At 33.6% G+C, this 72089-nt stretch overlaps 2 protein-coding genes across 2 annotated transcripts; one reads left to right on the forward strand and one right to left on the reverse strand.

Annotated features, from left to right (window-relative positions):
• Positions 1-18803: 18803 nt before the first annotated feature.
• On the forward strand, positions 18804-47017 carry LOC129005124 (gamma-aminobutyric acid receptor subunit alpha-6-like). The gene is made up of 12 exons (XM_054433937.1): positions 18804-18840; positions 24186-24472; positions 34185-34252; positions 38509-38729; positions 41260-41342; positions 42301-42435; positions 43130-43282; positions 43930-44090; positions 44181-44240; positions 44804-44920; positions 45781-45940; positions 46408-47017. Exons 3-12 carry the CDS (start codon positions 34226-34228, stop codon positions 46611-46613), a joined length of 1323 nt encoding a protein of 440 aa, XP_054289912.1. The 5' UTR covers positions 18804-18840; positions 24186-24472; positions 34185-34225; the 3' UTR covers positions 46614-47017.
• Positions 47018-52908: 5891 nt separating this feature from the next.
• On the reverse strand, positions 52909-55510 carry LOC129005136 (probable DNA-directed RNA polymerases I and III subunit RPAC2). The gene is made up of 4 exons (XM_054433952.1): positions 55217-55510; positions 54796-54896; positions 54147-54303; positions 52909-53008 (listed from the first exon to the last, which is right to left on the reverse strand). The coding sequence occupies exons 1-4, from the start codon at positions 55232-55234 to the stop codon at positions 52961-52963; spliced, it is 324 nt and encodes a 107-aa protein (XP_054289927.1). The 5' UTR covers positions 55235-55510; the 3' UTR covers positions 52909-52960.
• Between the last annotated feature and the right edge of the window lie 16579 nt (positions 55511-72089).

The following is a 72089-nucleotide window of genomic DNA, read 5'->3' on the forward strand; positions in this document are numbered from 1 at the left end:
AAATATAATAGTTGTAATTAAAAGGGATCATCGTGTAACAACGAATTTGCATTTATAAAAGTCAGAGACAGTTTAACTGTTAAATACTTATAGTTTTCTATGCTTGCAAAAATAATTGAACTACAAATAATGAATCGACAAGTAACTGGATTAAACTCTTGCAGAATCATTAACTTCTAAATGTAAACATAATCTGGCTGCACCAATAACAAGGCTCGCGTCTTCTTTACTTCAAGTCTCTCTTAATTGATTTATTTGTTTTCTATACGTCTACTTGTTTTTGAGCGATTAATTAAAATTACACCCATTCTTGGAACGTGAATGGATATCAATATACTTATTAAAATAACCAATTATTTAATAATGTTTTTGCTACCGATTAACTGAAATCATAGTGATTTTAACTTCTTACTATTAACTAAAACTGGAATTCATCAAGTTAGAAAACCATTGATTAACCGTATTATGCAATTTATTTGTATATTATTGGAACATTCAACAACCCAATTTTGATAAATTTTCATTTTAATGTACCAAACAATATCTCAGACAACATGCGAATACTTGGAAACGGTTGAGAATTTTTTATATTGGTAATTAACATTAAAATTTAATTGTATTTGGTATTTAAATACTTGCATTATTAGTTTGTTCACTACATGTTAAACGTGATGTTTTTATGAAACTTTTCAAAATTTTTAATTCCATGCAGATTTATGTTTTGTACACAAAACAGTGAGTTTGATTGTTTTTGTTTTGTTTGATTGATCCACATTTTCATTTCACATAATTCAAGAAAGAATATAAACACTGCATATCATATATAATATCGTATCATATAACAGAAGCGAATCATGCCCTGAAACTATCATGACCATTCATAAATATGTCTGCATGTTAATATATAGCATGTATTCATATTGACTTCGCATTTTTTTAAATACATGTTTTAGATTTTTTTTACAAGTACAACGAGTGTTTTGCAACCTAGCATTTGTTTTGTCGTACAATTGAATGCGGGGTTTAATGGTGATGGCAAGCTTTTAAACTATCTCGTAAAATAGAGGGCTAGGTTTTGAGGTGATATTTTAAAATTCAGCCTTTTCAAATGCATTAATACGTGCATTAATGAGTTCATGCTCTTTAGATTAAAAATCGCAGTATTTTACAATTTTCAGGTTGATAGGGTTATTACAAATGATGTTCCTTATTTTGATTATAAATATTACTGGGTTAATTTGTTTCAAGACTATTTTAGTTGGTACCATTGGAAAGAAAAACTCATAAAGTTTCATTTACATTGGTTTGGGTGCATATCAGCTGTTTGTCAAGTCAATTGTTGTAAGTGTTGTGTAATGGCTGAATTTGAAGGCAGGGAAGCTTTTTGCCAGTTGGAATATTACATTAACCATTAACCAATCTGTTATTAGTGTGCAACGACACTTTAGAACCAGGTTTAACGATTATCCTCCTAGTAACCACTATATTGGCAAGTGACACTTGAAATTTAAGAGAAATGGCTGCATTTGAATGTTACTTGTAGTAGGGCTGAACTTAACAATGTGCTGCCTGAGATATGGAACGAGCTCGGTGGTCCGAATAATGACACACCCCTGAACTGGCCTACAAGATCTCCGGACATCACCCCCTGATTTGTTTTCTTGTGGGGATACATAAAAAATAAGGCGTACACACCACCATTATCAGATAGCATACTTGAGATCCAGCAACGGATTACCAATGCTATCGAAACAATAGACCTAGACACACTTTTCAAAGTCTAGCAAGAGCTTGACTACATTATTGACATCTGTCGTACCACAAGGGGTTCTCGTATCGAGCATTTATAGTTCTGTGTATCTGTGTCGAAACTTTTTGAGTTTTTCAAAAGTTGTAACCATTTTATTTCTTTGTATAACAAATAAAACTATATTTTATGTATGTATGAAATCATGAACATCATTTGTAATAACCCTGTCTCAGAAACCATTACCGAATTACAGAACTCTTTCTAGGTATACCAGACACAAAAAAACAATTATCCTTAGATAACATTTATGTTTATGTTAGTAAATCTATGATGAGATATATTTATACCAAGCTCACTATCTGATGAATAGTATGTTGGCACGTATCATGTTTAGTATGCAAATAGAGGGGCAATGCCTTTGGCAAACTATTGGTTATCAACCAGTTGTGTATATAACATAGATGTTTGGCGTATGCAGCATCTTCAATTAAGTAGGTAGCCTACTTATAACCCCAAAAAGCGATGAAATAGTTTTTTTTCACCACACCTTAATTTTTTTAGCTGTTTTACATACATCATTGAGCGGAGCGAAGCGAAGCGAGCGAAGCTCTTATACTACACTCCTGCTTTTGTTTTACAAATACTCCTCCTGAACGGCTGAAGCGATCTGCACCAAATTTAGCACAGTCATAGTAACCGACCATGGGAAGGTATAAATCTGAAATGGTACAAATCGGACCACAGGGCTTTTCTCTACGTGAATTCAAACTTTTGGAAATTTAACATGGGCCTTATGGGTTAATTGGTTGCCATGACATTATTTGCGAGATTACAATAAAAAGGTAAACAATAGTCGCAACATATGTTAGTTAACGAATAATCTAAATAGCATATTACAAATACCGTACAGAGAAAAAGGGAAGAACAATCGGATTAATATCATTGAGTATAATTTACTACAAAATGAAATACCAATAATTATGGTCGGCGGAATAAGGCTGATGCACCATTGACTTTAAATAATCCAAATAGCCATTCCATTTATGTGAGCCAAATCTAGGCCTACATACAATTGAGTTTGGATACTGCAAGTAGACATTCCATTGACGTGAACCAGGCGTACCATTGACTTTGGATACTGCAAATAGACACTCCATTTATGTGAATCAAATGAGCCACTGCTTTGGATCCTGCAAGTAGGTAGACAATTCATTTACATGAACCAAATGCACCATTGACTTTGGATACCGCAAGTAAACAATTCGTATCATTAACTTGGAATAGCCTACTGCAAATAGACATTCCATTTATGTAAACCGTCAATGACGTACCATTGACTTTGGATAATGCAAATAGGCATTTTATTTATCTGAACCAAATGTATCATTGGCATTGGATACTGTAATTAGACATTTAATATATGAGAACCAGATGAAACATAAACTTTGGTTCCTGCAAGTAGACAATTCATTTGAGTGAACCAAACTTATAATTGACTTAGAATACTGCAAATAGACATTCCATTTAAGTGAACCAAATATACCATTGACATTGGATCTGCAAGTATTTAATCTCATTTGCGAGGAACAGATTTAAAATTGACTTTAGAAAAGTATTGGATTAATATGCTAGCTCCGCTCAATATTGCAAGCATACAACTGCATTGCACACCTAGTTTAGCTGTTTTACATACATCAATTGGCTTAAAGTTACGTTTTGCTGGCCATGCCAGCTGTCATCGTTATTTGGGGACCGAGCAGGTTTTTGAGCGGGTCGAGCGAAGCTCTTATACTACACTCCTGCTTTTGTTTTACAAATACTCCTCCTGAACGGCTGAAGCGATCTGCACCAAATTTTGTACAGTCATAGTAACCAACCATGGGAAGGTATAAATCTGAAATGGTACAAATCTGACCATAGGGCTTTTCACTACGTGAATTTAAACTTTTGGGAATTTAACATGGGCCTTATGGGTTAATTGGTTGCCATGGCATTATTTGCGAGATAATAAAAAGGTAAACAAGAGTCGCAACATATGTTAGTCAACGAATCATCATCTAAATAGCACATTACAAAAACCGTACCGAGAAAAAGGGAAGAACAATCGGATAAATATCATTGAGCATAATTTAGGCTACTACAAAACCACAACACAGCTTACATTTACTACAGCTGATGTACCATTGACTTTAATCCATAGCCATTCGATTTACGTGAACCAAATATAGGCCTACAATTGAGTTTGTATACTGCAAGTAGACTTTCCATTTATGTGATCTAGACGTACCATTCAGTAATGCAGGCTTTGAATGGATACTGAAATTAGGAATTCCATTAATGTAAACCAAAGATACCACTGATTTTGGATCTTCACTGGATTTTGGATGGTACCTGATCTCAGCAGGTACCATCCTGGCCATCTGCTGATCTGCCCACGCCTAGACCAGTCTTGCACATTAGATGATCTTTTACATGCGAATGACAAAGCCATATCGGTAGCTAATTTTTGGAAAAGCGAAGTCTGATTTCCGGACACGGTAAGTAAGTACTGATTTTGGATACTGCAAGTAGACGTGAACCAGACGTGCCATTGACTTTGGATATAGCTTCAGACTTTTGATATATTAGGCACTCCATTTATGTGAATCAAATGAACCATTGCTTTGTATCCTGCAAGTAGACATTCCATTTAAGCGAACCAAATGTACCATTGAGTTTGAATACTGCAAATAGTCATTCCATTTAAGTGAACCAGAAGTAAGCCTACCATTGGCTTCGGATACTGCAGACAGACATATTATTTTATGTGAACCAAATGGACCATTGACTCACATTATTACTTCACATAACCTTAAAATTGTACTTGTGTTGATTATCAGTGTGCATCATTATTGTGGTGAATAGTGGTAATATGGTATAGTGTGGTGAAAATAGCGTTCGTACCACAGACCGAAATGGTTTTGCAGCTCTCGATCGTTTTAAGTTCTCGACTTTGTCTCGAACTTAGAACCCATCTGGAGTCGGAAAACCCTCATTTCAGCCCTAGGTACATTATTTTGGTCGTTTTGAAGAAATAAAAACAAACGATCCTGGACGTATGAATTGCATTCGTACCCATATGAATTTGCAGTCTCTACATAAAATCTTTTTTGATCCTGATAAATCAAAATCTCTTCTATTCCAGTAGTCAGTGAATCTTACTAACAAAGATTAGTAGACACAAAGGTACTTACGTATTAAACGGAGGCCACATTTTGTCAGCGCGCTGCGGCGGTTATGTTAGGTTGGGTTATCGTAAATATTATGCGTCTAGGACTTTCCTCGCTTCGTTATGAATCAAACGATACCAGACGAGTTATACTTTCTATTATGATAACCCAACCTAACATAACCACCGCAGCGCGCTGACAAAATGTGGCCTCCGTTTAATACGTAAGTACCGACACAAATCTAGGGGTTGGACCGTTTCTTTACAAACCCCGTTATAATTGTGAAAGACTCTCGGATAAATACTAATTTACGATATAAGTTTGAATGAAACCCATAACATAGAATGGAAGCATCACTAAAGTACTCTAATTGCAACTTAGTTTTTTTTTTACTCTTCTTAAGCTTTAAGAAACCTGTGCAAAACACACGTATGAGCAAAAAGTCACACCATATTTTGTATGCCCACATTTATATTACTACTTGTTTTATTAACCCAAGAAACTATACAATACCAAAGAAAATACTGTGTACAAAATTTTGTAAGTTTACCAAACGAAACATTCCTTCCTTAATGTTATGTGTCATGCTTGTAATGTGTGTAATTTCAAACCCAAACTACTAATGTATTTTTACCACCTACAACATACATTTTTTGTAAATAATATTAATACCATAGATTAACCAGAGTATGTTTTATCTGTGATAATACCTTTCTTTCATAAATTGGCTACTTTCCTAAAAATTAGGAGTAAATGAGGCAAAAGCCATTCGAGGCTTTTAAATAATTAAACACGCTCTAGAAAGGGAGACAATGATAATAGAAGGGAGAAGACAGGACAAATAAGACACTCTTCTTGCTTTTACTACTGATGAGGTACTTTTTCCTTCATAGAAACTTTCTTTTCCTGACAGTTGTAGCGGTACTTTCCTGTTAAAGGGACCATTCATTATTATCGATGATTTATTTTCTCGATATATCGATATTAACAAATTGAAACATATCAGCTGACAACTACGAAAAATATTGTTCAGTATCAACAAAAATTAATGAAATGAAACCTAACATAACTAACCAAACTTGCTGTAACATTTAAAAATTCCGTGTTTATAACTTGCCTTTTATATTCAAACCCAAACAGAGTTTTTAAATGGTACAGCAAGTTTGGTTGGTTATGTTAGGTTAGCTTAGAACAGTTTCATTTCTTAATCCATATAATAGACTATTTTAGCCTAAACAAGATCAGTTAGTTGTTGTCAATTTGTAATGGATCGGAAAACAAAAACATCGATATACCGTATCGAGAAAAAAATCATCGATGTTCCCTTTAACAGGAAAGTACCGTTGTAGCATTCAATGCTTACGCAATAAAATAGATCAACAATATAAGCCTATTAAACAAAATCGTTTAAACAGACAAAATTTTCGGCAACAAAAGGATAAAAATTATCAAGGTACCGGTAATAAAAAATAAAAAAAAAAATTAAGAAATACGGTTATGCAGGAGGGAATTCGTTGAAACAACAGATGGCATGGACACTCAATATGCACGTCAGTCTGTCGTCTGCTTCCGATTCACATTAGTCTGGCAAATTTGGAGGGAGAAGTTCCTTAACTTGTGGAGATCATTTTGTCAGATTACTCTATGCACTGGTTCTAATTACTTTGTTTAAATGAGTAACTGAAATCGGCATTACAATTACAAGCTGTGTTTAATTCAGATTATTAAATAAATAAATAATGGTGTGTAAAAGTTATTTATTTGTAAAACAGTGTGTTGTTTTAAATTGTAGGAAACTATACTCATGAGATTTATACGTCATATGAAATCAAAATAAAAGTAAAAGGATTTGTGGACAAAACTTAATGGCATTTCTTAACATGTTACATGACTTAGCATAGTCGTTCTATTATTTGTGTATCCCCACACTTTTAGAATTCTTTATGATTTACAGTCGAAACCCTGGTCTTGTTGATCTTACGTCAACCTTAGATTACTTCATAGATACGTACATTTCTCTATTAAAACAAGTGTGAATAAATTTAATCAGCATGGCATACCTTACACAAATAGTAGGAACTTTTATAACAGTTGTATGAAATTAGCAAACAAAGTTACTTTAACCCGATTTATTAAGTAACTATAAAAGATCTGTCGAACAGTAGGTAAATTGATTCCAAATCAATTATTTTGTGAACTGTAAAGCCTTTTACAATCTAATAAGTCCACGACATCGTCTGCGACTGTCACAATTTTACTTCAGGTTTAAACATTCTGCTTCGATACTTTTATTGCATTATTCAATCTCAATTATTGATTCTCTTTGGCAAAGACGTGATAGAGTTAAATATTGAAATCCCTTTTTAATAACTTGGTTTTTATTAGCGAATTTCCCATATAGGGAATAAGCTATTACCGTAGGTCTCATGGTAAGACCTAGACCCGGGACCGATTTACTTTTTCGTTTTGAGGTCCCCAGAGGCCAAAAACACCATCCGTTCAAATTCATATATATATATATATATATATATATATATATATTTATATATGTGTCCGTTAGCACGATAACTCGAGCAAAATTGATCCGATTTTGATGAAATTTGGTACAAACGTGTAAACCTACATTTATTCGAACGAGTTCGCGAACCAGCATAATCGGACCATGGGATCAGGGGTTTATGGGGGGTTTTATGGGGTAAAAATGGGTTTTTCTCATTTTTGACCCTAAAAACTTTAAATTTCTAAATTTCTCTCTAGACCATTTTGAAGAGCTTAAAAAAACAAATAATTTAGTATATTGAAGTGTTTTTGAATGTTCATTGACTACGGAGAAAATTAAAAAAATTGTAAATTTAAAATTCCCATGTTATTCTTATGGAGAATAAATAAACTGTTCTAGTTTGCTTGTTTATGGATATATTTTAATCAAATTTGGCAATTTGGTTTATTTCATACTAAGCTATCAATATTTCAATTGAAAAAACACACCTCAACATTTTCCCCGTAGCAGCAAACCTAACTACTCACTAAAATTAATGTTATTTAAATAGGAAATAAATCTGAAAATTTATAGGGAATATTTTAGTAGAAATCAAACTGGGTAAATGGAAATTCGCTTAGTTTGCAGGTTTGCTGCGACGGGGGTATTTAGATCATGTAGTTAAAAAAAATAAATCTATACAACTTTGTATTTTGCAATAAAATAATTTGAAAACTTCTTAGGATTACAAACAACTACCACAGTTAAATTAATAATTGTGCAAAGTATGTTAAACTAAGCTTATTCCACAACAAGAAAGCTTACAAGTCATAAGAATTGATTGGTTTATTGGTAGAGCATAAAATAGCAGGTTTTAAATCTTACGTTGCCAGAATCATTTTAAGTTATTATTATTCATTTTTTTTATTATTTAATTACGTATCCATATGAAAAATAAAGTAATCAATTTAAAGCAAATCCCATACTATCTTCAACTCCGACATGATAATGGGACCAATAATTAATATACATAAAATTAAAATCACGTTCAGTGAAAATGTAGTTGAACGTTGGAGTAAGCCACAAACATGGGAGCGTTTTACCAGTATCACTGTTAGTATTGTCCATTATTTAACAAGTGCATCAGTTTTCATGGACCGATGAATAGAGTCTGGTCAAACTGTGACATTATTTAACTTTGGCGACTCAGTCACAGAATTGTGACCGACCGATTCATCAACTGATTTATGATTCATAGGTGAGTAGTTCAGTGTTTTTGTTCTTTTTACTAGGCTCTATCTTTAGATTGTTTTCCCCATTACTTCAGACTAGGCCTAGAGGTTGTGACTTTATGACTGAAATAAAATTAATTCGTGATTGGTGGGATTAAAACCCGAGACCTCAGGATCTGAAGTCCATGGAGTACCCAATTCATATGTGGATAGTTCATTGAATACCCAGGTCACCTGGGAATCAGAGGCTTACGGGTTTGAGCCAGATGTCAGTAGATCTTTCTTGAGTTGAAACTGTATCCAGTTGTTTTTAATTAATTGAAGGTATTTTAATGATTTAAATTATCAAAAGATCTCACTAACTTACAAGGCAAAACAAATAATCAATGCATCTAATTAATCCATCACACAACTCATCTTAACCTCGGCGACTAGTACTTTTATCTTGGCAAATTTATTATTTTATAAATTACAAACTATTTCCTAATAGACGTACCGGTACTAAGATTTATTTTGCTTCATTCTCAAAATGTTGTGCTTGTTCGTTTACAATTTCTTACTATCTATTCTATATCTATCCATATCAATATCTACACAGATCACATACCATTATAAACTCATCCTTCACTAATTTTGGGGTAAAAATGCGCATTTAGGTGGCGTCCCCATCTCAGAAATTCATTGAGCAATTGAGCAAATTCCCAACACATGTAAAAGATATACATAAGAGTGTCTTTAAACGCCTCCGAAATAAGCAAACCTACATAAACTTCTATAATTTTCTTTGTTGGGAAAAATGCTCCATACCATATTGAAATAATATGGTATGGAGTATTATACTCTGGAAATCTCTCTAAAATGTCAATTGGCTGGACCAGCATGTTGGCTCAAAGTAATCACGATGTAAGAATATTTTATTACGCTAAATATAAATGTGTACACTTTAATTTATTTAAGAACTACTATAAATTTAAGCACTACTACAAACTAGGCAAAACAACTGATGTAAAATTTTAACCGCAACCATTTAAATCGTTGCAAAATTACTTTGGGGGAATTCGTTATCGACTTGATTGAGATCGGGATCAAATAGAGAAGTTTTTTTTTCATTTGAGGTAAAATCTAGTCTAGAATGTTTAATGTAATAATCACACAGTAACATCCCCCAAACTACGTAAAATACTTCTTTTAACTAATTTGCTGAACAAATAAACTGTTAGTTGTTCCAAATTTTCTTTTATATAAATGGCTATTGAGATGAGATCAAGTGAATACATTTTCTCATTTTAGGTTAAAACTAGATTAGAATTTTCGATGTAGTTAGCTTCCATGCTAATCACATTCTAACATATTACACAAGTTTGATCTTTACCTAACTTATATTTATCTCAAAATATTTAGCAAAACAATATAATTAGAACAAATCACAAGATATTTCTTGCATATCTGTAATCATGTGGTACACTAAAATTTTAAGTATGAAACACAACACTAAGCAGTATTATAATTCAGCCTATTACTATTGACGCCATATTGCTTAACCATTGGATATTGTGAATATCATCCTCATTCAGCGTATATTAGTAATCCTAATTTAGGTTGTACTACACTTGTATGTAGCTACATAACAAGCTTACAGAGTTAATGGGCGAACTTTGACCGTGTAATCTCTTATGTGAAGAGATTTCCCATGTTACCTATGTAGGCAAATTAATGGTTTACACGAATAAATTGTTCATATAAACTATCTTTAACCATCCATCGGATTATAAACTAACACCAGACACTTTTGAGACATTTCTAGTTTGAAACTCTGCGGTTCAACCTCTGGACTTATACTTGCTGTATAAATAATCAATAGGAAAAATATAAGGGAAACTAACAAACTAGGTAAATGTGAAACTAGTCTAGGCAACTAGGTAAATGGGAAAGTAGTCTAGCCAACTAGGTAAATGTGAAACTAGTCTAGCCAACTAGGTAAATGTGAAACTAGTCTAGCCAACAAGGTAAATGTGAAAATAGTCTAGCCAACTAGGTAAATGTGAAACTAGTCTAGGCAACTAGGTAAATGTGAAACTAGTCTAGCCAACTAGGTAAATGTGAAAATAGTCTAGCCAACTAGGTAAATGTGAAACTAGTCTAGGCAACTAGGTAAATGTGAAACTAGTCTAGCCAACTAGGTAAATGTGAAACTAGTCTAGGCAACTAGGTAAATGTAAAACTAGTCTAGCCAACGAGGTAAGTGTAAAACTAGTCTAGCCAACCAGGTAAATGTGAAACTAGTCTAGCCAACTAGGTAAATGTGAAACTAGTCTAGCCAACTAGGTAAATGTGAAACTAGTCTAGCTAATTAGGTAAATGTGAAACTAGTCTAGCCAACTAGGTAAATGTGAAACTAGTCTAGGTAACTAGGTAAATGTGAAACTAGTCTAGGTAACTTGGTAAATGTGAAACTAGTCTAGGCAACTAGGTAAATGTGAAACTAGTCTAGGTAACTAGGTAAATGTGAAACTAGTCTAGGTAACTTGGTAAATGTGAAACTAGTCTAGGCAACTAGGTGCAGTATCGATTATTCCCAGGATTGAACTGTGAACCTTTAAGAAAGAAGGCAAGAACTTTAACCATTCTGCTGCTATGTCAATCAGGGGTGTACAAATTTAAAATAATCGATTCTACCGTACTCGTAAATAAATAAACAGAGTTAAATTCAATAAAAGGATAAATCAAACAAAGTACATTTAATAGACCACTTAAAGAATTCTATAAAATCTATTGTGTAAAGACACAAATCTTCTGTCGAATTATAAAGCTGAAACTGTATTTTAGGCCGATCTAAACAAATATCTAATTTAAGGTTTACACGAAAACGCTTTAAAGGCAATTAGTTAAAGAGCTTCAGCCAATTGGCTAAACCAACGGCTGAATCGGGTAAATGGTTAAACAGTTAGACAAGGAGATATCCAGAAATGCTTTTATTTTACTACCTTATTTATAAAGTACCTTTGAGTTTGCTGGAAGCATTTCATCCTTCGCCACAGACAATTAAGGAATCAGCATGTATCACTTCATTTACTCGTACAGTATGGGTCACACCACTTTTATCATTAGAAATGTAATTTAGTTTCAAACAAAAATAATGTAACCACTTAACAACCTAATAAAATTATAATATCCAATTTTTAGCTATCCACATTTAAACGGTTAGGTGTAAATTAAATAAAAATGCCCCCACCGCAGCAAACCTGCAGGCTAAGCGAATTTCCATTTACCTGTCTGAATTTATACTAAAATATTCCCTTAAAATCGGCAGATGTATTTCCTATTTAAATAAAAATATGTTTAATGAGTACTTAGGTTTGCTGCTACAGAGAAGTTAATGAGGTATGTTTTATTGAATTTTTGATAGCTTAGTATGGAATAAACAAAATTGCCAAATTAAATTAAAATATATTCATAAACAAGCAAACAACATCAGTTAATTTATTCTCCATTAAAATAACATGGACACTTTGAATTTACATTTTTTTAATAATCTCCGTAACCCTTAGGCATACAACAACGCTTCACCATACTAAATTATTTCCTTTTTTAAGCTCTACATAATCATTTAGAAAGAGATGAAGAAATTTGATTTTTTTAGGTTTAAAAATGGGGAAAACCAATTGTTAGCCCATAACCCCCGTTCCCATTGTCCGATCATGCTGAATCGCGAACTCGTTCGAACAAATGTAGGTTTGAGGTTTACACGTTTGTACCAAATTTCATCAAAATTGAATAATTTTTGCTCGAGTAATCGTACTAACGGACATATATATATATATATATATATATATATATATATATATAATTTTAAACGGATTGTTTTTTGGCCTCTGGGGACCTCTAAACGAAAAAGTAAATCGGTCTCGGGTCTAAGTCTTACCATGAGACCTTCGTTAACAGCTTATTCCCTATATGGGAAATTTGCTATAAACATTTCGTTTTTGCTTTATTTGTTATCGGATTGTTACAACATATATGACACAAACATTATATTAAACTTAGCCGTTTTTTGTTTTTAACTTTTTTGGCGAGATTTTTTACAGGCATTTTCTAAAAAAATATGAGTTGATTCAAATTCCTCCTATCCTCCTATAAAATCCCCCCTCTCCGCTACCCTATTACCCCCTTACTCACCCTACCCTACCCTATTAATAAGCGTTATTCAGGCTGCCACTCAAATAAGTTATACATTTGACTATCAGTTATACTCACCAGAATATTTCGATATCTCATGCTCTATTATGTAACTCTCTGGCGCCTTTGTGAATTAAAATCTTTACAAATATTTGGATGTGGTTAAATACAAGTAAAAGAGTAATATTTTAAGGTTTGGTTACGATTTGTTAAAGGCAAAGGGCTTTTTTGTGTCCACAACCAGAAAGAATTGGTAAAACGTCGTTTTAAAGAAATTTGGTTTGACAGTGGCAATAAACATGGTTCAATTAACGTGGTTCATCTAAAAGAATAAAATTTTGTGTGTTTGTAAATCGTGTACGAACAAATTAAAATGAAAAACGTCTATGTTGACCTAAGGCCTTCTGAATTGACAATTTATGGGTCTATTTTTATTTGTAGGGATACACACATTTTTGGCATTACAATATTATTTCTATAAACAACAGCTATCAATATGTTAATTTGACTTTTAAAAATTGGTTATCGTGTACATTTATTTACTAAGGATATTACAGAACACAACATTTTTTTAACACTTTTTTGGACTCTCCAGAACAACTCAAAAAGTAATCTCGCATAAACCTATGCGTGATTTCATACGCGCATAATCATGCACGTATTTTGTTCAATAATATAATATTTTTATAATGACATGATTCATTAAAATAAAATATTTATCTGTTCTGAGCAGCAAGTTCAAACAATCTAGGTAGTGGTGTGAGGTCTGGGCTTTGTCACTTGGTAATGTTCATGTTGATCTTTACACAACTTAGTGTTCGCAATCACCCACAGTAGTCATTTGTAACTGGTTTATTTTCTACTTTACTTACTAAGACATGTTTGGATTACATGTCCGTTTATTAAATAAATACCCCCGCCGCAGCAAACCTGCAGACTAAGCGAATTTCCATTAACCTGATTGGATTTACACTAAAATGCCTCCATAAAAATAGCACATTTATTTCCTATTTAAATAGAATAAGTTTAACGAGTACTTAGGTTTGCTGCAACAGGGAGGATAAAAAAGATTTTTTTTTAATAAATTGATAATAGTTTAGTAAGAAATAAAAGTATTTTCCAAAATCGATCAAAATATGTTCATAAACAAGCAAACTACAACGGTTGACTTATTCTCTTAAGAATAACATGGGAATTTCAAAATTACAATTTTTTTGAATTTTCTCCGTAACAAATAGGCGCATAACAACGCTTCAATATACTAAATTATTTGTTTTTTTAAGCTCTACAAAATGGTTTAAAAAGAAATTGTGAAATTTCGTGTTTTTAGGGTCAAAAATGGGAAAACCCTATTTTTACCCCATAAAACCCCCCATAAACCCCCGTTCCCATAGTCCGATCATGCTGGTTCGCGAACTCATTCAAGTTTATCCCGCCTTACACCTTCAAACCAAATTTTATCAAAATCGGACAAAAACTACTCAAGTTATCGTGCGGATGGACACACATATATATATATATATATCTATATATAGATATATAAAAATTTGAACGAATGGTGTTTTTGGCCTCTGGGGACATCAAAATGAAAAAGTAAATCGGTCCCGGGCTTAGGTCTTACCATGAGACCTACGGTAATAGCTACTTCCCTATAGGGAAATTCGCTAAAATCGTAGAAACAGTATAGATAAAACACGTATTTAGATTTTATATCTTAGCAATGAAAAATAAACAGTATCAGCAATCTGAGACATACTTTCTTCCAGCTTGTCAACAACCTTTATCATGGGTAAGCGATGAGAGTAACTATGATATTTAATAGGTAAAATAGCAAAAGTTACAATAATTTTTGAACCGCAATTTTTACAGCAATGGAGGTTGCACTATTTTGTTAAGAATTATAAGAGCCATCACATACTAAATTCAATTCGGTTACGGATATAATTTCAAAAATTGTAAGTTTAAAATTTCCCTGTTATTTTTTTGGAGAATAAATAAACTGTTGTAGTTTGCTTGTTTATGGATATATTTAAACCAAATTGGAAATTTTTTAACTAACACTAAGCTATCCATATTGCAATAAAAAAACACATCTCAATATATTCCCTGTAGCAGCAAACCTAAGTACTGTACTCACTAAAATTAATGTAAATGAAATAGGAAATAAATCTTACAATTTTAGGGAATATTTTAGTAGAAATCCAGCCTGGTAAATGGAAATTCGTTTAGTCTGCAGGTTTGCGGCGGTGAGGGTATTTTTGGGGGTTTTTTATGAGAAAATGACATAGGTTACAATAACTTTATAACCATACCGGAATGGGAGTTCTACCATTTTATTCAAAATTTAAATGGCTACAAAATCGTTCGGGTCATTTTCGAGAAAATTCTATTTTTCCGTTATTTTATGGGGTTTATGAGAAAATCGCCATTAAAAAATAAAAATAAATAAATAAAAACGCCTAGAGATACTATGCATTAGAATGTACAAACCAAATTTCATCAAAATCAGACTACAGGTTTGGTCTATAGCTCTGTACACATCCACACATTCACACAGACACACCCCCACACGGACGTAAACCACTTTTTTGGGTTCAGGGGGACCTAAAACGGATACATCCACTCAAAACCCAAACTCTAAAAGGTTTATGAAATCAATACTATCTCCATATACTATAGGGGGAGAAAGTAAAAAGATTTTTCCACTTATTGTAAAATTTTTAAATGTAATATTTGTAATTCTTTGTAGATAACCAAAAATCCAAAATTCCAAATTTATTTCAAAATAAATTGTGCTTTGTAATAAGGTTTTTAGTAAGAAATCATCAATTTTGTTATTAATACGGGCCTAAACCATTTAAATTGTAAACAGCCATTTTAAAATGTAAATAAAGTTAATTGAAGTTGTTACTATTAACGGCAATAATAAGGTATCGATAATGTTAATAAGGATAATAATAACGATAATAAGGTAACAATAATGTTAGGTATTCTGTTTTACAGACAATAATAGAATCATCGGCAACTATTCACAGTTCGTTTGTTATTTGGTTAAGGATTTTCGTACAGCCCGTTGGATAAATTGCTAGTTACTCAGCTAAACTTACCTTATTTCTTTCGAATCGCCTCATTTTACGTTTAATACATCCGTAGGGACTTCCTAAAAACATTGTTCAAGGATTACAATTTACTATTTCTTCAGTCCAATAAAATCAATGGGTATATTTTAAATGGCTATGTACATCAACTTTATATTCAATGATTTGTAACAAAAGGGTCCTTCCAAATCCATTTCATAATCCTATTTTACAATATACATGTCGATGTTAAGATGTTGTTACATAATAACCTTTTTCGAACAGAAATATATATTCGTTCTACAGTAATTTTGCATTTTAATTACTATTATGTCGACTATTTTGTGTCATCCTGGTTGTTCAGTATGATGTGTGCATAGCACAAACATGCAAGAACAGAAGACCGAGGACAATATTGCATGCTATGTGACAAGGAGGCTGTTTTATTCAAAACGTATAAACATAGGACATACAAACGATTATATAGTTTATAACCCATTTAATTCAATAAGTGATCGTGGGCCACTAAGCATAATGATAAAAACGATCTCCCACATCCAAGTTCTTTGAAGACAACTATTCTACTTAATTCAATCTGTACTATGAAGTTATTTTCCTTTGTGGTCGTCATTTCATTTAAAATTATAAATAAAATTATTAAAAAGACCTGGCTAGAATAACTTCTTAGATCTGACTGGTCTAGAATACCTGAATAATATTATCTCTGTCCAATGACGAGACATATGAGGTGGCGATATTTTATCCATTTCCTTTTGTTTTATCATTCGTCCCCGAATATTTTATTTTAAAATAATTATTTTTAGGAGGGGGGCTATATATCACAAAATTGTAGTCAACTACAATTATTTGTTTAGGTTAGGTGTAACTGAAATGTTTAAATATTGTCTTGAAAACGATACACAAGTTCAAGATAAAATGTATGTCAATTTAATTACAGTTCGTCAACTACTAGCATGGACTAATATAAATGGTACCTAACCTCTAAAGTAGCGAGGTCTAAAACATTTAACTAGGTAAAGAACAATAGTTCGTTTGAAATCGTCTTTTTGATATAAGGAATCCTTGGAATTTAGCCGTGCTTACTCATAAATTAATTTAAAAATCAAAATATTTATTTGTGTAACTAGAGGCAAAGTGGCACATTATATAGTACACATTATATTTTTCATACAGTTACTATAAATCATATAAATAATTAGTCTTTCAAACACTCTACAACACGTTTTTAGGTCAGGTTAAATCCAAACATTGAACTGATGGGAAACGCTCCACCAGCTGATCGTAGTCCTATTATCTTTAAGTGTTGGTGTTGCCAACTTATTTTCAAACGTACACGGATTACGTGCATAATAAAAGTACGCTGTTTTGTGTTGTTTGGTTGGAATACTGGTGAGCGGCAAAAAAAACTGTGCGACAAAGTAAAAGGTGCGCTGCAAGAGTAAGTAAATGCAGCAATTAGCAGTTGTCTGTACTATAATAAGTGCAAGGAAGCCCACTTTGTCGGGTGACTGTAGGTAACACAATTTCTTATCTCATAGCGCCCTAGATATTTAAAGTATTAAAGTATTAACTGACCTCATCTACCTGAGGAATCCGTTATGGAAATTTCAGTATCTCTGCCCCTCTTAAAAACACCCTTATAATCCTTTCTAACTGTTGTGGCATTTTCAGAGTGGATTACGGTCATAAAACTTCGTGTCATTTTTAGTTCATCAAAATCACACTTCTCATCCCATTGTAAAATCCGAAGCTTGTTTTTTATGTCTGGCTCATGTTGGTGACACTGAGCTCTAGTGTCGTCAACAATTGTTTCTCTAGGGATAATTTTATGCTTTGTAATTTACATTTTAATCAGCTGATCAAAAAGGATGACTTCTACTAAGGGAGTATGTTTACTCTATGTTACTATGCAACCTTAGCCGAAGATATTTGCCAGCTGTTGACACATTATTGGTAATACAATATTGCAAGTAGTGTTTATTGGCTCGGCTGTCTGTCTCTTCTAGATACTAGGGTCTAGTGTTGCCAATGTGGTATCTATGTGACGATGTATATTACCACTACATGCCAAACATAAGGATGTACATCGTGGCATACTAATGTTAGTGGAGCACATACAATAGTGTTCGTAGTATTTACTAAATAATTGAGATGGTTATACGTAGTGAGGATAAAGTTATAGCATATCGCTTACCTACAATAGCCACTCGATGTAGTCTAGTCTATAGTATTGTATTGCATTGTATTGCATTGCATTGCATTGTATTGTGTTGTATTGTAATGCTTATGTCGTGATACAGTACTATCAGTACTTCTTTAATATGTGAGATGGATTTTACACAACTCTAGTTTTACACTGATAGTTATGTTCTGGGTTTAGAATACGTTCTATATGTAACACTAATAGGTAACATTAAATAGAAGATCTCTAAAATATAATTGAGGTTTCTACAAACAATCTAATCAGAAAATGGGCCAAGCCTTGATCATTATTCTATTTTTCACTAAACTCTTTTACGGTATCGTTTTTACATCACTTCAGCCTAGGACTAAGGTTTGCGGCATTATCACTTAGATAAACTCGATTGGTGATTGGCGGGATTTGAACCCGCTACCTTGGTTACTGAAGTCCCACAATTTACTAAACCTGCTAAAGAAATAGATAATCTTAGCAACAAGGCGTCTCACTCTATATTATTATCTGATTCCCCATTGATATATGGGTTAAATACGCGTAGTTACGTCCCCCAATGTTGGTAATATAGCAAAATGGTAAAACAGTAAAATGGTAAAATAGTAAAATAGGAAATTGGTAATATAGTAATTCCTTATTGCAGATTCACAGTGCGGGGCGGATGAGGCCACTTATTTTATTGCTGACTCTACAATGGTTGGGGTAAGTGCCCCCCCCCCTCCCCCTACTCATTAGCTTACATGTCTTTGCATCCACCCTTAGTTATCATGTAGGCCGTAATGTAGATGTGTTGTCCTTTACATTAATGTCAAGTTAAGCTGGAAGTTGTTAAGGATGTCATACAGGGTAGATAATGGACTGAACTGTGTCACTTATTGATATATCAGAAACTATAAGATTTAGAGAAAGAATTAAAAGGAGGACTTCAACTATTAGTCATATATGGCAATAAAATATTAATTCTACTTTTTCAAAAATAACCACAATTTTATTTAATTACATTTTTTAATTATATTCCTTATGGAAATTATATGACTTCTACAATGAAAATTGAATTTGAACACGTTTTTACGACTTTATTCTGTATTGTTACTTGTTTCGGAGTTGCTGTACAGATTCTGTATCCTGTAGCTGCTAATTGAGCTAGGAGAGGAAATGCAAAGCATAAACCAGTTTTTAAATTGCATCTACATTCTAAAAGATTTTAGGAATATTCGATTGCTGACTCAGCTGACTTATTTCAAATACACTGCAAAATAGAACGAGTGAATATCGATAAAAATATACACTTTTAATCTCGTGATCAAGTTGACACATAAGAGACTTATTTTTTTTTAACATTGACATATTTCAAATACTTTTTCTGGTCATGATTGTTTCAGTTTAACTAGCAGCCAACAAGCCAAAAACCTTGATAAAACTAACAAATATACTATTATAAACAATTTAATTCAAAATGATAATACCGGGTCTTACCTGTTAATTTGTTAAGACATTTATAGGAACAGAACCTAACTAGGCCATAGAGTCTGAAAATGGGGCGTATGAAAAAGTAAGATAATTATAGAATAAAACCTTCCCTGATTGCTAACTGATTCTGAATTACAAAGTACCGGTAATTAAAATGAAAATTAGATTAGTTTATGAATTTTAAAGATATAACATTTTGTGTGGCGTTATGTACTTATAGCTTAGAGTTAGTAAATCAATGACAAAGTGACAATAATTGTTATACAGCAACAAGTATTTATAAATATGTCACAATGGCGACACGTTTCGACGAGAGTCGCCGGTCATCATTAGGCCCAGTCTCCGATTGTAAAAAATCTATTTGTATATTTGTTCGAATTACTCTGTGATTTTTTCCGTAAACAATTTAAGGTAAAATGTCAATCAGTTGTAAAATACACCTTTAGAAGATACTTTATTTAACTTAAGGTCATAATAGTCTAGTTATGAATGAAATGTAGTGAAGCAATGAATGAAGTGCAAAGCGTCTACCAAAATACTCTATTAAGCCTCAACTTTACACAGCAAGGTCAAACGTATTTGAGGAACAACTTTTTATATGCCTTAGGTATTGAAAAGTGTTCTATGTGAAAATTGATCATAGTGTCGAAATCAACATCAACTTAATACTTTCTATGAACGAGTATAAGGAAGAAAAGTAATGGTAAACTAGTTTAACAGTTGTTTACTTTTGTTTTTGACATTTTTCATCTAACTTCCTAATGCACAAGATAATGCCATAAAAATAAAATATGATTTTATTATTTTAATTTATTTAAATCTAAAATCAACTTGCATTGTTCGATAACCAAACTGTAATCAACATTTCAACATATATCTGCAATCTATTTCCATCCCACCATTTTACACACGTGTTTTATCCCTGTTTGCAAAATGTTCCCTGGAAAACCTATTTAGGAGAGCGGCCTTTGAGCATTCGTTTTAAATGTGATTTGGAATCGGCGCCTTTGACAGACAGGCTAGGTGATGCAAAATAAACATAGTTTCGAGCTGGGTGATTTTAAGTAGTCGTAATATATGTCAATAAACATTTCAACATGAAAAGGTTTTGGGTTTTTTTTATAACATTCATAATTGTTCTTGAAATAAACCTCTAAATATGCTATTGTTATTTTTATTCTGATCTTAACTATTTGATGAGGGACAGATGTTTTAAAATGCAATGTTTAATGGTACAAACATTATTAAAACTAAGGCTACAAAATTCTTCAGGGGGTGGGGATTCGTGTAAACTGTGTATCAAAAGATTTATTTTAGGCCTTATATAACATTCAATAAGTAAATTGTAAATTAAATAATAATTTGGAAGCAATAATTTAGTAAGATTTTGATTCTGATTATTTTTTCTTTCCTTTGGTTGGTGTTAATGAAATGTAGGTAGGTATAGTACCAAAATGGATGCTGATGGAGTCTATAGTCTTAGTAAATAATAAAAGGAATTTTCTCACCAATCTTCAATACTTTGGGCAATTTGTCTTCAGGATAGTGTAAGTTAATTCTTCTTTCTTCAATTAATTTCAATATTAGACAACACTTTATTAGCGAATTTCCCTATAGGGAAGTAGGTGGCACGGTAAGACCTAGACCCGGGACCGATTTACTTTTTCATTTTGATGTCCCCAGAGGCCAAAAACACCATTCGTTCAAATTTTTATATATGTATATATATAGAGAGAGATTTATATATATATATATATATAGATTTATATATATATATATATATATACGTCCGTGAACGCGATAACTTGAGTAATTTTTGTCCGATTTTGATGAAATTTGGTTTAAAGGTGTAAAGCAGGATAAACATTAATGAGTTCGCGAACCAGCATGATCGGACCATGGGAACGGGGCTTTACAGGGGGTTTTATGGGGTAAAAATTGGTTTTTCTCACTTTTGACCCTCAAAACACAAAATTTCCCAATTTCTCTTTAGACCTTTTTAAAGAGCTTAAAAAAACAAATCATTTAGTATATAAAAGTATTTTTGTTCGGTTATTAGTAACGGAGAAAATTAAAAAAATTGTAAATTTAAAATTCCCATGTTATTCTAATGGAAAATATTGTCAAATGTTGTAGTTTGCTTGTTTATGGATATATTTTGATCAAACTTGGCAAATTTATTTATTTTGTACTAAGCTATCAATATTTTACTAAAAACACACTTTATTAGTTTCCTTGTAGCAGCAAATCTAGGTACTCGTTACCCCTAATGTTATTAAAATATATTTAATTGAAAATCAATTCAGACAAATGGAAATTCGCTTAGTCGGCAGGTTTCCTGCGGCGGGGGTATTTTATAATTTAAATTATTTCTCAATTTAATTTAGCACAGCTTTATAATTGCTGTTGGTCTGTTCTTGATGTAAACCTTTTCTTCGCTGTTCATTGTTGTCAATCATTTCTTCAGTTATATGGGGTTCACATATTTAAAATATGGGTTCAAATGTGTTTGTAATCTTGAACCCAGATGCATGGTATTTAATTGTAGAAGTTGTTTGGAATAATAATTTTGATAAGCCAATGAATAAATTTTATTACCGGTATAAATTATAGATATGTCGAGACAATATGGTTTTACTAATATTAACACATGTTATTTGGGGATATATAGGCAAATACATTTTTACATTATTTTCACAAGATAAACATGAATAAATATTAAAAATATAAACAAGATTTAGTTTGGAATTTAATTAATTACTATATTTATTTACAAACATTGGTTTTTCAGTCATTACATTCTGTTGTTGATTGAATAGCTTATAGATAACTTAAGTTAGTTACATTTATTAAACAACAATAAAAACTTTAACTGGTCATTAACTTACTAGATGGATACGAATTTTACATTTATTTAAAATGAGGGTGTTTTATGTTAAGAACTAGACATATTTTGCAGGTTTAAATTCATGGATGTGTTATAGGATAGTTTGCGACTAAAATAAAAAACAAGGATCGTAATCGAGCTCGTTTATTTTATATAATAGGATCCAATAGTCAATGATAATACTGTTAACCTAAACCATTATTCGTGTGAAAATGAAACTGATCGTGTTAATACTTGTCCTGTATTGTTGTTGAACGCAGAAACACGAAAATATAATTATGAGCCGATTGGTAACATCTCCCTCTGACATTTTATTTTCAACTTAATTTCAATTATATCTCGAAAAGAACACACTGAAAAACTACCAACGAAGACTAGGAATTATGATTAAAATTAAAATATGTTGATAATTTTTGTTTTGGTGAGTCTTATATTTGCATTTTAATATTCTTACATTGACTTTTTAGGTAACTGTAGATATCGTAGAAAATCCCATTTTGAATCTATATTATCTATCTAAGTTGTATAGTAATCTATCTATTATCTATCTCTATTATCTATCTATCTATGTCTATTATCTATCTACCTATATCCATTATCTATCTATTATCTATATAATAAGTTATCTATCTATCTATCTAATTTAATCAAAACTTTTTTTCTTTAAGATACCTAATGTCAACTATCATCTTACTCTATTATCGTTGTAGAAATCTTTAATTTGAACTTGTAAATGTGTAAACCACGTTAGACGATTTTGATATCAAAACATTGAAAACAGTGGAAATATTTTATGTACTGTATTATAAAATCTTCGAAAACCATAGTAGAATGTTAGAAAGATGGTAGAGACCTTTTGGTATTACCGTAGTAGTTATATCGATGGTATTACCTTAACAACGCTTTTAACACAACGTAGTTGGTATTCTAAAAGCGGAACTCTGTTGAGCTAATTCAATAACTTAAAGTAATCAGTCTTAAGACAAAAGTCTCACTTTACGCTCCCAACTTATTCCTGAATTTTTTCACGGAGGATAATTGTTGCTTGATATTAAAATAGTAGTCATTTTTTGCTGATATTTTAATTTTTTTTTATCTGTATAAGTAGTTTGCAGACATCCGGCAGTGAATGTGAAGATAGTCTTAGCATACCCAAGCCATATATTAATACGCGTTTTGGATGGTTGAAAGTTTTAAACTAAAAAACACACGAAACGCAACATTTTAGGCCCGTATTACACTATCATAGTTCTATGACATATATCTATTATCATATGTCTTTGATGAAAATTATTACAGTGTAATGTACCAACTATTATAATGGTTTTGAACTATGATAATATGTTCTCCTTGAGAGAACATATTATCATATATTTGATAATATAATATGTCATAGAACTATGATAGTGTAATACCGGCCTAACACTTGTCGACCATTCGCTGACCATGCGGCGCCGATGGAAGGCGATATACATCGCGGTTACGTGTCATAACCGTCGATGACCTCAAGATGTGCTTTTTTATCGTCCAAATGACAAAAACTGACCCTACATCTACTTAGGACTAGCCCGGGTCTTAAACCAAAGGCCAACCCTTAAGAACCAGGGTAATATGGAAAAATGTAGTAAAATAACAAGAAGGTATTTTACCAAATTATAATGAGGTAATGTAAAGTAATTCTCGTCAACAGGAACGAAGCAGTTTCCAGCTTCGACGCGTCTCGTCTAGTGATCCAACACGTGTACCGAGGCAATGACTCTGAGGCCGCAGTCTGGACCAACAGTCGCCTCCAGAACCTTCTGATGACCCAGAGGCCCGCGGGCCGCGAGGGCGAAGCCCCCAGGATCGACCGAGGCACAACCGTCTACCGCAGAATACTCTGACATGCCGACAGCGACTTCTCCAGAAACATCTCCCACCTTCTGGAGAATCTGCTGAAGAACTACGAGCGTTCTGAACTGCCAAATCATGGAAAAGGTAGAGTTTACTTTTACCCTTACTTTACCGTTTAGGGTGTTTTATTCCTCCAGGTTCTAATTAGGAATATTTCGACATCACTTTAGGCTAAGTCTAGTTGAGGGGTTGCACTTAATATTCCAGGCTCTAGCCTGGAATTGTTTCCACATTACCTCAGGCTAGGTTTACTTGAGAGGTTGCAGTATTGAATTCCTCCAGGTTCTAGCCTGGAATTATTTCCACATTACTTCAGACTAAGTCTACCTGAAGGGGTGCAGAAAAGAATGCCTCAAGGCTCTAGCCTGGAATTTTTTCCACATCAGGCACTTCAGGCTAAGTCTACTTGAGGGGGTCACGGCATTATCACTTGGATAAAATCCATTGGTGTATGGCGGGATTTGAAACCGAGACCTCAGGGACCAAAGTCCCGCGCTCTTCCATTAGACTACGCTCCCCGTAAAAGGAATTTTAGGAGGATATATTTGACATAATTTGGAAGTCAACTTTGAACTACTCTTGGGATTCCAACTAACCAGTCTTGTTGGTACGGTAGTCCGTTATATAATTTCTTTATTAATTTTTCATTCGACATTATAAAATTGAGCATTGGTCATAATTAGCCATTGACACTGCAAAAACGTAAAATTACTCTAAAATAACCATAAATATTTACACATACTGTATCTTGATGGAATAAGAGAACCCATTTTTTTAATATCTTCTAATCTATTAATTTTACAGTGTAGACAACAGTCCATAATGGAATAAAAGCTTGATTCTATTTCCACAATATTCTTCTTTAATTTAATGATTTATGAGAAAGTGAAAGTTTAAATAATGTTGATGTATGGAGATTGAAAAACATTAACGTACTTCTAAACATACAAAACCTTATGGTCCATTTTACACATCCTTATATTTCAATAACGTATCTCTATAAGCTTAGGATCCCCAAGTTCGATAAAGCTCTGCCGAAACAAGGGCAAAAGTTTGGAGAGTAAAGTCCATTTTGTGGTGAAGGCTTCAGAGTTTGCAGTTTTGGATTTCACTGCCAACGCGCGCTAAACTTGGCCGTAATGACATACAACACACATTACACAATTGCGTCTTAGAGGAGTCGTGTTTACATTGAACACGTCTGAATGGACAAATAAATATTCCAAGTGTAAAAAGTAACAACAAAGCTACAAAAATATTGTTATTTAAGGTAATATTGCAAATATTTTCCATCACGATTAGGAAAAGATGTTGTAATCGTCGGAAGATTTTCACTACATTTCGTGGTCTGATAATCAACACCGTCCTCAGGTGAAAAAGTAAATCCCTGGTACTAAAACATAACAAACCTCAGTTACTACTAATTACTATTTTTCAAGGTTTTTAGTTTCAATACTATACAGTTATCTGTGTGGCTTTTTCCCATTGTGACTTTCCATCTTCGGCCTGGTTTGTGTAAAAATCTTGAGGTACTAAATCACCTGATGCCGGTAGATCACAAGATCCCGAAACGTCGTGAATACGAAAACAGTGTCTTTCACTTATCTTGATATCAATTACCCAATTATCTCTTGCAGAACATTACCTCACCATTATTAAATACCCCCGCCGCAGCAAACCTGCAGACTAAGCGAATTTCCATTTGACTGATTGGATTTACACTGAAATGTCTACTTAAAAATATAACATTTATTCTCTATTTAAATAGAATTAGTTTAACTAGTACTTAGGTTTGCTGCATCAGGGAGAGTAAAACTGTTTTTTTTTTTTTTTGTAAAACGGTAATAGTTAGTAAGAAATAAAAACATTTTCCAAATTTGATCAAAATATGTTCATAAACAAGCAAACTACAACAATTTACTTATTCTCCATAAGAATAACATGGGAATTTTAAATTTAAAATTTTTTGGAATTTTATCCGTAACCATTAGGCGCATAATAACGCTTCAATATACTAAATTATTTGTTTTTTTAAGCTCTACAAAATGGTTTGGAGTGAAATAGCTAAATTTTATGTTTTTTGGGTCAAAAATGGGAAAAACCTATTTTTACCCCATAAAACCCCCCGTAAACCCCCGTTCCCATGGTCCGATCATGCTGGATCGCGAACTCGTTCGAATAAACATAGGTTTACACGTTTGTACCAAATTTCATCAAAATCGGATCATTTTTGCTCGAGTTATCGTGCTAACGGACACATATATATATATAAATATATAAATATATAAATATATAAATATATATATATATATGAATTTGAACGGATGGTGTTTTTGGCCTCTAGGGACCTCAAAATGAAAAAAAAATCGGTCCCGCGTCCAGGTCTTACCATGAGTACTACGGTAATAGCTTATTCCCTATATGGGAAATTCGCTAAAATGAACATCGAACAAATAATATGAAAGTATTCTTAGTCATTTTATCAAATCTAAATAGGTTAGTACTAATTTAGGCCTACATTCTTTGATTAAAGAATATCTATATATTAATATGCAAGCATATTTCTTTAAAGCCTTTTTTCTCAGCTCGTGTGCATCGCAGGGAAAATCTACGCATACTGTTAGAAAGATATTTTTAAGTAGATGTGCATGGTATGTTTATAATTTTAAATAAGCTTAAAAATAAACACGAACATTTTATTAAAAAATTTAAAAAATTAACAAAGGCTTTATGTGTTGCCATGCTTGTGACGAAATAACAACTAAATATAAACAGAAAATCAAACCTGTTTTAATTACAACGTGGGGTGAAAATAGGGAAGTTTGACATTACATATTTTTGGCGACCTCTATAACTCCGCACCAAAGCTGGTGGCGGCTGAGGGATTAAGTCAACCCATTGAAGAGTAGATTTAGTCAATGGTCAAACTGAAACAATTGGGCATTCCGATTTTCATTTCTCTATGTTCTAGTCCACGGGATAGTTTTCCACATTACTTCAGATCAAGTCTAGATGGGGTCAGGGTATCATAAAATCCATTGGTGATTGGCGGGATTTGAACCCGGGACCTCGGGAACCGAAGTCCCGCGCTCTACAACTAGATTAGCTCGCTCCATCGAATGGGGGAGTTTGGGCTGTTAGAGCAACATTAAGGTCCCGGTAAATTGTCATGAAATCAATATTTAAAATATTTTAACTAAAAATATTGTATAATAGTATTGTATAATATTTAATATTTACTACTTATAGTTTATTTAGTTATCTGTATATTCACGAAACTGTACTAATATCCTCTCTGATATCAAGCCATGCCATGTCATCTTAAAGACATCATAATAACAAATAAGATGCCGTCATATGTCACCTATTGACTCGTGGCTTCACTTTAATGTTGGATCTCAATTTTCCAGGTAAACGTATCCTTTTCATAACCAAACAGAAAAAGTACAACTATCCTCCTTAATGTTCACTGGCTAAAATATTTGAATATTTCAAAATAAAAATTATTGAACATTTCATAAAACAATAACTTTATAATGTTTGAATCTAAAGAATTATTTAGATACATTTTTACATTTTATTCCATTGTTTATGGTCTTAGAACAATGTCATTTACAGTCATAAAACTTATTGTTTTTTCTGCCACTGCATGATCACATTGCCACACCTGTAAACAGAAGGCAAAATAGCTCATTTACGCTCTAGAGCAGGAATTCCCACTCGCTAAATCCGCTCATTTCACTGTTGTCGTGTCTACTCTAACTACAGCCGCGGATCCGGTACGTTTGTTAAAAACTGTTTTTTATTTGTTGTTGTTGCAGTTTTGAATATCGGTTATAAATAAACATTATGTTGAATGTGATAACAAATACTGTGTATTTATAGGCCACTAGCTGTAACCCGCGGGCTTTGCCCAGTTTAACTTCTTACTTTTCAAGATGATCTCGTTCGCATGGCTCAATCACGTCCTGGTTGAAGTTCGTTCGCTACGCTAACTCACCTTTAGGTTGGAGTTATTTTGTTACATAATACTTGTTTATTGTTTACACTTGAATAATTTACAATTCATTTGTTTACTTTTCAATAAAATATCTATCTATCTATATATTAATAGGCAAGCATGTTTCTTTAAAACCTTTTTTCTCAGCTTGTGTGCATCGTGGGGTAAATCTGCGCATACCGTTAGAAAGCAATTTCCCTGTAGGTGTGCAGAATCCCTTTATAAATTTAAATAGGCTCAAAGATAAGCACAAAAAGTGAGTTAAAAAGTTTGAAAAAAATAACATGGATCTTATGCGTTGCCATGCTGGTGACGAAATAACAACGAAATATAAACAGAAAATCAAAACAAATGGAAGAAACTCCAATCACATGTTTTATTTACAGTGTGGGGTGAAAATAGAGAAGTGAGTACATTACATATTTTTGGTCGAATTTCGACCACTGGACGACCTCTCGTTTATATTATTCTGTAACACAGACTATTGAACTAAAGGAGGTACAACTGTACTGGTTTTATTTCAAGTCAATGCAGTGGTCGTGTAATTTTGTTAAAGGTACTCTTCTGAGTTTTTGTCCCGTTGCGAATAGCGAGTGAAGAAACCAGATAATTACATTTATTTTATGACAACAATACAAAAAATATAAATTTAAAAGCAAAACAACATTACCCTAGCTGATAAAATGAGAGATAAAGTAGATGTAGACTAAAATACAAGTACGTCCCATATATTTACAATGTCAAATACTGCGTGCAAGTTAAAAATAGTTGTTAGCAATCAAGAAATTACAACGTCGCGTCGCACCATGATTGTTGTATTTTTATTAGTGTTGTTGGTCAACTGGGGAAAATGAGTCGGCAGAAGTTTTAATGATCTGAAAGTGAAGGTAGTAAAACAAAGAACAAAATAAAGCTTTCAAACGATCCGCAACGCCTCATGGGGAATCATGAAAATACCCCGTTAGTTATGGTGTAAGAAGATGAGCACGTATCATAGAACGATCCTCGGGGACAAAGTATTGAATCACGTACACTTTTCCTATAATTCGACTAAGTTTGTCACCTTAGACAGATTATGTGTCTGAATCTATTTATATAATTTTCAAACTTATAGAAGAGTATTAGGAATGAATCACGAAAGTATATGTTTATGACAATGTATAAACAAGAATATCCTATACAGTAGTACACTTTACACTTATGGCTGAGTAGTTGAGGGGTCTTTGTTCGCCTGGTGTTCAAACTGTCACCGCCGGTTCGATTACTTCATCAGTTGCAGCCATATTGGATTTTATTCCCATAAGAGCAATGTTTAATTTGACAGAACATCATTTGAAGCAGCATGTTGGTGTTATTTATAAAGAAGTTTTGAAAATGTATAATTAGGCTTATAACTTGGTATACTAGGAAATCAGGAATCATTGTTTTATCACAAGAGGTTTCTTTTTGAAATTCTGATACAATGTTAACATTGCTTTTATGTGACTCTAAAATCCAATATCGCTAACACTGATGAAGTCTCTTTGAGGGTCCCAAAAAATGTTCCTTAGTTGCGCCCAAGTCCAAGCCAGGTAGGGGTGAGTTGCCGGCAGAAGGAATGTCCTGTTTTACATGACGTCATCCTAACCTGTCCTAAACTAACCTAATCTAACCTAACTTAACCTAACCTATACAGTTTTTGTTCTCCGCAGTAGCCTTGGAGGTCTAATTGTTCGAAACTATGTCCAGCTGTGTAATCATTTTGCTTATAATAAAAGCTTTCACTCAATAAAAAAGGTCCTGACTTTTAACAGCTGGACTTAGTGACAAAGCTACACAAGACATCACACTCCTTCCTACACCCACCCTTTATTCATATTTGGCTTAGAGTAAATAGTTAACTCAAATAGAACTGGCGGTTGATTAATACTAGCTGGCCTATTTAAAAAAAAAAACATATCCTTCTCCCGTCAGTTCTATTTGCGTTCCCATTATAATCGTGGATTGTAATAATAACTTATCACTTTAAATTATCGAATAGAGTCATTGAATATATAACTCAATAACGCTCTCTACAACATTTGGATCAACCTGATGTGTTGTTTTCCTATAATATGTTGAAAATGTTGCACCAAGAGAGGAATGAGAAGCAAACATGTGGTCAGCTGCAACAGACGCGGGAAAACTCTTAAGGCACGCGAGAATTCTTGTCATGTAGCAGCGCTGTCCGGATACTTCACATTTCATACAGTTTAACATATTAATTTTTAAATATGAAATTCCACTTAAATACTTTAGAGTGATAAATTAATAGATAGGCGATAATGGTTTTGTATTACTCGAGTTTTAGTATCAACGTTTCTTTTCTCTTTTTATACACAAAATTTGTAGGTTAATACATAATTAACTGTATATACTCAACGACAATGAACACTGTTAGGTGATGAATGTTGGTGAAGAATGAATGTGACGAGTGGAGAATATTAGTATTCCTGTCCATATAACTCTTGGAAGAAACTTTGACTCTTTCACTCAATATACAAGACTACTTTGACATCGTAGACTTGAATATATAGTTGCTTTCTTTAAGTTAGAAAATAAATTGAATTTTAACGTTACTATAGCACGAATTGTAAATAAATTATAACATAGCATAAACTATTCTAGTGATTTTCAGGAGTGATAACGAGAAGTGAGTTAATAAATAAACATTGTTATAAAATAAGTCTATGAGAGTGTGATACAATGCCAATTTATCTTTTTAGCGAATTTCCCATATAGGGAATAAGCTATTACCGTAGTACTCATGGTAAGACCTGGACGCGGGACCGATTTTTTTTTCGTTTTGAGGTCCCTAGAGGCCAAAAACACCATCCGTTCAAATTCATATATATATATATATATATATATATATATTTATTTATATATGTATATGTGTCCGTTAGCACGATAACTCGAGCAAAAATGATCCGATTTTGATTAAAGTTGGTACAAACGTGTAAACCTACATTTATTCGAACGAGTTCGCGATCCAGCATGATCGGACCATGGGAACGGGGGTTTACGGGGGGTTTTATGGGGTAAAAATTGGTTTTTCCCATTTTTGAACCAAAAAACATTAAATTTAGCAATTTCTTTCCAAACCATTTTGTAGAGCTTAAAAAAACAAATAATTTAGTATATTGAAGCGTTATTATGCGCCTAATGGTTACGGAGAAAATTCCAAAAAATTGTAAATTTAAAATTCCTATGTTATTCTTATGGAGAATAAGTAAACTGTTGTAGTTTGCTTGTTTATGAACATGTTTTGATCAAATTTGGAAAATGTTTTTATTTCTTACTAACTATTAACATAAAAAAAACAGTTTTACCCTCCCTGATGCAGCAAACCTAAGTACTTGTTAAACTAATTCTATTTAAATAGGGAATAAATGTTATATTTTTAAGTAGACATTTCAGTGTAAATCCAATCAGTCAAATGGAAATTCGCTTAGCCTGCAGGTTTGCTGCGGCGGGGGTATATTCATACTGTCATAGTTCATGGAAAATTCAAAGGTTGCTATAACTTAGGGCCTACAGCTGTTCTTTCATTTTTGCATGATTTAAGTGCAAACGAAATTTATCTGTTATAGACTGAAGATTAATCTATGTAGGCTACATTACTTAAGCATTTTCTGGGTTACATTTATTTTTCAGCCATCCCATTCAACAGATTTTTCACAATTGAGGTGCCGTTGAGGTGCTTAATGATCAGCAGAGGGACGATGAATGGTAAATTAAAAAGGTGATTTAATTTAGGGCTTCGCCCCTCTAGATTTGTTTTTTTAAAGTCGGTTTTATAGATTTAGGGGTGCTGACTAACTTTCTTTATAAAGGTTTTAGTTGTTAATTTAAATCACACAGTTTCAGTTGAATGTTTATGGTTAGGCAAACAGGAGACAAAACTGATTATGAAAATGGATTATAAATATGATAGTTTTTGATGACTGTAACCAGATCGAGGTAAGTAAATACTCTTCACATTGTAGTCTAAAAGGAAAAAAATAACTCATCGTAAATCAGTAGGTTTATTCACGTAAAAGCGTATCGGATTATTAGTTTTACCATTGTTTTACCTCTAAATCAAACACTATTAAAATGCACAATTTGCGGACGGGTCCCCTAGTAATTTTTAATTTCCTTTATTTAATTAACCAACAGTAAGAACCTTATTTTAGATATACTAAAAAGTATTTATGTTTATAAATTGTAAAACCCATAACCCAAGTGAATTTTAAAAAGTTAGTTCAGTATGGAGTATTCAGAAAACCAACGTTTTATTTTATTACTTGTAAAGTTGTTTTTACTTTAAAATCCATAACAATTTTTTAGTTGAAAGCGTACGTTGAGGAACCCAATACACGTCTGGCATACTTGGATGATATTCAACTGTATATTGAGATCGGATTATCTGCTTCTGTGCCATTCACTTCTTGACTGAATCCATTCCTTGGTAGATTCAGATTGCAACCGAAGAAACTCATCGCAATACATTCTGATGCTACAGCATGTTTATTTTTGTTAAAGCATATACCTATAGTTTAAATGTTGTTATTTTCTTAAAATGCTACAAAACAAAGATCAGTTTTCTATTTTTGCACATTGAATATGCTGTAAAATTTAATTTGTTCAAGGACATAATTTTCTTTTGTTTATTTGTGTTTGAAAATTAAAGCCGTTCCTAGTATTTAAAAAAATTTCTTGTTGCTAAATTATAAGTAGCCTATTTTGTATTTAAAAACATAGTAGATGTGGTTCACACCCTATTCACAGATGGTACATTAAAACAAACTAGATGTCGTCCAGAGGTCGAAAACTCGACCAAAAATATATATGTAATGTACAGACTTCCCTATTTTCTCCCCACGCTATAAATAAAACATGTGTTTGGAATTTATTTCATTTGTTTTGATTTTCCGTTTATATTTCGTTGTTATTTCGTAACCAACATGGCAACCCATGAGGCCCATGTTAACTTTTTTCAAATTAAAAAATTCATTTTTTGTGCTTATTTTTGAGCCTATTTTAATTTAAAAAGGCTATCTGCACATCTACAGGAAAATATCTTTCTAACAGTATGCGTAGATTTTCCCAGCGATGCACACGAGCTGAGAAAAAAGGTTTTAAAGAAACATGCTTGCCATTAATATATAGATTGAAGATACAGTATCTATATATATAAAAACATTATTATTGTTTGTGTACAACAAAAAGTTACTAGAGGTCGTCCAGTGGTCGAAACTGAACCAAAAATATGTAAGTTAACGTAAAGACTTCTCTATTTTCTAGGCTGTAAATCAAATACCTTTTGTGAGTTTGAAAAAGGTATATGATTGGATTTTCTTCAGTTTGTTTTTATTTTATGTTTATATTGTGTTGTTATTTTTCACCAGCATGGCAACCCATAAGGTCCATGTTAATTTTTTTAGAATTTTAAATTCATTTTTTGTACTTTTTTGAGCCTATTTTAATTTATGAAGGGATTCTGCATATCTACAGGAAAATTTGTTTTCAACAGTGTGTGTAAATTTACTCTGCGATGCACACGAGCTGAGAAAAAAGGTTTAACAGAAACATGTTGCCTACTAATATATAGATACTAAACCAAGTTTCAATAAAACAACAATGGTTATTTATTGCTTACTCAATCACGGATATATTTTCCAAACCATATGTATTGTTTGTTTCAGCAAACCTTATTATACACAGAAACAGTTCAATTGTTTGAAAAAATATGTATACCAGCACATTCAGCACAGTATAATTCTATTTTTTCAGGAGAACCAACAGTTGTCAAAACCAACATTCTGATCCGCAGCATGGGTCCTGTCTCGGAACTTGATATGGTGAGAAAACGTTTAGGTTTCATCTTGCTGACTTTTAACACGTTACTACTTAAGTAGAATCATTGTAGTTTATTGATAGTTTTGTGAGTTTGATCGGGACTAACAATTTGTGACCATAAACACTAGACAAGCCTGTTATTTACGGCATTTATAATTTTTTTCTCTTAAATTATTGATTTTCCCAACTTGAAATAGTGTAATAAAAGTTTTAACAAAACAAAATATATTTCATTATTACTAAAGATAGTGGTTTAAACTGTGCCTTTATATTGATTTTTATAAGAACAAGCATTCAATATCAATTAACTAGTTGAGATTTAAATAATTGTTTTTCAGTAAAAATAATTGCTATATCATCTGTTGAAACTCGCTGAAGATTTTGAACTAAAATAGAGTGGTATTGAACTAATTGTAACTAGTGTACCTGTTGCTCAAATTCGAGCAATTTCGAAGCATTACAGGCGACTCAAAGATTATGGAAATACTCACGATCTACACAACAGTTAGATATAATCAAAATCCTTTGTAAATATCTTATCGTTTTTCAAAAAGCTCATCTTGTTTTTTTTGTCTTTTCTACAAATTTTTCCCTCTCATAGCCGCATTAGGTTGTCTATGACAACGATTATAAATGAAAAAAAAAATTATTTCTATTTCTTCTATTTGGTTGTGTTCTATGACTTTTTCTGTGTTTTTTTTTTCTATGTTGGGTAAGAACAGTGCTGCTCTTTAATTAAAGTGCTTGTGCTGCAAATGCCAAAGATAACAGATATTAGCATCTTTCCATTTTAAAAGGTAAGTTTGTTTCAGACGGGCAAATTTTTATCCTCGAAATCAAAATATGTCCCCACTCACTTGTTCCAGTTAGGACTTTTCATTCTATTAAGTTGTTGACCGTTCTGATCACATGAAGCCTTGTCCCTTTAATGAGGCCCTTTTTGATGTATTAATATTCCTCATCAATAAAACCACTGTCCCCTTTTTATTAGTCTAATCTGTGTCTTGGCAATCCACTGACCTCTATTTTATATTTAAAAACTCAGTTGGATTTTCTAGATGGGTGTCTCCGTCTTCGTCTGTTTTCGAGGACCCGCTCTTCTTTCCCTTGGTATACTGACAATAAATTGTCAAGTCCATGTAGTAATTCATTAATACTGTTAGTTTATAAAGAAAATTAGATAAAAGTTACTTGGCTTAGTGCTATCATAACTGCAAACTCAAAATATACACACAAGTAAAAAAGAATCAAGTTATTGGTTAACAAAAATTATGTTTGTGTAACAATATTATTCACATGAAGTAGATGATTTGTTTGATTTGTTGATCAGCTGTTTAGTTTCAAATGAATTAATATTGTCAAAGATTTGTGATTTTAAATACATAAATTATTATATTAAAGTTTTCTAAATCATGAATGGTAACTTATTCTCGACTGAATTTTACCATTCCCAGCATTAAAATAAAGTAGTAAGATCCATTATGAGTAAACTTTAAGGTACACAATCCTTGATTGAAATGTAATATACATTAACAGTCATAATACTCAGCAATTATTATGTAGTAGACTTTGACTATTTTCAAGAAACAAACATATGTTTCTGTAAATAAAAATTATCTCCCATGTTATCCTTATGGAGAAATACGAAACTTTAAAGGGCCCCAGGGCCTCACTCTCTAATTATTTCCCAAAAAAGAAAGTTTCCTGCACAACTTCAAGTTACGCTCTTTCCAATGACACCAAAAACATGTCAATCGGTTCAGTAGTTTCGGAGGAGTAATTGTCACAAAAAACCTGCTTGCGTATTAAATAAGTACTAGAGGTCGTCCAGTAGTCAAAAAATTCGACCAAAAATATGTAAATAAAATTAAATGAAAAAATTAAAATTATATGAAATGAAAAATTATATATTTATTCAGGCAAAGTTAGGGCCACATGGCCGTTTCTTACACTATATGTACAGTGTTAACCCCACACTGTAAATAAAACATGTGATAGGAATTTGTTTTGATTTTCTGTTTATATTTTGTTATTTCGTCACCAACATGGCAACCCATAACTCCCATGTTATTTTTTTAAGTTTTCAAATTCATTTTTTGTTCTTATTTTTGAGCCTATTTTAATTTATAAAGGGATTCTGCACATCTACAGGAAAATATCTTTCCAACAGTATGCGTAGATTTTCCCTGCGATGCACACGAGCTGAGAAAAAAGGTTTTAAAGAAACATGCGTGCCTATTAATAAATAGATAGACTAGTGTACATGTTGCTCGAAATCGAGCAATTACAGAGAAGTACAGGAGTTGTTTATAAACAAATAACTTGTTTGAAAACTAATAACAGTCATAATATCCAATGATTGTAAAATAGTCGACCAAAAGATTATTAACTAATGGAAATACTCACAATTTACATAACAGTCCTATTCCAGTTTAAAGGGTTAATTTTTGACTATCAAACTGCCCATGGACGGGAAAAGTAAGCTTACAATTTAAGTCAACGTAAAAAGGCTCTCAGCTTTATAATGTATCGTACCTAAGTTATTTGGCCAATTTATAGACGATAAGGTGTAGGCTACTTTAAACTCTACAGGACAGAGTTAGGCAAAATCTGGCAAACTCTGAAATGGTGTTATTTATCATAGGCATACTCATATTCCAAATCCTTAAAATAAAAATTCAATAATTAATAACTTATATCATTAAACACAAACCAACATCCAAAACTATACACATTTTTAATACAACATAGATAAAATCTTGAAAATATGTTTCATAATCATTGAAATAGATTTATAATAAATAATCTATCATCAAGTTTAAGATTAAATAAACCTACCACATAGTTGATTTTTTTTGGATCAGCTGTCTGAAATTGTGAAATAGGCATTTGACAGTTTTGGTTGTTTACACTTAAATGTCAAAGCAAATGTAAACATTGTGAATTTTCTCATGCTTCCATGGAGACCAATTAATATTTAATTTCAGACAACAGCTGGAGTTTCAAAACAATGTTTGTTTCCCATGTTAATCTTATGGAGAAACACGAAACTTTAAAGGGTCCCAGGGCCTCACTCTCTAATTATTTACCTAAAAAGAAAGTTTCCTGCACAACTTCACGTTACGCTCTTTCTAATGACACCGAAAACATGTCTATCGGTTCAGCAGTTTCGGAGGAGTAATTGTCACAAAAAACATGCTTGCGTATTAAATAAGTACGAGAGGTCGTCCAGTGGTCGAAACTCGACCAAAAATATGTAATGTACTCACTTATCTATTTTCACCCCACACTGTAAATAAAACATGTGATTGGAGTTTCTTCCATTTGTTTTGATTTTCTGTTTATATTTCGTTGTTATTTCGTAACCAGCATAGCAACGCATAAGATCCATGTTAATTTTTTCAAATTTTTAAACTCATTTTTTGTGCTTATCTTTGAGTCTATTTAAATTTATAAAGGGATTCTGCACACCTACAGGAAAATAGCTTTCCAACGGTATGCGTAGATTTTCCCTACGATGCACACGAGCTGAGAAAAAAGGTTTTAAAGAAACATGCTTGCCTATTAATATATAGATAGATAATAATAGATATGTTCTTGACAGATTTTCATCACACAATCTATATATAAAGCCAAAAGTACCCATGAACTTTTGAGAAAACTACAAGTCACACCCCCATAAACCATATACTTAAAATGTTCGTCATGACGAGAAACCTTGCGCAAAATTATCCATTTTTTCATAAGTTGTTTTTTCATAAGGTCGTAATTGATTTCCAAAGGGAACTTTCCATTTACCTAATGTTAAAAATACCTCAGCTGTTATTATTTGTTTGTATTCTGCTTTGTTTATTTCATCTTAACTTAACCAATCAATAGTTTTATTAATACCAATGTAGTAAAATGGGGTGGAGAGCCCGTGGGTGTAAAACAGCTAGTTTTCATCACATCCATTATCAACAATAATACCATTGACGTCATAGGGTTTTCTCCAAATTTGTTTCATGTGATGCACAATTTTCCCATTACAGTAAGAACTTATGTAGCTAAGAACCTGGCAAAGTTTTGGAAGAACTCACTTCTCTATCTAAATTGTTTTATTTTGAATACAAGCTTATTAACTAGGAAAATAGAATCCTCTTACATTCGCTGTATCTTATGCAAGATTAATGTAAAACAAATTATAGGACTTGAAAACTTTGACAAACACCTCTTATAACTTTAAACGACACGTCACAATATTATGAACATTTTGCAGGAGTACTCGATGGACTGCTACTTTCGTCAGTCGTGGAGGGACTCTCGGCTCAGCTACAAAGGACCAATCGAGAACCTCAGTCTTAGCATCAAGATGCTGGAGCGTATCTGGCGACCTGACACATACTTCTACAACGGCAAACAATCGTACGTGCACACCATCACGGTGCCCAACAAACTGCTGCGGATCACTCAGCACGGAGATATTCTTTACTCAATGAGGTGCGTGGTTGGCCAAATGTTTAGACTTCTTTGAGGTTTACAAAACGTCTACGTGAACCTTTTCTAAGGTAGACCAGTAGACGCATTGAATATATTCAATAGGTATAGTTGAAGCCAACATTAGTTATCTACTTGTGAATTATGTAGCATATATTATGATTGTTATTTTTCTTCAGCTATTTACTATCTTTTTGTTGTACATGACAGATCGATCTAAAACCAAACATAAATCCTTATCGTCGTATCTTTTACCAAATTTAAAGTTCGAATTTCAGTTTCATTTCCAAGTAAAAGAGAACAATGTTTAAAAAAGAGCAAGTTTCAATCTTGCTTAGCGCATTATCTTACCATTATACATATTTTTCTCACATTCAAAATGCCATTGTGTCATGTCATCAAAGCTATGTATTTATTATCGTAAAATGGTTTATCTGTACTAATATCTTTGACTGTTAATAATATAAATAGACAATCCATCCCCATTGTTGAGGATAATGGAAAGAGATAAAAAACCGCAAGGTCGGGGTGCCGCAGGGTTCGGTTATTGGTCCCATTTTGTTTTTAATTTTAATTAATGACATAAGTTTCAATTTAGCTTGTAAGAATTGTAAGTCAACCATTTCTGCTGATGGCACCTCTTTTACTTGTTAACCATAGAAATTTAGATGGTATGGAAAATGTTGCCAACTCTGTTTATAAAGAGGAATGTTTGCAGTAAATGGATTGTTTTTAAATTCTCAAAAAACACAGAGGCCATTGGTGACCATGAAAAAGATTCATGTAAACCATCAATTTGTTCATGATTATGTTATGAAAATGGTTTAACGTTACTTTGTATAAAATAAGACTGTATGCATTTCGACTTTGTAAATAAGAAATTGTCCAGATTGTACATTTGTTAATAAATCTAAAAAGACATGTTTCCTGTAAATACTTTTTTGAAAGTGTTATCAGGTACGGTATGGTTTGATAATCTGGGGTAGCGGAGATGGAATTGAAAAAAATTAACAAAACAAAAAATAGCTGTAAGAGTTTTTGACGGACTCAGAAAAGTTAGCCCACTGTAGGCCACTTTTGTCTCATTGGGGATTCTAACTAGGTAAATATTTCCGACGCCCAACTTGCCTAAAACGTCCTAGACGTTGTTAAACTGTTCCTAGACACCAACACTACAACTTTCTTAATTTACTTTTTTGTCACCGAGGCTTCCTTTTTAAATTTAGATTTTTAATAAGAATTTCCCATAAAACCCCGTAAAATAACGGAAAAATAGGATTTTCTCGAAAATGGCCCAAAATGATTTTCTACAAAATTGTGTATGTTATGGTCCTTTAAATTCCGAACAAAATGATACAAATCCCATTTCCGTCAAAATTATGGTTAAAAAATTATTGTCACTTATGTTATTTTCCTATAAAAAAAAACATAAAATAACAAAAAAATGGATTTTTTGAGAAAAGCTATGTTATGGTCTTAATAATAAAAAAAAAAAAATCACCCCATTGCTGTAACAATTAAGGTTCAAGTTATTGCAACTTTTTTTGTTTTTATCTATAAAATATCATATTTACTCTCACCGCTTACCCATGATAAAGGTTGTTGACAAGCTTATGGGAGAAAGTATGTGTCAGAATGCTGATACCGTTTATTTTATTTTTATTTACTGTGATATTTACATGGTGAGCTGTAGGTAAAGATTCCTGACGTAAGTTCAGTAGTTAGCCTAGGGTAAACTTATCAATTTTATGTGAATCAATAGGTATACCTATTGATTCAAATAACAATCTATATAGACTGTTTTTTGCTTTGCTCAAGTACCCTATGTTGTGCGATTCGTTTTTACCTTATTGCCATTATATTAAAGTTCTTCAAATAAATAAACATTTAAGTAAGTGTTTCATTTGAAAATCGCATGAGTACAGTATTTTCATACATGCATCAGCGTCTCATATAATTCGTACTAGGTGGCCTTATAAGTTAGCCTAGCTTTCAAGAAAGATATTTTTTACACTAAAAGGTCCAATTGAATTTTGTTTCTGAAACCAAAGGCGGATGTGTAGCTATTTTATATTACAGATTAAAAAATCTTATTTTCCTCTTCAGTGTCATCTCCGTTGCAAAGCACGGGTACAGCAGCTATAGTAACTTATAAATAAATAATTATTTATTATTCATTTTTAAAAGAATAAATTAAGGATATCATTGTTCTAATGCAGTAGGTCAATAGGAGGGGGGAGAATTTGCTATAATTGTGTCTTAAGCATAAGAAATTATATATTCTTGATTCGACCAACATTACAAACACATCTCTTTTCATAAAAAAAAAAATTAAATAATGTTTTGTAAAAAAATCACCAAAGATATTTATTTACTTTTTACCGAATTATAGTTTAGCTAATACGTTAAAATATTGTAAGCGTTACCATTTTTTTAAGAAAATGAGATTTTAAAGTATGAGTGGTTGTTTATTTAACATTTCACAAACAAGATTAACCTGTAACTTGTAATGTAAAATGCTGTTTATTTTCAGACTGACGATAAAAGCAACATGTCCAATGCAGCTTCAGAGTTTTCCTATGGACTGGCAAAGTTGTCCTCTCCTTCTTGGAAGCTGTGAGTTTTATTATTTTCATTATTTATTTATTAATAAGGATACAATGTATTTTTTTACTCAAAATTTAAAAAAAGATGACTAACTAACTATTATATTAAGTATATTAAAATTGTCTTGAGGTACAATACACTAAACAGGTTCAAACTCATTCAAAGTTTGTACACAACATTAGTCTAAGTATATTCTTGTGAAATTAAGTCCTCCCTATATTACTATCTTAAATTGTCAAATTTACCAAAACAATATTCTTAAAGGATTCAAAATTTATTTCAAGAAAACATTAAGCATGGGTTAAGAACCTAAGTTATGCTACTGCTACGAAATTCAAACAAAAAAAATTTAATAGCACATTAAAACGCTGGCTCTAGGACCACGGGTGCAAGGTGCCATTGTAAAAAATAATGGGCCAAAGGCCACAGCTCTAAAAATGGGACCACCTATTCCAAGTCTTTACTAACCCGTTTTTTTAAAATCTACTTAACTGGTTTACTATATTGGCTTAGAACCCCGTCTCACTTATACATCACACCGAGTTCTCTACCCCTCTAAAAACAAGCACGGATCTGAAGATTTTATTTAAAGGACAACAGGGTTCGTGATTACTTGATCTTTAGTGGGATTACCATAAATCTTCTGGCCCAACCCTGGACACTAATCAATAAGACTGTTATGACCCTTATTCAAAAAGATTTAAGTTTATTTAAAAAGTAAAACATATTTCAATAATATTAAAACCATTACAAGATTTTATCATTGATATTTCCAATTAAGATCGAGAAAAAACTGGTCATTACCCAAATATGAATTAAAAGTGAAAGTACAATGAAACTAGATGATCTGTGTTGGTTTGGGATGGACTAATATCAGTTTTCTTTAGCCCCAGAATCAATTATTGAAACCCTCGTGTGTCGTAAATGTCCCCTCGTGTTAGTTGTCTACTGATGTTTCAATGTTTAGATGCCTACCCATCCCACCAACTGCAGTACCAATGGCAGAGTGCGAAAGCTGTCTCATTCTCTCCTGGTATGACTCTATCACAGTTTGATCTGATGAGCAGCCCTCAAAGGAACTTCACATTCAAGCGCAGAGAAGGTATTTGCAGAGGATACCTGTGACCTGTGATTAATTCAGAAATAATTTTTTCTCCTTGATAAAGAGCTACTAACACATAAAAATTATTATTGAACTTGGAGAGCTGTTTTGCCAGTAGAAAGTTGTTGTCAAATTTAAATCTTCATCCAAAATTCGTGCATATTGGTTGCCCATTTAACATCAGAGTGTAGGTAAAATCCCAGAAGAAAGAACAACCTGTGGAATTCCAAAGTCTAGAATAACATTTTAACAAAAGACTAAATTTCTTCAATTCTCAGAGTATTAAGACGTTAAAGAAAATATTTATATTTTCCTTTTCGGTTAACTCACTAAAAAGGGTTTGTTCTTTTTTTAAATGTTAAACAAAAAATATTGAGGTTATGATTGAGGAAAAGTGTGTCCTGTACTGGGTATACAAATCATTAATTTTAAAACTTTGTACCAGTTTGTCAAACATTTTTTGTTGAGATTTTACCAATGGGGTCATTTTACCAATCTAGGTCATTATTACAATTGCTAGAACCATGATTTCTTCAACCTGAAGTAATGACATTGAGAGTAAAATTGGGGACCTAGTGTACTTCGTAATGTATTTGACTGTATAATTTAAATCGCATCTATACAACATACCAATGGTTTAATGCGGCACATCAGTTGTAGTATAGTAACACAGTATCACTGTTCATTTCTGTAGGAGAGTTTTCATTGCTGCAAGTGAACTTCAACTTGCAGAGGAACACAGGATATTTCCTTATCCAGGTGTATGTTCCTTGTATCCTGATTGTGGTACTGTCCTGGGTATCTTTCTGGATACATCGGGAAGCCACTAGTGACAGGGTGGGACTGTGTGAGTATCCGTAGGATTTATGTTTTTATAGTTGTGGATATTTAGTGTATTACTATACAGTATAACTACCACTGTATCTGATGGTATAGTTGTACAATTTTTATCCTAGGAACGCTTTAAGGAGGTTTAATTTTAAGAATAACACTTAGGGATACATAAAATAAACGTTTAAAAGTTATCAGAAATATTGAAAAAGTCAATACTGTTAGGGGTATTTCAAGCTACATTGGAAAGATGCGGGTGAAATGACTTTGAAGCTCTGTTACAGACCGATCAGCTTATTATTACACATGACGATTAATAAAAGATATGATGACCTCCAGTGTGAACTGCCAAAAAAAGTTCAACCTGTTTATTAAAAATAAGACTATTTTAAGAATAAGAGTATTTATATTCCTTTGAACATAACAATGCATTTGGAATCGCTAATTACACATCTGCAAGAACAATCACAACAGACATTCTATACAAATAAAATAACCAAAAAAGTTGCCTCGGAAGAGAAGAAATATTGGCGTATGACTGGCTAGCTAAAGGCGAATAGCAACAACCTTTAGAAATCTTAGGTGAGTTTGTTGCTTTCTTTGATCACTTATTTGCTCGATTATGATTTCCAGGCTTAATATTTATGTTTCCTCCTGTTAAAGGTATCACAACTGTGTTGACCTTGTCCACCATCAGTTTAGACAGTCGGACTGACCTTCCTAAGGTTCGGTACGCCACAGCATTAGACTGGTTCCTCCTGATGTCTTTCTTATACTGTATAGCTACTCTGCTGGAGTTTGCCGGTGTGCACTACTTTACCAAGGTATGCAACATATGTTACCGACAAGTAAAATAAAATACAATATATTTTATCTTGTTTCTTTTACAGAAGCTTAATTTTTTTGCGTTCCAGGTGGGAAGTGGTGAAATCCCGGTGGACGAAGAAGAGTGGGAAGACGTCGGAGTGGATGAGGTAATTTGTTTTAAAGTTTACTCGAAATAGTAAAAAGTATTGTACTAACAACATTACTACATTGTATTCAACTAACAACATTGCTTATATGATAAATGCTACAAAATATTGATATTTACTAAATAACATTTAATAACTCTGCGACGTACGTTGCGATGCAGTTATATATATTTTTTAAGACTACTTGCTCAAACACACAAAAGCAGACAAAATGTGATTTCAAGAGGTGTATCATAAAGGCTACAATAGTTGTTGTGCAATTCTTTGCACATGAGTGTCAGTTGGAAACAGATATGCCGTCTTCTTGAACTATTTTTGATCAACGAAGTGGATAATAAAAGGAGTTAACACATCTGTGTGTATTCTGGAACATTTTAAATTTGTGATTAAAATATGATATCCACAATCCTTGAATGTTAATCATTTTAATGTTTCAAAAACTCACTTGGAATATACATCAACATCTACACCTACAAACACCAACATCTATCTGTCAAAGCAAAATCGAAAAACAATATTTAGTCTAAAATCAAATAACCGTAACCATATTTCATTTTGTACAGGTGGTAGGTCTGAGTGTAGGGATGGACCTCAGTCGAGCCCGAGCAGGTAGTGACACAGAGAGCCTCACATTCAGAGCTGCGCGTCGTCGCTCATCACTCATATGTCCAATATACAATGTAAGTCGTATTGGCAGGTACCGGTACCAGGTTCCGAACCGCTGATATCGCCTGCCTATATACCTATAGTTTGTCCTAGGTGTGTTCTACCCGATAGGTCTTACAGTAGTATAACAAAATGTCATAAAGAATTGGGAGAATGTTAATGTTGGTGTCTAAGGCAGAAGAATATATATTATATAAGGTACCCCCACTAAAAATTAAAAACTGTTACGAGTTATCAGGGCTAAAAACACCAATATATTAGATGCAAGACTATAGTTCGGCCGCTTAGAACACGACCTGCGGGCTAATGCTAAACCAATGCTGGAGGAGGTCGCTTTCTAAGCGGCCGAACTATAGTATGTAGACTTGCATTAATTTAATTATTCATTTTTTACTATAAAAGACTTTTAATTGGAAGTGGGATAACCAAGCTATCACTTATTTATGCAAGTAAAACACATAAAAACTGCTGTAAATACACCTAACATGTGCTGCAACCTGGAATTCAACATTTAAAATTACTACACTAGGTGATTCTATTGGCAAGGGAACTATGGTGTGTTCTTCCTGGCGAGAAAACTGTATCGTATATTGAGGGTTCGGAATCCAGACTCATTCAGAAATGGGAACAACGCAGGAGAAGATTCAGCTGTCTATGACCAAGTTTGGGAAAATCTAAAAAAAAATATTAGTTTATGTAAGTTTTGTTATTGAATTATCCAATATCATGTAAATTATTGTCAGAATTAAAGTTTAGTTGTACTAAATAAATCACCAAAATGTTCAGTATTAATTAATCCTGTTTTGAGTTCTCTTTTGAAACTCTAGGATGCTATTTCAAAAGAAAAATATCAACATATTTATAATGCTTCCAGGACCCAAGTATAGGAATGACAGGAGGTATAAGCGCATCTCCCAAAAGACTCTCTCTGTCTACAGTTGGCGCTCGAGTGCACACGAGCCGCACGACCGTCGAGCGCCAGACTCAGACTGAGAATCAAGTGCCAAAGTGGAAACAGCTCTTTTACTGTCTTGGTCAGAAATTGTGCATCTTATTTTCTTTATTTTATTCCTATGTTTAAAAACGGAATATAACTACATAGTAGTCTATTGATAATTTGAAATGGTGGGCCAAGAGCAAATAAATTTTAAATCATCAAGAGAGTTGAATAATTATCAACGGGGAAAGATAAACTATTTGAATGACAAAGAGTTTATTTTTTAAATAGTGTATATAAGGGACAGAACTTTACAATTAAATATTTTATTTTAAGTTTGCAAAAAACAACAGCTTATTTTTTAGTTAGCTACTAAAAGATTTGTTGCATTTTGTTTGTTTTTTGCAATTAATTCTTGCCTCATCAATGGCATTATTTAAGATGAACTACTGTGCTAATAGCATGTATAAGTATAGTTGTTATGACAGGAAGGAAACCCTCCCTTCGAATTGTAGAGACTTTGGGTATACTTATATTCTACAATTAATTATTGACATATTGCAGTGGGTTACGAGAACTACCGCAAGCAAAGAGAGCGGGAGGCTACGAGAGAGGTACCCAAACACGTCAACAGTGTGTCGTACATCGACCAGGCTTCGCGCATTCTGTTCCCAACGTCCTTCGCTGCTCTCAACCTCGCCTACTGGATGTTCTACGGCGCTTCGCCTGAAGACTTTCAATGGAAAGACCCTATGTCAGTTAGCCATTGAACACAAATTTATTGGTCTTTTTTATTATTTATTAGAGAGAGCTTTGAGTAATATTTTGATCTCTAAGCACTTTGAGAAGACATTGGAAAGAAAATTAGCTTTGCCAAGCATTCAGTGAGCTATTATAGTAAATTGGTTGATGTCAGAAATATAGTAGAATTCCAACCATCTGGATCCCCCCAAAGGAAAAATAAAGATGTTACCAGTACTACTGACAAAATTCCTTATCAATCTTTTAACAGCTGTCGACAAATTAGGTTTGTCACCAAATTTTAGCGAATTTTCCTATAGGGAAGTAGTTATTACCGTAGGTGGCATGGTAAGACCTGGGCCCGGAACCAATATCCTTTTTAATTTTGATGTCCCTAGAGACCAAAAAACTATTTGCTAAAATTTGAAGTGTTTTTGTACAGCTATTAGCTACTGAGACTATTAAAAAATTGTAAATTTAAAATTCCCATTTTATTGTTATGGAGAATAAGTTTACTGTATTTGTGTATGGATATATTTAAATAACACTTGGCAAATTTATTTATTTTATACTAAGCTATTAATATTTTGCTAAAAAACACACTTTTTTATTACTCTCCCTGTAGAAGCATACCTAGGTACTTGTTAAACCTAATGTTATTTAAATAAATTTAATTGAAAATCCAAACAGGTAAATGAAAATTCATTGTGATGGGACAAACGACTGATTTTGACCATCCGACGTTTCATCCGATAGTCTTCAGATGGATGATTCATTCGATGGTTTTCTAGTGTAGTGGGGTGGGGAGAGTCCGTGCTGCTGCCGGAGACAGATAAAACTATCTGTCCGACTAGAGAATGAATAGATAGACCATCCTGTTCGCGCGCCTGATTAGATAGATAGTTTTAATAGTGTGGCGTTTGCGTTCCTATCCAGCGCCATATTTCGGAGAATTTAACCATTTATGAATAAACAGATAAATCATCTTTTTGAGTGTTTTAGATGTTTTGCCTGATTAAAGAACTAACATTTAGTAAATTACTTCCCTCTTTTATGTATTATTTTTTACAATAAATATATTTATTTACTTTTCATTCGTTTAAAGTTATTAAAACAATTATATGTTATTTTTTACAAGGTTTGTTATTTGCTATTTGACTATTCACATTTTTCTAAGTTGCTTGGTTGTTGTTATTTAATCTTTTGATGTGTCCAGATTTCTGACCACTCGTTATATTTGATGTTTTACTCACGTAATAATTATACACCTTTAAAAAGGTATCAAGGCTGTTAGTATACTAACTTAAATATCTATATATTAACTAGCTGACCCGGCGAACTTCGTATCGCCTAAGTTATAGGTTTCCCCTAAGACAGACCGATGGAAAGAAAGTACCGTTACGTTTAATTTTCAAGATGATCTCGTTCGCATCGCTCAATCACGTCCTGGTTGAAGTTCGTTCGCTACGCTCACTCACCTTTGGGTTGGAGCTCGTTCGCTACGCTCACTCACCTTTAGGTTGGAGCTCGTTCGCTGCGCTCACTTGCCTTCAGGTTAGCTCGTTCGCTACGCTCACTCGCCTCCAGGTTGGAGTTCGTTCGCTACGCTCACTCACCTTTTGGTTGCAAATTAGCTGTTATCATAAATGTAAAAGAAATAATAGTGCTGCACCCTGTTGGTAATCCTTGTAACTTTAATGCTATTGAACATCATAGAACAGAACCAACTTGTTTAATTGAAACAGCTGTTAAGATTCATTAATTCCATTTCTCATAAGGTTAACATGGGAAAATCCAGAGCCACTGGGGCGGAGCCCTTTAAAGAATTTCGAACCGGGAAATAGTTTACGTCCGATTCGCATACCTACAGAATTTACACACCAAAATTCATAACGATCGGTGAAGTCGTTCCGGAGGAGTTTGCAGACAAACACTGTGACACGAGAATTTTATATATTAGATTTGAAACTGGTTTTCTTTGTCACAGCTATTTTGAGAGAACGGCTGGGCATAGAAACTCGGTAGAGGTGTCTAAAGAAAGGTCTTGGTCTGTAGATGAGCCATCAAAAGAGAAACATGGTGAATTCCCTTGGGGCTCTGCCCCCGTGACCTTTAAATTCCCATCCCATGTTATTCTTATGGAGGAAAATGGGGTTTTTGTCACAGCTAATTTGAGAGAACGGCTGGGCGTAGAAACTTGGTAGGGGTCTCTAAAGAAAGGTCTTGGTCTGTAGATGAGCCATCAAAAGAGGAAAGAGGTAAATTCCCTTGGGGCTCTGCCCCAGAAGCCTTTAAAGTTGCCTCTTCAGATTTGTTTACATTACGACCATATGCATAATTCTACACTATTTTTTAATGCAACAGCTGTTAATATTTAAATTGTGATTTATTGAATTTGTCAAAATGAAGTACAGTATTTGCAATGGATTTTTCTGATTTTAAAATTGATTTTCTTCTGCATCGTGTCATGTTTTGCAATATAATGTTCTATTACCAAATCAGTGGAAAATCCTATATAATATCACAGTAACTTTTAAAATTATTTCTTATGGAGTTAACTTATATCTATTGTATGGGTTGGTTTCTGCCTTTTTTACCACTTCTTGGAGATTGTACGTGGGTGATATTATTTGGCATATTGCATCTGTAGACGAAACTTGGGTTGGTGTAATAATTGCAATGGAAAAGAGCGAGAAATCCTGGACAATTTGATATAGGCTCAAAATAAAAAATTGCTCGAATTCGAGCAACAGGTACACTAGTTATTAATAATTTAAACTAAAATTAATTATATCAATATCTGCATAAATGCAAGTTACTGTTGATCTGGATAGATAATTTAACTGTAAATGGATGAATAATTAAACCTTTTTAATACTCTACATTTGTGTAGATAATTAAATAATGTAAAGTACTAACTCATTTGTGCAAATACACGGCATTCAATGGGGGGTGTGAATAAAAAGAAGTATTTGCTTAAACCAAGCTGATTTCAAGTACATTCTAAGTTCTAGGTGAATAAAAATAGTCAGAATATACTACCCCTAGAAAATTCTAAGATCACCAAATGACTAGAATATTCTAATCTTTGTAGGTGAATAAAAGCTAGTTTTTACTAGCCAGGGTTAGTATATTCTTAAAGATTTTTAAGCTAGGGGTAGACAGGCTAGCTTTCTAGTGACGGAAGCCAAAGAAGGGTTATCATCCAGTCATGGCTACGTTTATGATAGAAAAACGCACTGTGATAGACGTGAGTTAGGCTCGTTTCACATCTACCCGGCTGCCGGGTGCCGGGTGTCGTTTAACCGGCAATGGGGTGAAGAAGTATATGGCACCGTTCACACATGCACGGCATGTGTCGTGACCGGTTAATCACTTGCCCGGCTGCCGGGTAAACAAGCTGGCTGGAGTAGTGGGTATAGCGGCCCAATGTGACTGTTCACATACAACCGGCACCTGCCGTCTGTCGGGTGCACCAAGAGTACTTTTAGTTCAGTTCTTTGTAGTTAATGTGTATTAATTTTGGGTATTTGTTCGCAAAGTTTTGGTCATGTCCATGAACTACTTACGTACCAAGAACTTATTAATTTAGTTCAAGAGCAAAATTATTTGAATTAAATAGAATTTTTACTCAATTTATTTTTTTATTTTATTTTATTACATAACATTGAATTAAACTTTACTCAAATTCAAACTGAATCAAACTTAAAAAAATCAAATATAAATACAATTGCAATAAAGTTATTTCAAAGTACCTAACATTACAATAATTGCTCTATTACGTTCTATTTCCATCCCTACGACACACAAGTTTCACAAGCTTGAGTACAACTGCCGGAGTGCCGGTGTCGGCGTAATGTGAAAGGTGCACTCGTGCCGGTGCCGGCTAGAAGTCGGGTTAACGGCATGCCGGGTAGAAGCCGGGTAGATGTGAAACGAGCCTTAGATGTAAATATGTAATGCAGCTTATACGTTTTACTAGTGAAAACATGGATTTTCAACATGGATTTTACCAGCAATGCCCGATCAACGTTCTTCCCTACCTCAACCACATGATCATCCAGCTCTTCTTCTGAGTATACATGGAGGGTAATCTTCACTTGCAGACATATAAAGCTAGACTGAGGTATTCCTGTGTAGTGTGTGGAAACAAAGGGCACCAAGGCGGGTGATATGTTCAGAATTGAAAGTTTGCGTCATCTTAGTATTTTCTATGCCTAGTTTTTTTCTAACCTGTTAGAATATACTAGGATTCGGCAAATGACCTAGGTATATTCTAACTAGTTTTAGCAAATTCTTATTCACCTCGTTTTGAGAATTAGCTAAAACTAGTTAGAAAATACTAATAAGAATATAGGCTACTAGTTTTACTGACTCCACTGAAGAACAGTCCAGTAATCAAATAACTAGTTCATAGTTCAACTGAATGAAAATGCAGGACAGATAGTTTAACAATTGAATGAAAACGTGGATCGGGTAGGTTACAGATATCGGTAGATGATATAGTTCATTCTGCTGATCACATGTGATAGAATGAATGGCTCACGAAAATTAAAGTAACCATCGGAAGAATCGGTCGGCATGCAACAACCGGATGATTCGCTTGTTTCTATCGGATAGTTCACATCACTAGAATTTGCTTAGTCTGCACTCTGAAGGTTTGCTGGGGCGGAAGTATTTCTGTATAGAGATGCTTATTTATTCTTATATGGGGTTACATTACTTACTTACTTACTGCCGCGGCTCCACAAATCTCAGTTGATTCTTCACCTTGTGTGCCTCTTCCACGCTTCCACGTGTTCTGTTAAGTTGACATTTGCACCAATTGTCTAGATGTCGTTCAACACTTCGTCAGTCCATCTCAATTTCGGCTTTCCCAAAGGATGTTTACCTCCAGGTGTGGCTCTCCAAACTTCATACAGTCTTGTTCTTTTCTCTCTTCTTAGCACATGCCGATGGCTAACATCAAGGGAAAACACTAACACTGTCAGTCCCAGTAGTGCAATCCAAGGTGTTAGCAAGAGTTGTCTGATGCTTCCCCGTAGTGCAGGGTAGGAAACGCATCCTAGGTTGGCTTGGAACTTATGAGGTAGGCAAAAGGCAGGCAACTCGAGCCTGGTCCTCCAAGGGCTTGTAAGGGTTGGGCGTTGGGCCAACAACCCGCACCGGAAAGTTACGAAACGTAGTTACCAAGCCTCGGAAAAGGATGGGATTACATTAAATTACATTAAAAGTAAATTTTTAAAAACACCCGAAGATTTTGATGGGTAGGACCGAGGCTTTCTTTTCCCCACTGGCTAGGAACATAAATGAATCGTAATGATTTTAATAAACAGAAAGAAAGGTAGGCCTACTGTAGTAAATAATGTACCTACTAAAACTAATTTAAATGTAGATTTAAGATTTGTTTGAAAAATGTCATGAACTTTTGTTACTAATACCTACAGAATAAGAAAAAAATATTTTGATAATACCTACCCAATTTAAAAAACCAAACATTTATCAATGGTTGTTAACTGAGTTTGTGTATTGTACTTGTTAAAATGAAATGTATGTAAAATGATAAGTATCCTACCTTATATTCAAATGAGCTTGTGAATTGTTACTTTTGCAATTGTTTTACCAAGAATAATTAGGCAGCAGTGTTACAAAGCAATATAGATAACCAATGTTAATAAAATTTACCTTATTAGTTGGTAAATTGTTTCATATTGTCTTTTGTCTATTGTCATATTGTCCTCAGTTTTCTTCTCTATGCAAATGTTAACACAATGTTTAGCTTGTAAAGCACTATTTAAAATGGAATAAATTGTTTGAATAAAGACCGTTTTGAAGTTTCAACATTTTTCCTTTTTGTGACAAAAAAAACTCAGTATCCATGTTGAACAACTAGAAACTTAATACAACAGTTTTACACAACCGATGCTACTGTGTCAGTGAACCACAGCAAACTGAGGCACACTTGCTTCTAGAAACAATTTTTTTTGTTTCCTGATTGGAGAAGCACAAGCTTGTCCCTGTGTGTGCTTGCTAGTGGCGAGCACTGTAACCATGAATGGACAAGTCGCCACAGGTTTCCAGTAATCTGCTACAATTTTGTTTCAAATGGCAAGCTTGGCCAAGCGGGTGCCATCATTTTACTTGCCCAACCAAAGTAAACACAGCCTAATGGAAGTCAAATCTCAATCGTAATTGTAGATTATCCTTAACAGATAAGTACCTTTTTTTCGTTCCTTTTCCTTTTCTGTAATTTTCTAAGTATTGAAGTCATAAATTCTTGGTTTACAATTCTCAATTCTATCAGGAATAGGAGGTATAAAAACCTTATGTTATTAAAAAAGAATTTTATAAAAAATATTTACATCAAATGTTCAATTCAGTCCACATCCTCCATTTCTTTACTCATATATTCGCTCCTTGCGGTCTGAAACAAACAATAGTGCAAATTAAAAGTGTTACCCAATTTAAAGAACTTTTTACAACCCATAGGACCTGTTTTGTCAGTTGCCTTTCAAACCCAACAAACAAAAACAACACCAATTTGAAATTTATCAAAGTTAAGCATCTTAATTGTGTAGTAGTAGTTTCTATTGGGTTTTTACAATAGTTGCCTTTTGTTCTTGATCTTGTTTGTAGTCACAAAAGGAAACTGTAAAAAGGTAACTTCAAAAAATCTTGTGTCGAACTAAGTTGTAAGAATGCAGTATTAAAATCAGAAGGAACAACAGCAGCAATACTTAGTGAGTGAATTCAAAATATTTCTGAAACTTTTCCTATTGGAATCCATCCAACAAATGCTTAACTTTATTCCTTTTGAAGTCAGTGGATTCAAAATATGTTTTTTCCTAACATACTGGTCATTTTAAATTAACAATAGGTTAATTTACCAACCCACTATTGTGCATGGTAAATGTGATTTTCAAACTTATTGTAAGAGCCAAGTTTCCAGTATTGTTACAAACATGTTAAGCCAATTGAAGTTATTCATTTTTATGTTTTTTGGCAAGAATATTTAGGCCTAAGTAAATGAGATAGTAACAAAACCCGAGTTAGATGCCAACCATGATGGTAGATTGTTGATGAAATAATGACGACTTTGAACAAAAAGATTTTAGTTTGTGGGACTTAAAATTGCTAATATATGATCCTTCTTAGTTTTCCATAAGAGAATTAATTAATCCATAAGATTTGTATATCAATTAAAGTAGGTTATTCATTGGAGCTCTAGTATCTAGGCCTAGATTAATAGATTTTATTTTAATTGTGCCTACACGAGCGTGAGCATGTAGCTTTTAAGTAACAAAATGCGTTTTCAAACCTCTTACATGTTTACCATCCCACCATTCACTTTATACCAAAAATCTATACTAACATCCATTAGTACAGCCTACTACTGTTGTGCTGTTATCACGTGATCCTCTGTGGACAAACTTTCTGTTGCCAGAGAGACCATTGTTGCGTAAACGTGATTTATGCAGCCCAGTCAAGACTAGTCCTAAATCTGCCTTTAGCTTTATGGGAATGCGATGTCCGCTAATATTTGTTAAGATTTACATACTAACCTTAAAATTGGCAGCCACCTGGTCGCACTTCTTCTCCAGATCCTGCAGTCCACGTTGCAGGATTTGAATGGCTGGAGGCCCGTTAGTCTGTATCCTCAGATGCATCTTCTGTTCGGCAGGGTGTGGCACAGTATATCCGCAGAACAGAACATCCTCACTACATCACATTATATGTCATAAATATAGGCATAATATGAAATGCAAATATATCAGGAGTCCATGTGAAATGGGCTCATATTACAATGATAGGCACGCAACTATAATGAAAACTACTTCAGGGTTGAAAACTACACTAAAAGCCTCTACCATCGAGTATATTGTGTGCGCTCAGCACTACACAGGATGCTGGAGGGCTGGTCAGAGAGCCGTACTTCTGACTATACCATCTCTGAGCAAACCTTTCAAATTTAAGGAGAATTTAATGTCATTATGATTAGTGGTCCATGATTACTTGTTGTATTAAATGGTTTATGTTACCAGTCTGTCAGTATTCCTAAAAGTAATCTATGGCAACCAGGTTTCGAGATTTAAATCTCATCATCAGGCAGATTAAAAATGTACCGGTCACTAACTTACTTATTTCAACCCAGCTCGATCCCGAATACAAGAATATGTTTTTAGTAAGAATGGTAGAAAAAAATAAACTTACTATTGTGTAATGATTGACACTAAGCAGTTCCCCAAGGTATGGTTTTCGTCATTGAAGATAAATGTTCTGGATTTGTCACCAGATTGTTGATCTCCAGCTAGCTGTAATGAAAAGGTGTCCAGATAATAAACTTTTGTTACACTGATATTTTTTAATGTTGATTAATCTATACTTACTCAATGAGCCGCATAGTATCCTTATTTTCAATGTGATAGCCTAGTTTCAATCGATATTAGCATAGCCCAGTTAAGAAACTGTACCCTTTCTCACCCCAAATTAGGGAGTTTACGATATTTGGACTGTCATACCCCCAAAAAAGGGGAAATACAAGGATTAGGGAGAAAATCCCGGCCAAAAATTCCCACTCCCCACAGCCATACACCTAACTTTCTTAGGCCTACATCTTTGTTCATTTACTTACCTCTGAAAGTGTATTCATTTCCGTTTATTACTTGATAGGACTTCCTAAGAGCAGATATAAAAATACAACAGTTTCTTGAAATGTAAGAGTAGTAATAAATTTTTGACCTATAAATTTACCTATAGACTATTTTCTGATTATTTAGGAAACATTTAAGTTGCAATCATCTACAGAACGTACATTTTAAACAATAATCAACCGAATACATAACTGTTACTGTTACCCATAACACAGATATTACAGTAATATGAATTAATAAAATATATCTATAATATAGATATATTATATAGTAGCCTAAACCATTGACTATATCTAAACTCCTGTAATGAAAATAAGTTAATGCTTTTAGGTTAGATTTAGTGATGTGACGAGTTGAGTTGGCGAGTCGAGTTGACTCGAGTCAAGACCCGAGTCGAGTCAACTCGAGTCAACTCAATTCCAACTCGAGTTCTTTTACGAACTCGTACGGAGATTGCCGAAGCTACACGAACTCGTAACGTTACGAGTCCGACTCGCAAAAGCCGAGTCAAGAAACCGAACTCATACGGAGAAAGCCGAACCTTAACGAACTCGGGACGTAACGAGTTGACTCGAGTTTACTCGCACTCGCTTTCGGCCAATAGCGTCACAGCTTTACGAGTCAACTCGCATAGATTCAACGCTATTGGCCGGTACCGAGTCGGCCGACTCGCAAAACTAACGAACTCGTACGGAGAATGCCGAACTCACACGAACTCGGAACGTCTCGAGTCGAGTCGAGTCGACTCGTAAAGCTGACACGCTATTGGCCGGTACCGAGTCGGCCGACTCGCAAAACTAACGAACTCGTACGGAGAATGCCGAACTCACACGAACTCGGAACGTCTCGAGTTGAGTCTGACTCGACTCGTAACTCGAGTTCACGGCAGTTGGCGAGTCGAGTCACTCGAGTCAGGAAAGTACCCGACTCGTCACATCACTAGTTAGATTTTGATTTTGATTTGAGTTCGTTCTTTCGTTCGTTGAGGTTGAGGTTTGGTTTAGATATAGATTATGTTTTATCAGGGTTTTTGTCTGCCATAAAGTTTCAGCTAAACTTTTATCCATACAACTGCTCTGCATTTCTATCAATCTCAACGGCATCCGCCATCGGTCATGCCATCGGTAATATACAACTACCCCCGCTGTAGCAGACCTGCCGACTAAGACAATTTCCATTAGCCTGGCTTGATTTTCAATTAATCTATTAAATTAACATTTATGTTTAACGAGTACCTAGGTTAGCCGTTAAAGAGAAACTAATAAACTGCGTTTTTTTTTAATATTAATAGTTTAGTATGAAATAAACAAATCCGCCAACTACAACATTTTACAATATTCTGCGTAAGAATAACATCGGAATTAAAAAAAAAACAATTTTTTTAAATTTTATCCGTAACCATTCACTGTTCAAAAACTAATTATTTTGTTAAGCTCTTTGAAAAGGCCTGGGAAAAATTTGTACATTTTGTGTTTTCAGGGTAAAAATTTAAAAACCCCATTTTTACCCCATAAAACCCCCCGTTAAACCCCGTTCCGATGGTCCGATCATGCTGGTTTCCAAACTCATTCAAGTTTATCCCGCCTTACATCATCAAACCAAATTTTATCAAAATCGGACAAAAATTACTCAAGTTATCGTCCGGACACACAAACACACACACACACACACACACACACACACACACACACACACACACACATATATATATATATATATACTAGCTGACCCGGCGAACTTCGTATCGCCTAAGTTATAGGTTTCCCCAAAGACAGACCGACCCGGCAGACGTTGTCTTGCCTTTGACTATTTATAATTTAAGTACCGTTACGTTTAATTTTCAAGATGATCTCGTTCGCATCGCTCAATCACGTCCTGGTTGAAGTTCGTTCGCTACGCTCACTCACCTTTGGGTTGGAGCTCGTTCGCTACGCTCACTCACCTTTAGGTTGGAGCTCGTTCGCTGCGCTCACTTGCCTTCAGGTTAGCTCGTTCGCTACGCTAACTCACCTCCAGGTTGAAGTTCGTTCGCTACGCTCACTCACCTTTAGGTTGGAGCTCGTTCGCTGCACTCACTTGCCTTCAGGTTAGCTCGTTCGCTACGCTAACTCGCCTCCAGGTTGAAGTTCGTTCGCTACGCTCACTCACCTTTTGGTTGCAAATTAGCTGTTGTCATAAATGTAAAAGAAATAATAGTGCTGCACCCTGTTGGTAATCCTTGTAACTTTTAATGCTATTGAACATCATAGAACAGAACCAACTTGTTTAATTGAAACAGCTGTTAAGATTCATTAATTCCATTTCTCATAAGGTTAACATGGGAAACTCCAGAGCCACTGGGGCGGAGCCCTTTTAAGAATTTCGAAACGGGAAATAGTTTACGTCCGATTCGCATACCTACAGAATTTACACACCAAATTTCATAACGATCGGTGAAGTCGTTCCGGAGGAGTTTGCAGACAAACACTGTGACACGAGAATTTTATATATTAGATATATATATATATATATATATATACCGGTATACGTATATAAAAATTTGAACGAATGGTGTTTTTTGGCCTCTGGGGACATCAAAATGAAAAAGAAAATCGGTCCCGGGCCTAGGTCTTACCATGAGACCTACACGGTAATAGCTATACTTCCCTATAGGGAAATTCGCTATAAGTGGGACAATAATTATTATACGTTTAATCCTTATGAGCTAATATACGTTAAGTTATCAACATAAAAAGGTTATAGTAACTAAGGTAAAGCAAAAAGAAAAAGCTGTCTAAAGGTTTGGTGAACTAGTTCAGGTCCAGGTCTTGGCTGCAAATAATTCAGAAAGCCTTCCTGAAGCACAAAAAATAAAGGTCAAGATTTAGGGGAATGGGCTGTAGCATATATACAACATAGGGGATTATAGGGGGAGGGTTTAAGAGGTAAAAATTTATTTTCCCCATTTTTACCCCATAAAACAAAAGAATGGGGTATTCATCAATCTATTGCAGTGAGTATTGTTGTTCTAGCGCAGCGTCGCGTCGTATGATGTCTTCACAGCAATCCCACCCGGAAAATGAAGCTGAAAAATAGGTTTTAGCGGAGCTTATTTATCAATAAACACTTTTTAAGCTTATTGCTAATTTTATTTCGATCATTAGGCCACTGCTTAGCCCATATATTCCATTTCTTCCGGCGTGCTTCCTCAGTTATCAATCAACACATCTAAGAGCTAAATATAAATACAAAATGTTATCAAAATCGGATCATAATTGATTGATTTATCTTGCTAACGGACATATATATATATGAATTTGAACTGATGGTGTTTTGGGCCTCCAGGGACCTCAAAACGAAAAAGTAAATCGGTCCCGGGTCTAGGTCTTACCATGAGACCTGCGGTAATAGCTTATTCCCTATATGAGAAATTCGCTAATAGATTTTCAATTAATTTAAATATTGTTTTGGTTTTTTTAATTCCATATGATTTGTTTTTAATAAAAAAATCTATAATCATAAATGTAAATTAATTTTACGCGAATTAATGAGCTGGTGTCACTTGTCTGTCATGTTATCTTAATGGGACGTCTGGCGCTAGGCGCTAGACAGCACTTTACTTCCACCATAGATAAAACATTGATGTTTTATCTATGTTGCCACCATGACTTGCAACGTTGGCAATTAGGCAATTAGGTAAGGCCCTGGATTTAAATGTGGCCGTGGTTGTAGTCATTTCCCCGCTTCGTTCACAAAACACAACGCGTTGAATCATGCTACCATAGATTAAAAGAAGTAGACATAAAAGTAGACATGTCTATACTCCTTTTATCTATATGATGCTACTCTATGGAGGTAAAGGGTAATGCTACTGTTTCTGGCGATCTGCTGCATGGACATGAATCTATAGCAGTAGCAGTAGATAAGGACATTCCATATCCCCAGGAATGATTCGAACGATCGGGAAAGTTCTGCAGTGTTTTTCTTTCTTCTAGCCATAGGTGATGCCTCTTCAATTAGGTACTAAACGAGAACTTTTCTTTTAGCGAATTTCCCATTTAGGGAATAAGATATTACCGTAGGTCTCATTGGTAAGACCTGGACCCGGGACCGATTTAATGATTCGTTTTGAGCTCCCAAGAGGCCGAAAACACCATCCGTTCAAATTCATATACAGTATATATATATATATATATATATACATATATGTTTATGTGTGTGTCCGTTAGCGTATAAACTAGTCCAGTCAAGGAATGAGGTGTAGAGTGCGTGAGCAGGTAACTAAGCGATTCCTTCAGAAACTTGTTCAGGGGGCTTAGGGTGTTAACATACCAAAAGTCCTGACTCCTAGGGGGTGAGCCAGGGGGTGGAGGGGGGAAAAAGGGGGGGAGAAAGGTACGCATTTTGGGTTTTTTTATTATATCTCGAAAACTATCAACTTTTTGTATACTATAGTAAATTATAAAATTGAAGAAGATTAAATTTTCTACAAGAAAAGTATATAATGTGTTTATTTTGGTTCAACAGATTACGAGTTATAACTTATTTAATTGATATCTTATTAAAATACTCCTTCCATAAGAAATACATGTAAATTAGTATGCGAAATGGGGCGAATCCTATCCGCCCAAAGGAAATATAACTGATATTCTGGAAATCTTGACAAAATTTCTAGTAATTTGACACTTTAATCATGAAATTTTGTCAAAAATTAAAGCGAGGGTGAGCGTTTAAAAATGGGATGATTTAAGGTTTTTTTTTTTATATTTCCAATAAAAAAAACACCAAAACTCGACATTTTGTTACCTCGCACTCCCCTTAATTTTGGATCAATTTTAATGATTAAAGTGTCAAATTACTGGAAATTTTGTCAAGATTTCCAGAATATCATTTATATTTTCTTTGGGCATATAGGATTCGCCCCATTTCGCATACTAATTTACATGTATTTCTTATGGAAGGAGTATTTTAATAAGATATCAATTAAATAAGTTATAACTCGTAATCTGTTGAACCAAAATAAACACATTATATACTTTTCTTGTAGAAAATTTAATCTTCTTCAATTTTATAATTTACTATAGTATACAAAAAGTTGATAGTTTTCGAGATATAATCAAAAAACCCAAAATGCGTACATTTCTCCCCCCCCTTTTTCCCCCCTCCACCCCCTGGCTCACCACCTAGGAGTCAGGACTTTTGGTATGTTAACACCCCAAGCCCCCTGAACAAGTTTCTGAAGGAATCACTTAGTTACCTGCTCACGCACTCTACACCTACTTTTGGATCATTCATTGACTGGACTAAACGTGTAAACCTACATTTATTCTAACGATGATCGGACCATGGGAACAAAAAAACATGGGGTAAAAATGGGGGTTTCCCATTGTTGACCCTAAAAACAAAAGAAAATTCAATTTCTTTCTAAACCATTTTGTAGAGCTAACAAAAAGAAATAATTTAGTATATTGAAACGCTGTTGTATGCTTAACGGTTACAGAGAAAATTCAAAATAAAGTGTAATTTAAAATTCCCATGTTATTCTTATGGCGAAAATGAAAACGATTGTAGTTTAATTGTTTATGGAATACTAGCTGTTACCCACGGTCTTCACCCCACCCCGTTTGACTTCATAAGTATTAATAAAACCAAAGATAAACCTATTGATCAAGTTAAGCTTAAATAAATAAAACAGAATACAGTAATTAACAAATAATCACACCTGATTTTAATAAGGTAATAAATTGAAAGAATTACATAAAAATAAGTACAGCTGAGGTATTTTTAACATTAGGTATATGGAAAGTTCCCCTTAGAAAGCAATACGACCTTAAAGGGCAATTTTTGAAATAATGGATAGTTTTGCGCAAGGTTTCTCGTCATGGCGAACATTAAGTAGGCTACATTGTTTATGGGGGTGTGACTTGTAGTTTTCTCAAAAGTTCATGGGCACTTTGGGCTTTATATATATATATATGTTGATAAAATTTGGTAAATTTATTTATTCCATCCTATGCTATTGACGGATAGTAAAAAAACCACTTTTTACCTTCCTCGTAGCAGCAAACATACGCACTCGTTAAATCTCATGTTATTTAAATTAGGAATAAATATGTTTTATTAATTGAAATATTTAAGTAAAAATGTAATAAGATTCAAATGATTCAAATGATTTATTAGGCCATTCAGTTCTTACAAGACAATAGGCTACGTCAACAATACAATAAATAATAAATAACATGCCAAGACAAGTTGAAATTTGCTTAGTCTACAGGTTTGCTGCGGCGGGGGTATTTAAAACTTTAGAAGATATTGTTATTGTTAGAAACTTCAGAGAAAGCCTCGAATTCTGGAAACTTTCTCAGAAGTACTCCAGGGGCCCATTTCATAATAAACTACAAGTTACAAGTTACAACTTGTAACTTGTAATTTCCATTAGATTTGCATTGGGCGATCAGCTGATTTACTAATAATATTAGTTTGTACTTTATTATGAAATGGGCCCCAGATAATAGTACCACAGTCTAACAATATAAATATTTATATTATTATATTTATTTATTTTAGACTGTGATAGTACCAAACACACACAGGAGTCGTAGAAATGATGGGATTTACTGTAAAATATATAAAATAATAATGTATGCAGAGTTGTTATTTTAATAATTTACTTCCTTCCAAAAAATAATAACTAAGAATTTATTTACATATCAACAATATTAAAATATTATAGATAGAGTGATCCCATTATAACTATGATATTAAACTTACAAATTATTGAAGTATATTCATTGCATGCAACATTCTTTCTTCGCCTTTCTAGAAACTAGAAGCTATGATGGATTACCTATGGATACCAAAGTCAACACAGCCACTGCAGAATAGTAAACATTTTCGCACTAAAGATTGGTTAAGGTTGGATGTTTAAATTCTAGTGGTAAAACATTTCAGTCATTTTTTAAATACATTTAATTACTTAAATACGAAATTCTACATCTACTCACTTGATTACTTGAACACAGGAATTGTTTCAGTGTATTTTTCTCAAGAAATTTAGTTGTGAATCTGACTTCTAGAGCTGGCGAGTGTAGACGACATTCGCGATTCTTCCTGTGGTGAGTAAAAAAATATTTAAATCATTCAAACCATTTAAACCAATATAAGGGTCATAGTTTAGATAATTTTAATATTTTGTGTAACATCGTAAAAAATTAGGTAGTATTTCCAGCAAAATAACTCAAATATGGTTTGAATTTTAATGGAACTCTTAACTGAGTAATAGGATTAGGCCTTTACTAGGTTCACATTTTGTCTATTATTTTTGTGTCCTGGGCAAAAACAGTCTTGTCCTTGGCTTGTGTTAAGATCGATTAAGTATAAGAGACCACAGCTCAGAAATAAGTCGTTTGATTATAAATTAGCTTATATCAATTAATTGAATACATGCAGGCGCAGGCCATGGGTACAGTTTCTTAACTGGATGGGCTATGCTAATATCGCGATTCGATTATTGAACCTTCATTAGCATAGCCCATTTTAGAAACTGTACCCCAGGCCATTTTCTAAACCACAGTGATATTATGACTGAATGTATGCCTAGATCTGTTAGTTGTGCTTTGTGCCCTGCATAGACTAGACTACACATTTTACCATTTGCCAGTTAAGGGCTGCACTTTACTTTAAGTAGGTCATACACTCATTCGAATGAAAATATCCTTTGTTAGATTGTTTCATTCGATATATCGTTTGGTTAGATTTTCATTCGAATGAGTGTAGGACCTAAAGTAAAGTGCAGCCCAGTTAAGTTAGGCTTCAGGGGAATTCTTCTCTTTTACCTGTACCTCCACCTTTATTTGTGTGCCTCCATACTATTCGTTCCTGTATTTCATCTCAGCTAAGTAGGCTTATCCTTTTGTGCTTCCTTTGTAACTTAATTGATGTGTGACAGTTGCAGCCACACTGGGTAAAATCATCGAAGTATATAACACAACTGGAACACCGGGTAGATAGGAGATGTGGGATAAAAAGCGGGCCGTTTCGGTAACCTTCCTCCACCACTATGGGGGACCCAACGCAGATATGTCAGTTCCTCAAGCCGTGCACGTGGTTGTTAATACGCTCCTGGCCGTGCATCCGAAAGGTTGACTGCAATTAGGTCTATATATTCGGAATCTGCATTAACTGCAGAATCTGACAGTATAAATATAATCTTATTTAAATCGTAAAATTTTAACGACTAAAAATGTTAAACAAATATCACACCTTGACATGAAAAAGTTACTAAGCGAGAATTTTTTTTATTTTTTTGGTCAGAATCAAACTTAAAGCGAGAAAACTGTAGCTAATGAGATGATCTTCAGCATATAACCAAGCAATTTCAAATAAAATTGTCTAGTCGTGTGTAATGGATAGTAACGCAAAGAGGTTAGGCCTATTTATAAATTGTGCCGCGGGCCGTTCTCACTGGTTCCGCTGATCTTTTCGTTTACGGTACTCCCAGAAACGTTTTGAGTACAACCAATAGTTATATTAAATTCATTTTTATTACAGGTAACTCATAACTAAATACTGAATTATCACCTTCTAGGTAAACTATTTACATACAATGTTACCGTAAATTAAAATATAAAATGTAGACTATAGATACAGGGACAGGGACTGGTAATCCCCCTTTGTTTAAATGTAACAAGGGATCGTGTATTATCTGCTTTGTTTGGTACCGTAATTAATGAGAAATTTCAAATATTAGGGCTCAGATCAAATAATTGATAAGGTCATAAATACTAAACCTAGGAAGTATTTTTCAATAACAAAAATTGAATAATAAATTTACAAATCAAATTGTTCGTGTTCCTTTGACAATATGAGTATTTGTATAATGTTGCAAGCAAACACACGATTAGTAAAAAGTGTTTTGAGTGTCATTGTTATTCTGTATATGTTTTAAATTTCATACTGTATCATCACACATACCGGTAAGAGAAAAGGGTTTGGTTAATAATACTAAACAGTACTTTTAAGAATATGTTTTACTGCCCACAATCGTGCTTAAATATAGTACAAAGGTTGCATTACATGTTGTGAAACAAAACCAATTTCTTCAATCTCTGCCTTGCATCTAACTTATTTTTGTTACATTCATTCATAATGTCTCTAGCATTGGAGAAACAAACGGTTTTGTAAAACAGTGTCCCTAACAGTTTCATTCATGGGCGGCAGCCTGGTACCGGTATCTTCTGCAAATAAATGAAATATATGATCACATCCATAGAATAGTTAGTTGTATTCTTTAACTTATATCAACTATTAAAAAAGGTTAAAATTGATTTAGCTTTACAATGATCGAGTAGCACAAACATAAAGAGTTGCTGGACTGAAGAGGTTGGTGCGACATAAAATCAACCTCGTCGCGCTATTAATCACTATACCTACTACAAACAAACTACACACTTAGGCCTAATTGTAAATTGCTCGATCACATCTTAAAAATCATCCCTTAAACTACAACTTTGTCGCTTACAGTTTTCTTCTGACCCAAAAATAAAATACTTCCTCGCATACTAACTTTTTCATGTCGCGATGTAAAAATAGTTAACTCTTTTTAACTATGGAAATTCTATTTTAAATCAAAAGTAAAATTTACTTATACCATTAGATTCTGCATTTAATGCAGATTACGAATATATAAACATTATTGTACTTAATCTTTGTTATTGAATGCTAGGAGCAAGTTAACAACTTCACGCACTATTCGATGGATTGGCTAAAATCCGCTGGGTCCCCCATGTTGGTGCGGGAAGGCTGCCACAACGGCGCGCTTTCGTGAACACGTACCTAGCATTCCAGTTGTGTTATATACTTTGATGGGTAAAATAGAACGATAAGAAACACAAATATTAACTTAGGCCTTTTTTTGTAAATAGGCTAAAGTAGGTACCTAAGAAAACTGTCATAATAAACTTAGTAAAATAATTAAGTTATCAGGACATGTAAGTTAACTTTACTATGCCTAACTCACCTAACTTAAAACGTCCAATGAGACGTTTTAAACTATTCCTAGACTCCGTTCTTCAATGACTTTTTGTCGCTGAGGCTTCCTTTGACCCCTAACTTACAATCATATATAACTTATAGGGAACTTCTTGATGATTAGCATCGTACATGTTATTAACCCTCCAAGTGTCCATAGTATTGGTCTTAATGTCCGCCCATTTATTGCACAATCGCAGGGTTTTATTAAAATGTATCTTAGAAACTTAAAAACAATGTAAAGTTATACTGTTTTATATATCATTTTGTTTGGAAAATTATGGGCTTCAATGTAACATTATAAAACATTACAACAAATATTTTCAACAATTTTTGTGGGGTTAACATTTCTCAAAAATTATAAAATAGGGAAATGAACAAAATTTATGTTTGCGCTCAATAAATTGTTATAATTTATAGGTCTACTTAAATATTTTAAAATAGCCGCTTTGTTCAAAATTGTATGAGGATTCCAAAAATATAATAATACTAGAGAACCCACAGCTCAATGAGCCGCATAGTATGAGACATAACGCCGAGGAAAATGTATGCTTAAATTCAAGTAATTCTAGTTACATCTTAGGGCTGTTTAAACACTTGTTAGAAACTAATTTTGAATATCTGTATTTGTGTTGCCAAGGCTCACCTACATTATTTATGTTCTCAGTTTTAACTGATAACTTCTAATGAATGCTAAACAATCTGCTTCAATTCGAGTTAACATGTTGCAACAAAGTTTTTCCAGCATTGAGAATTAAAGAAAACTGTTACCTTACTGATAACCTGTGTTAAGTCATTTAAGCTAGATCATTTTATTTCTTTGATTTGAGACATCCCCCTATCAAACAAATTTTCTCCGTGGAGAATCCTGAAAAGTGGGGTGATATCAACCATTTCATGAGCTCCATTTTTTACCCAAAAACTCTGGGTTACCAACTGGACAGCCATAATCTGCTTTGAATAGGCTAAAGCAGCAACACCATTGAAGTTGGTTAACGTATTTTAACGTGTTGTCTTTCAGTCAAAGTATATGTCCCGCATCAGAAAATTCTCACGTTGTTCAGTGGAGTTTCTCTTAAATACCTGTCCCAAAGTTTGAAAGTATGGATTTATTTGTTGAAATAGGTTGCATAACTCTTGTAGCTATAAGATTTGGATAGCAATTTTCATTTTCTCTGTTTGAACATCGTATATTATTTGACTCTCCTGAACCATAAAAATAAGCTTGACCGTAACTACTTGATCGCTGAATACATAAACACTAATTCCTTCACTTATGTTAGGTCTAATATTGCCACTAAAACTTTCAATAGTAAATGGGTTTTTGAAACTTCTTATTTTTGACTTGAAATGTGTGGATTGTGTTGGTGAATTCAGTCAAAAAACTTTGTATAAGTTTGTCAGAGCAACTGGCAACATAACCTAGAAGTAAACAATACATTTGCGTTTTTTCTCAATTGAAGTAGAGCGAGCAATACAAAAGTTTACAATAAAAACATAAGGTCCGTTAAGATTTGGTATAATCTTTACTACTTGAACTTATCATAGTCAAGGCATTAATATAGTTTGTACTAAATGTTTTGAAATATCTCGATCTGTCAGAAATAAACATTTCTTGCATATGCATTCGTTTGATCTGACATTAGGCAAGTTTACTTTACCTTCGTGGCAACTTTATGTGCTTCGATTATTTTTTTTCAATTCCAAAGTAAGTTGGCTGCTGAACTGGCAAATACTATTCATCCCACCAAGTGAATGTGTATCTGGATGGGTATCTGTTAGACCAGACCTCTCTTTTTACTCTCCTCATACGCATAAGATATCTTATTATTAATTGTCTCCTCCTTCCGTTTTCAATATTTCTTCTTTGAACCTGAGGCATTTTCTGTTCTTCCAACAAAACTGATTAACTGTTTAACTTGGTCTTAACCTACTGAATATTACAAACATTAATATTTACTCTCAAAAAGCTAAATGAGTTTCTTTTTATAAACAGCTGTTTTTTGTTTTTAAATTTGTTCTATGTATTTCTTATGGGGGAAACCCGACCTTTGAGAAGGTCTCACGCCCATAAGAGTAGGAATTTTACAATTCTAAAACCTTATTGCAAAACTACATATTGAGACAAATCTTTTGACACCTTAAACGTTAAAATTGGTCTACAAATAAGGGAGGAGTTTCGTTAACAAAAAAGGGCTTCACGTATTATATATATAAGATATAAGGAAGTAGGTTTGCAAATAAATAAGTTATGGGCAAAAAAAAGATTTCGTACATAGCGTTTAGCTAAGAATGCATAGCCTACCCATAGCTAGGAATCTGGCTGATAATTTACATCAATATCACTACATACTTCTTCAGGATCATCAACCAGCCCTTCAAAATTACTTAAATCTTCTTATAATGCACAACGTATATCACTACTTTGGATTTTTAACACTAAAACAATGATAAAGGTAATAAAAACATCCGTCATCGGTGCGAGGTTAACCAAGTTGTTTACAAATACGCACGTCAGCTGTCTGCTACAATATTTTCGGAACTAAAATGAAAAGCGTCTAGAAACAGACATCAGGAGAAAGCTTAGAATCTGCCGAAAACAACGATACCAATCTCGATCCAGTTCAATCTGATTTAGTCAGTCCCAGAGCCTTCGCCGTAAACGATGTTTGTGTGTCGCAAAAGCGACGCATAACACCACGGTGGGTGTGTTGTGAGTCGATTAAGCGACGCTTAACATTTGGATGGTTAAATTACCTGGAAAAACAAAAATATATACGTCTAATAACACTTGTAATATTTACACTTATACTGTTGACTTACAAGACCGTATATAAAAATTGGTAAGTCAAGTGGTGATCGATTTCGATTGGACACGTTTCCAATCATCATCAGACCCAATAGGCGCCTATTCAAAACGTAATATTGGCGTACCCTTCAAACCTGTGCGGCTCGAAATGGCCCAGGGTTCTTTTGTTTCTGGTATGTCTATAGGACTTTTCTCGTTTCGCTATGAATCTAACAATACCAGATTAGTAACAATACCAGAAGATACAGGTGGTGACAGGTGATGCTCACGCTCTGGTCAACGACCTGACCTTGGGCTACTTGGAGGGGTTTTGGCGGGCGAAAGTATGACTCATCTGGTATCGTTAGATTCATAACAAAACTAGGAAAGTTCTACAAAAAAACATATTTATGATAAACCTACCTAACATAACCGCCGCAGAACGCTGTATAAGGGTGGCCTCCCTATAATACCAAAGTAGGTACCGATGATTATTTTAACTGTTGTTTTCTGGTTTCACATACAATATGTGGAATAATTTTGTTTAATAGGCTAGTTTGTATTTGGTGCTAATTAAGTGAAAAATATGTCATAAAATACCTCAACTGGTTTCTTTTATTCTTAGGCCTATACATGTGCAGACTATTGCAAGCACAGAGTTGAAGGGCCAGTTGGTTGCTGAGTGCATGGCAACGCTGGTGGCGCTGCCTACGGATTGACAGGCAAAGCTCTCTCAAAACGCTTAAAATGCTTTTTACCATGTGGTTGGCATTCTGGGTTATAGTAGGCCTAGTACGTTTTCTGTGCCTACAGCTGGGCAATCTGAACTAGATATTGGAAATTTAAACACATTTTTACAATTTATTCCTAGGTTACAAATCTAAAGCCTTTTTGCCAACCTAGACACGCTTTTAAAGGTAAAATGGCAAGCTTAGGATGTAGTCCCGAAAATTGTAGTGAATTTCCCATAGTAAGGAATAAGCTATTACCGCAGGTCTCATGTTAAGACCTAGACCCAGGACCGGCTTAATTTCTCTCTTTGATGTCCCCAGCGTGGCCGAAAACACCATCGGTTCACATCATATATGTGTAATATGTCCGTTAGCATGTTAACTCGATTAAAAATGATCCGATTTTCATACCGGTACCTACGGTATTATTTTAGTAAAAATTCAATCAGGTAAATAGAAGTTCGCTTAGTCTGCAGGGTTGCTGTAGTATTTATTTCTATTAAATCAACTTCAAAAGGTAACACTGTTAATATTTACCGTAGGGCCTATTCGTTGATGTTTGGAGAGCGTACATTTATTTATTTTTTTGTATACATATTAAAACTGCTCTGTTTCCTATTATTTAAATCACTATTTTGCTTAAAAGACACTAACGCCTCAATTAAAAAAAATGGGTATTTTACAAAAAACTGCCACTCATAACTGACCTAAATTTTAGAGGTTAACTGTAAGAAAGGACCATGAGGTCCTAAGTTCGCCTCAATAAAGAAGGATTTTCATTTCATTTCATTTCATTTCAAATTCATGACCAAACTAACATTACACAGACAGACCCAAGTTAAATGCAGATTCCAGTGTGGACCATATGGTGACCATGTAATTGATGTCCTGGTCTTGACCTGTTTATAACCAGGTGAATGTTGGGATCTCCTTTGTTTCAATTGCCAGCTGTTGTTGGTGTTTGATTAATTTTTAAGATGTTCATCCTTTTTGCATTGTTATATATGCCAGGAGGTTATAAAACAGATTTAGAATAGTGTATGTTGTGATATTTGGTAGCTTTCAAACTAGGTATTGTAGTTTAAATTGTGTAACTCCTAAAAATATGAAGCATGACTTAAAAGACTGTTTACGCAAAACATTCTTGCTAGTGTTGTTTCAACTGTTTGCTCAACAATTTCCTCATGTGTCACTGTTTTCGGGGTTCTTCAAAAGGAATATCTATGGATAATTCATTGAATTATATATAATTTTTCTTCCAATGCTCCGTATATCATTAATCATTTGTTAGAATTTCTGGTAAATTGTTAATTAGTAAATCGTCTCTAATGCATCTTCTTAAATACTCTAAATATTTTAAATAATTACCTTTTTGACTGTTACTGAGCTTCATGTTTTTCTATTGACTAGCTATATGTGCTTCCCCTTCTTTTAGCTAACAACCAAAAACATTGCTTCGGTCCCAAAAGTTTAAAAACTTAATTCTAATAGGCCTATATGTTTGTTTTGTTAAATTTTTTCCACAAGTGATAGATTTAAAAGATTAGTGATAGATTTTATTTCATGATCGGAGATATAAAAATGATATGATACCATTAAGCGTTTGATCTCAGAAGGTTTAGAAGTATTAAAACTATTTTTATTTTGAGACTTAAGTTACTCTTATTACATGTAGGCTAGCTAATTCTTGAATTAAAGAACACATGTTCTGCAGCTGTTATAAATAACCAGCTGTAAGTGACTGCACAAATATTTACAGACCTCATCAAACTCTGGCAAGCTTATCCGCTGACTAATGTACAGATTGCCATTTCTGGAATACACGTGGCTTACAGTTTACGCTTCAAGATAAATCTTGGAGTCTAGCACTCCAATAATCTGCCATTTAATCTTTGGATTGGAAAGTTTCATGCCTGGCTACTTTATTTTTATTTTAGCCTTTATATTATGTGTTTTGCATTAGGATTTTTGATGTTTTTTGCAAGAACACAATTTTCAATCTTCAAGAAGAACTGTTAATATTGGAATTATACTAATTTTAAATAATAACTTCGCCAATATTTCTGAATTTTTAATTTTAATTTTTTTTTTATTAAATAAATTAATAATAAATTAAATTAAATTAATAAAAATTAAAAATTCAGAAATATTGGCGAAGTTATTATTTATAAAATTAGTACAATTTTCAATCCCTGGTCTTTACTATTTACAGCCTTTTGTTAGGTAGCATCATTCAGCAACCCCAATGACAAATGGAATGTGGTTTCAAAATCAATCTTGCTTGAATTCGAACCAGTGACCTGCAAGAAACTATTCAAAAATTTCAATGCAAAAAATTTAACTTGCTAGTTAAGGGATATATTTTGATCAAATTTTTCAAATTTGTTTTAAGGTTTCCATAAAAATACACGTTATTATCTTCTCTTGCAGGGTATTTTAAAACGTTTTTACTAGCTCGCTTTCTTGTCCGGAACAAATTTTGCAATCAATTTTATACTAATTTCCCGATGAGGTAGAGACTTGTAGATACTAGAGACTATCAGTGAGATACGACTAATAGCACTAGTGAGGTCATATTACTGCTTTGCTTGTATTAGTGGTCAGCTAACCTATTTGTTTGCCTCGTGGCTCTATGAGTGACAAGGAACAAACTCAAGGTTTATGTAAGGCTGTAAAATCATCAACATACTTTTGATGTGCAGTGGGTCGGTTATGTTGGTCTTGGCCTATTTTTGTGCCATGAGTAGGCATTCTGCAAATAAGGCTTCAAAATCAAATAACCTAACTGATACTTGAATCTAGTTTGTTTTAAATGATAAATTTAAATATTTTGATAGGCTTATGTTAAATTTTATGTTTTTAAATTTAAATTGATAGAATATTGAATTACAAAGTTCCTTTGGTTAAAATCAGTAATTGTGAACATTTGAAAATTTAGTGTTGTCATTGTTTTTTTGTTTTTTTAAGTTTAGTAGGTAGCCAACTAAGTAGCTAGTACCAAGACAAGGACACATTCCATAATATTTATGACTTGTAATAACTTTTTAAAACGAGCTTTGTAACTTAACAATGCTACATTAAGTTGGTTGATGTTTTTTATTCCAAATTATTCTCATAATAAGCTACTGCAAAGACAATTTTAGCTAAATTAGTTAAAAGAAGTGCAATAAGTAGTTGCACAAGCTACTGTATATTCAGTTTTATTGAAATTGTTTTGGAAAATACACATTTTAACCCTTGAGGAAAACATAAAACAAACTATAAAAAGGCATAGAGGTTATTATTACGTTGAGTCATTATAGAGTTCGCCTTGTAACTCAAAGGCTG

This window comes from Macrosteles quadrilineatus, unplaced genomic scaffold, assembly GCF_028750875.1.
Source record: "Macrosteles quadrilineatus isolate MER2022 unplaced genomic scaffold, UCM_ALF_1.0 Scaffold_16__1_contigs__length_3527350, whole genome shotgun sequence".
Classification (NCBI taxonomy): domain Eukaryota; kingdom Metazoa; phylum Arthropoda; class Insecta; order Hemiptera; family Cicadellidae; genus Macrosteles; species Macrosteles quadrilineatus.

What these genes read in the sequence shown, in the direction of transcription:
- LOC129005124 (XM_054433937.1), top strand. Translation starts at nt 34,226, where the DNA reads ATGGGTCCTGTCTCGGAACTTGATATG. An exon ending in CTGTCTCGGAACTTGATATG is followed by an intron (nt 34,253 to 38,508) that starts GTGAGAAAACGT and finishes AACATTTTGCAG; the next exon opens with GAGTACTCGATGGACTGCTA. An exon ending in TCATATGTCCAATATACAAT is followed by an intron (nt 44,921 to 45,780) that starts GTAAGTCGTATT and finishes TAATGCTTCCAG; the next exon opens with GACCCAAGTATAGGAATGAC.
- LOC129005136 (XM_054433952.1), bottom strand. An exon ending in GTGTCAATCATTACACAATA is followed by an intron (nt 54,304 to 54,795) that starts GTAAGTTTATTT and finishes AATGTGATGTAG; the next exon opens with TGAGGATGTTCTGTTCTGCG. An exon ending in AGGTGGCTGCCAATTTTAAG is followed by an intron (nt 53,009 to 54,146) that starts GTTAGTATGTAA and finishes TGTTTGTTTCAG; the next exon opens with ACCGCAAGGAGCGAATATAT.